Source organism: Tyto alba, unplaced genomic scaffold (genome assembly GCF_018691265.1).
Source record: "Tyto alba isolate M040663 unplaced genomic scaffold, T.alba_DEE_v4.0 Super-Scaffold_6, whole genome shotgun sequence".
NCBI classification, from domain to species: Eukaryota; Metazoa; Chordata; class Aves; order Strigiformes; family Tytonidae; genus Tyto; species Tyto alba.
Genome location: NW_024881327.1, coordinates 36,709,921 through 36,782,009, shown reverse-complemented (window position 1 = coordinate 36,782,009; position 72,089 = coordinate 36,709,921). Strand labels below are relative to the sequence as shown.

The 72,089-nt window shown below is 37.0% G+C and overlaps 1 pseudogene; it reads left to right on the top strand.

The window, feature by feature from the left end:
- The first annotated feature begins 15,339 nt into the window (after positions 1–15,339).
- Positions 15,340–38,173, top strand: LOC104367968 (annotated as a pseudogene).
- Positions 38,174–72,089: the final 33,916 nt, after the last annotated feature.

The following is a 72,089-nucleotide window of genomic DNA, read 5'->3' as shown; positions in this document are numbered from 1 at the left end:
TGCTTTTCTGGCTGTAGTTCACATTCTCACGTTTCTCTGCAGCCAGGACAGCCAGACACAAATGCCTTTGTGCCAATGACAGCTGAAATTCTCGATACGTTCTTCCAGTAGGTGTGAGGATAATAAAATAAGTGTTACCTAACTCGCAATCAAATTACAAGAACTGGCAGCACCTACTTTAAAAATTCTAAGACTTTGCAGAACCCATAGGAAGTTCTGATCCTTAACCAAGAATTTACAATGCCCCATCCTTACCGAAGAGCACTGGCAAATAACACCCTGCAAAATACCTGTTATTACACAGAAATGCCATTTCAGTCATTGGCAGTAACAGCTGCCAAAGTGAGCCTTATAAAGTCATTAATCTAAGGTGCCCTTGAATCACGTCAAACACTCAGGTTGTGACCCAGATTTAAATGTAACCTAATGAAAGATATGGGCAAATAATAGAAATTGTGGATTGGGCAAGTGGAACAAGTTTACAGTAATAACATCACAATTACCTTGGGATGTTGTAAATACCCTTTACCCACCATTATGTTTTCTCTCCTTGGTTGTATGGCCTCTTAGAAATGGAGATGGAACCTATCCCATGTACTGAAATTGTTGACCAGAATGCAAAAAGGACACAGGTTCTTGAACTTTAATATTAGGCTTGCTTGCCACAGAGTCACTCAGCAGGACCAACCTGATCTGAGTGAGATGTGAGGCCACTATTACACTTGAACTAAATTAGGTCAGGACACAAAATACAAAGTTGACAATGCCTGTGTGCGCTTACGCTGCTGTTGTGCCAACTGTAAGAGAGATCTAATTAGCATAAAACTCACCAGTGTAAAGTTAATTCTTCCATTTTTGGCTTTGTTTTAAACAAATTCAAGATGCAGAGTGAATTTGTACCGGATCACTGCTTTGTATCATGGAGCCCCATCATTTTTGATCTGGCACCCGGAGTTTTACATCTGGACTGATTATCTCAAACCACGGTCCAGGATACTTCCCTCAGAAATAGTGCTGGGTTAGAGTTCTTCCTTTTTGCTACTTTCTTCCCATAACCTTCAGCTAGATCAATAATATGATCCTATTCTCTGTGCAGCTACATAAAAAGTTTGTGCTGGGTTAAGGATCAACATGGAGACAGGGCACACAGCTGCCTCTTCTGGCAGCAGAGCCAGTTTAAACCACTGATCGCACCAGAATTTTGGCTTGGCATCACCACCGTTTCAGCATAGTTAATCAAGGTTACACTTCAGTGCTACTGAAGGGAACATTTCCATTTTTTTCTCAAGCTATTTCCTCCTCTCCCTTGTCTTGCATTTGCAGCAATGAATATGTTTTGACCCCATTCGTCTCCAATTGTATCAGTGAGATGATCTACATGGTCACATAATCTAAAGATAATGATGGAAGTGGTGAACTGTTGCTTCTGGTGACTGTGACCACAGAGCATCTTAACTTCTTAACTCAATTTTCCCATAATTCTGGAGAGACAAATTTCTTGCCACTGCTTCTCATCTTAGTGTCGTGTCCAATTCCTTTCCTTCTAATTTATAGATTCAAGTGTGTTACTTGCCCTTGGTGTTTCTGAACTATCTACTCTGTTCTTTCCATGCCACTGAGACCACCCCTACGAAGATCTCCAACTATGGATCCCAGTTGCAAAGATCCTACAACTTTAAGTGATGCCTCTGTTTAAACTGCTACCATTGAAACCTTGAAGGGTTGTTCTCTGCTGATTTATATTCTCTTAGTTTGTCTGCTTCTGCAGTGATTCTAATTGCAGGGTGTATTGTTCCTCACCTGTTTTCAAAAAGCTTGAAGGCTGTAAGCAAAAAGCACTTCTTGAACGCTTGTGCTTTTACCCTCATCTTTCTCTTTCATGCAAATTATTGCAACTTCCATTCAGTGCCAAAGATCTGAAAATGTATTTTCTTACACTGACTCAGGAAAGCTCTTGATCCAAAACACGTCCCACAGGAGTCACTTAACAAATTTCATGGGGTTTTTTTGAACTGCAATAGACCTTTGTCAAGTTTGTTAGATCACTACCTTTATTGTAGTTGTAGTGGTCTAAGGATCTAAGGACAAAGTTATATTGTACATCTGCTTCAAAAAACAAAGTCCTGTTCCTCCTGGCTTTCCAACAACCCCTCTACCTTTAGATTATACACCCTCACTCTTGCTCCACCTACAGTAGTCATCTGACTATTCAATAAACCGATTCAACTCAACAACTAAGCTAAATTCTTTTTTTTTTTTTTAGTTTAGTTTTCTGCCACGTTATTGAGTTGAATCAACTCAGTGAAGGGTTAAAAGAGTGACAGAGCTGGAGGAAGGCGAGGGCACTAGCAAAGGGAGTGGAACCTCTCACCCAGGCAGCAAAGCCATCCTATGTATCTTCAAGAAAGACAAGGTTTGTAGATGGAGGCAGTATCTTTTATTATAGTAGCTGATACAGCTGCAACAAAGGAAGCAAGCTGTTCCCAAAACTTTCTTGCTATAGCTGGGGTAGCAGCTACTCTCAAATATTATATCTTTCTGTAATTCTTTCTTCTTTCTCTGCATTGAAAAAAAAACCCTACTTTTTTTCCCTCAATCCCCTTATTCTATATCAGCGTTAGTAGTCTTGCTGGTGCTGGTAATGCTTTATTTGAGGTGAGGCATGTAACTCAAACTTTTTTGAATGTGCTTTGCTTCCAGATTGCAAACAGGTATATTCTGTCCTTTTCTGCTGTTTCCCTTCCCTTCATAAAATTTGTCAGTAGTGCATTCAATTTTGCAAATTATTTTTTCCCCTCGTCTTTTTAGTCTACTAATTACTAACTTCCTGTATCCAAGATGTTAAGAAGAAGGGTGTGTGAAAGAGGGCAGAACAAATAAATTCTTATCAGTGTTTATGTGTAAACAAATGTAGTTTTGGCAGTACTTCAAATCCTTTATTTGTCCTCCCGTCAGAGAGATAAATAGAAGCTTTTAAGTGATTTTTGTCTGTCTTTCGTTCTGATTCTTTTCTTTGCTTACTCCTGTCTTTTGCTTTTATTAGTTCAGGCTTCATATCCTTGCACATTTTTCTGGGCTATCATCACCTTCACTGAAATGATTGCTCCCTAATTCTCCTCTCAAGGGACTCCCATGCTGCCGCTACCTTCATATCTTCTCTTTTTCTCACTGCCACGGAGTCTTCTACCTACCACATTTCATCTCTTCACTTAATGGATTGGGACATCATCAGTTATGTTTTGTTTGCAACAGCAGTTGTCAAGGAAGAGGAAGCATTTGGTTGCCCTCAGCTATGTCTGCAATACTGTGGTTATTTGCTATTCCAAGTACAGGGAGGTGATGATAACTGCTGGCACATGCTGGCTTGCTGTTGGTAACCACTAAATCCAAGCAGGCACAGATTTACCTTTCTACAACTACTTCTTCCACAGCTGCAAGTTGTACTATTATATCCCTGTCTCTGTCAGACAGTTCACTGAGCTACACCAAGCTCTGCTGTTGCTCGTGACAAACACAGGCATTCCCAGATGCTTCACTGATGTTTGTCATGTTGGACATCCTCCATTTGTTCTCAGACACAGAGATATTCTCTGCAAGCCCCTGTCCCCAGTCTACTGCAGTCAAGGGCCAGAGATCTTCAGTGTCAGTAGTGTAACTGGGGAAAATGGAGTTTTTACACTCAGTTGCGAGTCTGAGGAGAAACACTATTTCCCCTTACCTGGTTGTTCCTTTAAGTAGACATATTTCAAGAATGCTTTGGCAGAATAGCAAACATTAGTTGGCTTAGTTTGTTTACTTCTTATGGAAAACTTTTTGGAAATGTTTAAAAGGAGAATGCTCTCAAAGCCATTTATTTAGACGTCTCTGGTTTATCAATAAATCCCAAATTAAACCAGAATTAGATGGAAATTTTGTGTATTAAAACTTGAAATATAGCCAGATGCACTTCTGCAGAAAGAACAGTCAGGCCCTGAAGATTTTCATGCTTGATTTTCATTATTTTCTTTGCCTTCAGTGAAGTTAAAAAAAAAACATACAGTGTGGACTCAGCAGACACATACAGGGATCTCACTCCTCTTTTGCTGTTTTAGTCCATAATAGTAGATGGAACAAGGACTTTGAAACACAGTCCCATCACTAAATTTTAGAAAGCAATGTATGCCACTCAAAAATATGTAAAATACTTTCTTCAAGGTTTCTTTTTGACATGCAATTCCATCACCACATTTTCAGTGTTTGGCCTCCAAATAATTATTTCATATGATTTTGAAACCTTTTGGCTTTCTATATATATGATGTGAATTTTCAACAAAATAAAGTAATAGAATTATATATTTGCTTGGAAGATTAAGAAATAAATATAGTTTTCATACAACCTTGCATTAAAAATTTTGCTAAAATGTATAACTGTCATTTCATCCCCATTTCAAAAGATTGTTATCAGTTAGGCACATTACTCAGCGTTAATAAGCTTACAGGCTTCCAAGCAATAATTTACTAATAAAAATGGAAATAAAATAGTTTTCCTTCTACTCCTTGTTATACTTTGTTAAATACTTTAATAGATGTTATAACGTGAGATCCAAACCCAGAGAGTTGTGGGGAAAAATCAGTAGGGAAAACAAAAGCTGAACTACTTCATTACTAACATATCAGTGCTTATGGCTGAAAAGAAGGCGATGGTATTCCAGTATGGTGGTGATTATGTCTAGATAGCTAGATGGGGATTTGCACTGTTGTGTGAACAATGCATGTGAAAGAAAAGCTGTCTGATGATCAAGCAATTCAAATGATTCAGAAGTTAAACTTCCTTAACATGAATACTTTGAAGAATTTTCTTCACTCCCAAATCTTATCACCTCAGATTTTACAGAACATTAACTCTAGAAAAGTCCCAGTTTTATTGGCTGCGTAATGGCGCCTGAAGCAAGAGATTCTCTTTCTCTTCCCTGCACAGTACCTCAAACTCAGGCATAAAATTCAGAAGGAAAAACAGAAGAGAAAAGGCTAATGGGATAGTTAAAGAAAATTTAAAAGGCTACACTGGTCAGAGACAAGCAGCAGTTGAGTCCCACACCGACACAGGAGTGTAGCTCAGACAATATCCTACAACACAGAGCCAGGCCTAGGCGATAGTCAAAAAAGCAAAAGGGGAAGATGATAAGAAGCACATCTGGGCTCATAGGTGTACCCACAGGTGATGGAGCAGGCGTTACAGACACACTGATGACAATAAGTAACGTGTTGCCCTTGAGACAGGGGCCGGGGTCTTTGCTGTCAAGTAACCAAGGTGCATCTACACCTACACCCTGTATGGCATAAAGACACATGGCACAGCCAGCATCACGCAGGGATGCGAAAAAAAAGCAGTAAGTGGATAGGGAGAAGCAGCGTCTCTTACCGTGGTACTCCTTCTGAACTCAAACCCATACCTTTCAGCAGGTGGAGCCACAGCAGTAGGTTATAGCATGCCTGTCTGGTTGCAGAACTAGCTCTCCTCTCCTGTCATTAGGGAAGTCATCTTTTTGGCACCCTCAATTTCTAAATAAAAATATTGTCCAAACAATCTGCAGTAACACTCGTACTGGTCTTTTCTCCCAGTACATTTTATCCACTGCATTACTTCTAGTTCTGGTAAGCAACCACAAGCCATAAAACGTGAAGCAATAGGAAGCATAATAATAAATAGCAATTAATACATCATTATAGGTTTGCTTCTCAAGGCAGAAGGAAATGGGGAAAACAGTGAATTTTGATGTCAACATCAGCAAAATTTCTGGATACTGCTTTCTGGGTACTTAATCATCCTGACATCTAGGCACTTTCATAGGAGTTTCGGCAGTGGAACTCTCTAGGGAAAACTTTTTGTTCAAGCAGGTCCCAAAGACTACTCACTTTTTTTCTTGGTTTCAAAACAATGTGATTTTATCTATATAAACACAGCATGGTAAATGTATTCCACATTGTGTTTTCTACTTCCCAGACATTTTTTTCAACTGAGATTTAAGTATTTAATTTAGACTTCATTAAACAGTTATTATATATTAAACAAATAACAACTACATGCTAAAACATTTGCAGAGTATTATGGCTATGCAATAGGTCCATATCAATTTCACAGTTATGAATCTATTACATAACTTTTAATCCTTGGTGAGTGTTTAATAATCAGTATTCAAATAACATACATTAACTGTCCTATTAAATGTAAATTAATTGTGGCTCGGGGAACGTTAATTTAAAAGGTTACCTATTTTCCCAGCAGATCTGATCTTTGTTTCATATTTTTCCATTAAAAATAGTGTTAAAGGCAGAGTAAATTTGTTTCATTTAGAATATAGTTACTAGGTGCTCTGAATACCTGCGAATCATGTTCTGCCAAGCTTCTCTGCTAATAGTGATATAAAAGATTCTCTACTGTTTTCTTCCACTGTAATTAGCATTACCTGGAGATAATAAAATATCACGTATTTGTTTAGAAAAAGTAATCCCTATTGACTGAAGCAACTGACATTCAGTAGTTCATTAAAATCAGACAAAAATTTGCCTGTGAGATTTGTATATTTTGTGTTTACAAGATGACCAACTCTCAGGAAGGGATGTAAGACTGAAAATTTTTGAAACTTTAAATGAGTCAAGCTCACTACAGAATGGATTTAAGTGACTGTATCTCTTGCAGTCCTCTGCATAACAAATGTGAGAAGCTGCAATAATGCTGGATTTAGATTTTGGATTCTGTTAGTTAATGAAGACTACAGAGCTATTAGGAATAACTGGCATCAGAGTGTTTTGATCTGAGAACTGAGATGTTTCATTGGAGAAAGGGACAAGATTCTTTGAAATTAATTCCAGAAGAAACTGTTGAATCATATAATCTAACATATACTATAAGAAGCCATAAAAAGCCTGTACTGATCTCAGTCACCTGTATCTGATTCAAGCTCTCTAGAAAGATATTTCTGAGAACATCCAGAACTAGAAAATTCACTGCTTCTTTTAGTAATCTGTTTCCAATAACTGTTCACCTTCAGTTTTAAAAATAAACATAACATTTTGAACTTTTCTGCCTTCAGTTATGCTATTTTTAAAAGCTAGCATAAAGGCATTATTCAGCACCCTGCATCTAATTCTAAGGATTGTATCCATACAACCTCAGCCTTTTGAAAGCCAATCTTCAGGTCTTTCCTTCACTCTCCTCAGTTTCTCAACACCCCTAAAAACACGGTCGCTGCAACTGTATACAGTATACTAGTCTCATCAATGCCACATAACTTCTTTGTTCCTACTTACCATTATTTCCAATTATAATGTTTTGTTTTTCTGCCGCTGCACATTGAGAATCAGTGTTCAGGACCCCACTGAACAGTCTATTGTTTTGAAGATCTACCTTGGGCTCTTTGTCCTACCTAGATACCGTGCCTAGATAGATCTATGTACATGGCAATATGAAGATGTACATAAATTTTTAAATACAAACAGTACAGCACGCTGCTCCACATATTGCATGTTAGTTTTGCCTTAAAATCTCCATGTTTCTGAAATCAAACTTTTGATGTTCTAGTAATAGACCTATTACATTGATGCTATAATAATATCTAACATCCAAACCGCAAGCACAGCAGAACAGTTTTCTGGCTTGTTTTCCCAAAACCGTTCCCTCTGAAACCTGCAATTTTCAAATTAGAATCACAGTGTAATTTAGATTGGGAGGGACCTCTTTACATCATCTGGTTCAGCTCCAGCTCTGAGCAGGACCAACTTCCATGTTAGCTCAGGTTGCCCTGGGCCTTACTAGTTCTCTGAAAGTTCTTATCCAAATTTCATGCAAGTTGCCATGCTACAGTCCTAATGGATCAGTTTTATTACCCCATACATATTATCCATCACTGTCATGAGGCATTTTTTATTTCCAGAATTGAAATGAAAATGTTGGATAGTATCAGAACTGAGTCTCTCATGAGACACACTAGAAACATCTCAGTGTAAGGAATCTTCAAATGTATTATTGATTGAAGGCTTAACCCAAAGAAAGTGTATCCTATTGCTAACATATAGCACTGATTTCTTTTAAACTGTTTGGTATGGTGTTAGACCACTCAGAGAAATCATATCTATGAAGTTACCTCAATCATTCAAACTTTGTGTCAAGAAAGAATGAGTTCAAATATAGTTAAGAAGTATACTTTAAAAAGTCACAGGTATTAATTTATAATTTTTCCCCTGTTAATCAATTGAATCCTGTGTTGACTTCTGCTATACTTTTCCAGATTAAAAGTTCACACAGGTCATTATTCTTTGAATACTGGCACAACAGTAATACTGCTTCTTTTCTCTGGAATTCATTCAGCTTTACAAGACATATTAAATTGAACATCTCCAAGTAAGAGATGCATAGCAGACTCTCCTTGGAGTCTCAGCCACAAGCTAATTGAGCACTGAAAAAAAAAAAAAAAAACAAACAGTAGTATCCTTTATAGACGTTGTATGACATTCTCCATAGCCATAGCAAAAAGACAAACTCAAATGTGCTATTTTTACAAGACAAAAGACTTGCAAATATGAAATATGTAGTTTTCAACTGTATTTTCTCTGCTCCTGTGGAGATCTGTTACATTTGTCCAGTAGTTCCTATTTTGCACCATCTTGCAGCTGGGCTGTGTTCTCATAAGTTTGAAACACCATTTTGTAGTCTCTTTTCCACTCTGTAGCGCTGCATGTGAGATGTGTCAGCTACCTAGCTGTTGCTGGCAGACAAAGTCACAGAACAGGATGGAGGCTGGCATGATGTGCCACTTCGGGTGAGCAGTCAAAGGATTCCTGTTAAAAAGCACGTTCCTGAAGTGCAAGCTAACATTGAACCTTTCTGGCTAGCTTCACATTTGTGTCCAGTCTGAGAAAATAAGGAGTGTTTAAAGGAATTTAATTGTGTTAGCTAAAGAAACAACCTAGACAGATTTACTACCCTTTACATTGTTTAGCTATTTGTGGCTGACCATTGAGCTCAAGGCAAAGATCCCCAAAGTTGATGAGATTTAAGTAATAAATGTCTTCGTGGGTTAGTTCTCAGATACTTAAGAACCAGATATTTTATGTTTCTCTGCACTTGTCAAATAATGCACATTTTCTTTGTCTTGATAAGAGTCAACTTTTATTTCTCATATAAAGCCAGAGATTACATCACTTCTGGCTCTTGCCAACTATTTCTTACTGTACTGACTTAACACTGATGTTGTAGCCCTAGCTCTAGTTTGGCTGGAGCAGTGATCTCTAATCTCAGCTGATATACGATCCAAAAGTACTAAGCAAACAGCAGTGCCAATGTTTCACTTTACCGTCCCTCTCATCCTGAAGAAATCCAGACTTAGGAAGAACAAGAAGTGCAGGCAACAAGAGAGGGTATGGTCTTGTGAGCCAAAGATAGAAGGCCCTTTTCTAGTACAGTTTAAGCAGAATTTTCTCCTTTGCCCGCTAAAGTAAATTGTTGATCAAACTAGATTGTAGTAGTGAAAGGTTAGTGTTTACTGCTTAGTTTAATATCCATCTCAATTTCTTTGCCTCAGGAAACCAAGGGAAAGCTAAAATTACATTACAGTTTAAAAGAATAGATTAAGTGAGGGTTGAGGAAAGATGAAAAAGAATTATTGGCCACTAAATTTAGCTTCAATACCTGACAAATAACTAGAACAATTAGTAAAGCAAGAGCAATCAGTATGTAAACAGCTTGAAGAAAATGCAGTGATAAATCGGTAACACATTTGTAAAAAGCACAAATCAAGTGAAACCGAACTAATTGGTTACTTTGATGGAATAATGAATGCATAAGGCAAAAGTGGTAGACACAGAATTTCTTAATATTAGTAAGACACTGATACTGGTTGCACATGGCATTCTCAGAAAGAAGCTAAATAAAGTTGGATTAAATAGAACCAGCATAAAATGAATACACAGATAAATAAATCAAACACTGAGAAACTTTATGAACAGTTGAGCTGGTAGCTGAGCGGAGATCAAAAACATTTTAGATCATCAGACATCTTACATAGCTCAATTTAAACGTGAAGGGGTTTTGTTTGCCTTTCTTTTTTTAAAGACCAAAAAACCCCATAAAACAGCATCTAGTGTAAGAAGTACCTAAATAAAGAAACTGAGCAGAATAGCAAAAATGACAGCCATTTTGGTTGTATGCCAGCACCAGAATAGCTTACATCAGCATCCTTTTTCTGCTACACAGCTGAGTTTCTTTATTTAGATGTATTAAATACTCCAAAGCATATCTAAATAGAGCTTTGATTACTGCAGGATTATCTCAAATTTATTTATTGACGTTGCTTCTGTTGACTGATATTTCTGTCCATTCATCTAAAAATCGCATGATTCATGAAATGTTTATGCCTTTTTGTTGTGACTGAGTGAGAAAAGATGTCTAGTGGCAGCACATGCCTCTGGGAACTTTTGCTCTGTTTTCCTTATAGAAGCTAATAAAGATTCTCGCGATTATCTTTTTGCTTTTACAACAGCAAATAGACATGCTATTGGCAGTTACGGCTACCTATGCATTTTGACGCCTAAGAAAATATTTTTAAGAATACAGAACAAAAACTTGTGCCAAAAGCTGATGTGACAAGAGCCAACCAAGTGATAGAGACACAAGAGCCCAAGGTATCGATGGGAGGCTTTTTGTAAGACTTCTAGACAGCAGCTGTAGCAAGAACATCAGCTGCCTCACCATTGTCAAGAATTTTCATAGCTATTAGAAGAAAGGAACATTTTTTAGAACTCTTAAAGGAGGATTATCAGATTCATTTTGCAGATTCTTACAAGACAACCTTCCCAAGTAAGAAGGGCAGCACATACCTGAACAGAGAGTGAGCTAATCAAATTGACAATAAAACAGAACAAATGTACTTTAGATATTAGAATAAAAGTATAGTGTTGAAAGGCGACATCAGTTGTAGAAAATGATTAAAATGCAGAGCACAGAGAATAAGCAGATGCAATTAACAAAGTGTTTTACACAAGAAAAAGCAAATACCTTTAATTGTTAAGCAGTTTATTTTGTCTGCCCTCACAGACTGCTGTAGTGTTTATGTTAAAGTATAATGAATAGAACCAGTAAGATATAGGGGACAAACGAAATCCTAGTCAGTAAAACTTTTGCCATAGTCATTTCTGTACCCTTAATATAGTCCAGATTGCATTAAAGTTGAAATAAATGCAGAATTGCTTCTGACTGCACCAGGAATGGCTTTGCACTCATAAGCAGTGTGCCTTCTAATTTCAGCCAAGAACCACATGACTTGAATAGTTAATTTTAAAAAGGGCAAAGATAAAATATCATTAGATACATTGGGGTTACTAAATTGGGAGCTTATATTTAAAATAATAGAATAATACTGCATTGAGCTTTTTCAGGGGAAGTATCACATACAAAGGCGCAAAGAACAAGGTAACTCTTCTCTTCCACAATGAATGCTACCTCATATGTGTGTACCAGTACAATCACAATATTATCTTAAGATAAATTTAGGAGTTCAAAACATATAATAAAAATTAATGGATTTGGTTTTTTTCCCATATAACTCAGTTTCTAGGTAGGCATGTTCACTTCACAGAAAAGAATGACAGCAACATTTAATGGCCTGCGTATACAAATGTATTTTTTGCACATACTGCTTGCTGAGAACAAAATAAAGGATATAGGCAAATTATGAACGGGAAATTTTGTTTATGATGAGCAGATTAGACAGTAAACAGGAGTGACTTTGGAGTTGCTGTTACTGGAGACCCACATGGCTAGAGTTGATGCTTCAGTGTCAAAACAGAAGGTATGATATATGTTAAATTAACCTTACCAGGCAGTAAGGGCATTGTAAAACTTCAACTTCCAATTCAGAAGCTACCATGACTTTTGAATATTCTGCCACTTAGGAAGCCCGCACACCCCAGTACCTTTTTCTGAGGCAGTAATGTGCCAGGCACTTTTCACAAAAATTACTGGGAACAGTGTACCCTGTCTAATGCCCCAGTTTTTACATTTTGAAGCAACACAGTGAAGAGTACAGAGGGTTACATGGGCTCTAAAGTTTACCATTCTTCCTTGTAAGTTATAATGGATTTAAATGCTTAACTTTCTACTCTAGTTCTAGAGCATTTGTTATAGCATATCTAAACAGATTTATTCATAAGTAACAATATTTTCACTTAAAAAAAAAAAAAAAACAACATCTGATTTAGGGAGGTCTGGTCAGAGCTTATAGCTTATAGGATGATTCTTAGAAAATATGGAAGAGCACTTTCTTTCCTTCTTAATTGAGAAGCTGTAGTATAAATAGGTATGTACAAACACACACAGATGAATAGTTCTCAGAGTTCTAAAGTGTTTTTCACATCTACCCCGTAGAAATGCATTTGAGCCCATGTAAGAACACAAAACAAGATAACAAATGTTAAGGTAATTATACATATGTCCTTCCTGAATTCCTCCAGGAAAAAAAAAAAAAAGCCAACTACTAAGACACTGCGAATTGTGTGATACCCTGAAAGTGAAGAAATTTGAATTACAGCTGCATATGAAACTTCAGGCTCAAATGCTTACTGCTTATAATTGCTATTCTCCAAGTGCCAGTCTACAATGAGAAACAAAAAAGCCAAAACTTGGAAGATTTTAAAGTGAAGTATTAAAAGAATTAATTTTCAAAGACATACTTCCCACAAATCTCTCCCAACATTTTTTTCCAAAGAGACACAGCTTCTTCTGAGGTGTAGCAAAGAGTACCATGCAGTGGTCTACTATGCAATGGTCTAAACCAAGAATCAAAGATAGTATCTGAGCAGGACAAGGTGGCAGGAACAGGAAGATTTTTAAACAGGCAGATTGGTATTACTGGATGACATTTGGCCAAGGGAAATGATACAATATGTCTTATCTCAGTTTCATTGATCATTGTCAATCTAATTGCCACTTGCAGTCTGGAAGAAAGCATTTCTAGCATAACCATGATTCAAACATCTTGTGGGACATATATCCAAGACATGCAAAGCTTTCAAGACATCTTTGCTTCACTCAAAAAAAAAAAACAAAAAACAAAAAACAAAAAAACATAACCTAGAAAACCAGCTCTTGCAGATACCAGAGGCGACCTGTAACACAGCTGTGGGTAACCACATGGCCATGGCAGCACCAAGATCAGTGCAAGCTTACCATCCAAATATTTATGTGAATCTGTAGTTAATTGCTAAGCACAATAATACTACTAACAGCACTTAAACCTCTGGAAGTGTACAGAGCTAATCACAACCATCATTACAGCATAAATTTACTGCTGGAAGGAATACCATCACTCCTGACAGGCTGTTGAGATTCCCTGTTTCCTTAAAGTGGTTTTTGTTCAGTTACTGACTTTTCCTAATTTTACATAGAGTGAACAGACTTAATTACATGCAATTGTCAGCTTTGGTACACAGAGCATAAGCCTTCTCCAACCCTTAGCTTGAGTGAGAGAAAGTTCATTTGCTCACTGGTGGTTCATGTGCCTTCTTCTGAAGCATCTTGTGCTGATCACTGCCACACACAGAGTACTCACATAGGTGGATGCACTGAATCCAATCCAGTATATCCCCCCTTATGATCCTAGCTGATAAACAGTTTCCACTGAAAAAGTACTAGTAGTGAAAATCCTAAGAGAAATGGGAAGTGGGGATGACCTTCTCAGGCCATGACAGCAAGGATGTGGAGGCAAAGCTGCATGAATTATAATTAATTTATTCATGACACAGGAAAAATATAGTATTGAAGATGCCTAAAAAGACTTAATCTTATGATAAATTATCCTATACTAGTATGCTAGGATCTCGACATACACTTTGACATAGCATTACCTTGTTTGTATACATAATAGCACTGTGCTAACATAGGCACGCTCACCTGAATTTCACTTGGGCCTCCAACTGCAATAACATCATCATCAATCAGCAGTTTAATTTTACCAGGCTTATCCACTTTTTCCACTAGAAAAATCACTTTTTAATCCACTGTGGTATGATGGCCATAGCTCTTAATTTTTCTAATATAAAGGGTAGCTCCTCCCACAAGATTTTCACAATCTTTTCAAAGTTGAGGTCACCAGATGCCCACCTGCTTGCTTTCTCTACACCTTACCCCACCAGTCTGAGATGCAGTCAGATTTTATCTGACTTTCACCAGACAGGAAACTTAGTGTTCATATCATTTTAACTAAGAGCATAACCATATCTAATCCACTTAATGTTGAATGGTTTAATCCTTTGTGATTTTGGAGCTGGGTAAAAGAGCTGTATGTATTAGCAAATTTGTATTTCTGGCTTAAAATCACTGGGGTGCTTGAGCTGAGACTCTCTACATATGCCTTAGGTAACATTTGTCAATGAAAGACCCTCATCCTCAGCATTTGTGCCCCAGATAGTCTGGCAAGTCATTGTATTCATATCTTCAGAGTATGCTCCAATTTTCCTAGGCTCTTTTCTGAATAGGGTATGTGCTGTCAGGAGAACAATTCTGTCTTCATAAACAATGCCCATGTTGATGACTGTATTGTTTATAAAACTCACCTGCTTTATAGACAAGCAGTATATTATATAAATGTGAAAATAAAATGCTTATTTTAGGGTCTTAGAGATACACAGCTGAAGACTTCCTTCCTCTCCTAAATGCAAATGCTATTAAAATCACTTTTTCAGCAATTAAAGAGCATTAGGTAGACTCTCAGTTAAGATAAATTTACCTCAAAAACGTATTCATCATTCTCTTCAAAAGTAAAGCCCCAAAGCAAAATGTACATACTTGCTAGCAGCTTTAGTTAAAGCTAAAATTAGCCATGCTGATTAAATGGATTTTACATAACCTTAACTATTAATCCTTCATATTGGTCTTCTTTTCTTTGAAAAATCTTGAAGTACCAATAACCTAGAGGTTTATAGAGTCACTTTTTAATACTACTTAGTTAAAATTTAATCCTTTTTATAATAGTTAACATTGGCACCATCTTTTAATAGCCCAAGATTTCTAACATGCACTTGCTGAACAAAACAGACATTTTCAATTCCGGGGAAATAATGGCAACACACATAGAGCAGAAGAACTTTGATTCAAAGAATTAAAAAAATGTACTTACAAGAGATAAAATGGACCTAACAGTAAATTAATCTCTCAGTTTCACCCTTTCTTTAAAGAGCATTCTTTTCACATTTAATTCTCTTCCCTTCCATTTTCTTTAACTAGGGTCCTTATTTTCTAACAGCTAGATCGTATCCCACCTTACCTGGCTAAGCAAGGCATAAAATACATTTTCCAGTGAGACCAATATGAGATTTGACTCCAAGACTGCTTTTGAAAGTGGCCTCTATTTTATAGATACTTCATCTGAAAAGGTAAGGTAGTGCTGAGTCTTGGATCATTCTTTTGCTGTCAGAGGGAAATTAAATTGCCACTTTTAAAAGTTGAAATCATTCCTATTCTCAGATCAGGACAAGGAAGAACGAGGTAGGTTTGTTCTTCTTGAAGTGGTGCATCATTGCAAACTTGGCTCTTGTTTAGGGCTGATCCTGCTAACAGAGGGTGCTCTCCCTGAAGATTTACCTAACACATTTTGCTTCAGATTTGCTTGAGGCTAAGAGTGCAAATACTGTTAGTTACCCAAGCTCAGCTGACACCTGGAAGCTCATTAGTTTACTGTAATTCCTTTGTGTGCCCCAGCCCTGCCTCAGCATTTCATAGCATTTGCTCATCTGTCTTTTTTTTACAAAAAGTAATCAACCTTCACATTTTGTAATAATTGGCATTTTCTGATATTTGTTTTTTTAAACACCAATAATTCAAATAGAGTTTGGTTTCCTCAGTGATCCTGCTTCCCTCACTTTAGAAATAATTAACAGAAATTTTTAAAAAAATTAGCTGTTATAGGTAGCTGCTAATTATAGTTCACACCTCTGTTTTGCCAGTTAAACAATTTTAAAAAATCAATTAGAAGGCAAATTATTAATAAATTGAGCACTAAACATTTTAAATTTTTATTATCAGTTAGGCTTTTTTCTTCTGTGTTCAAGCATTAATTCATTAATTGTTTTAAACATCACTTCATCAGCAGTAAACTCAGAGCAGCTGACAGTTGTGTTTTGCTTATATATTTGATCAATACAGCCAGCGGAAAACTTTTAGATCATTGATCATGACATGTTCTGCGGGGTAAAACTGAATATTTGGAAACTGATGACTTAGGGGTTCAAGGGTCAGCACAGTAAGAAACTGAAGCTGGCTAAAACAGACTTCTTTTTCCTCTTTGTCTTTCTTCTTCAGTAGGTGGTCTTCTGGATGATCCATGGTCTCATATTCAGTCTTCATGATGTTTTTCCTCTTTATTAGTGACTGATTGTTGTTCCATAGATCACCTAACTCTGCTGTCTGTACTGCACTGTAAAAGTAATAGCAATGGTATTCCAGATAGAGAGCATAGTGACATTTATAGTTTTCTTAATGCTTTCTTTCTGTCCTTTTCAGTTATTTATGACTTTGGCAAACTTTCACCTTCATAGATGAAATTTCTCAGATATGATCATTGATCAAAGGTCAATTTTATCCTAGGTCACTTATTAAGTTTTAGGAAAAAAATATATTTAATTGAGCTTTGTAATCTTAAATCATGTAGCAGTTTGCATTTTCTTACATGAAGAGTTGTGGATTTTTTCTTACAGAGCTTTAAGCAACACTTTTATCTGAAGACTTTGAAATTTATTTTGGAGAATACTTGGTATAGTCATGTTCCTTTCAGTGCTTTAATCCCAGTCTATTCCTATTTGGTAGTTACGCAGATTATCCAAGCTATGTTTCTTTTTCAGCGGTATGGGCCATGTGTGGAAAGAAACAAAACTTTAAGAAATAGATGAAATTATGAGATTGCCAAAGTTTGGAAACTTTAATTATTTCCTCTCCTCTTGAAGAGGTTCCTGTCTCAGAAGAAGTGCACACAAATATTTCTCTCACTAAATAATACAGTGATTTTTACTTTCAAAACTAACACTTAGGAGAGATTCCACAATGGTCCAAGATTCATAAAGAGAAATGAGTGGGATGAATGAACTCATGGAAGGTTACATGTATGAGATGCTGTGAGTGGAACAATGGCATTAGTCCATAGATTTCCCTGAATTAGGCTCAAATAGCCAAACAATTTTTTTGGCTATTTCCAGCTTTCAAAAAAATCTTTCCTTCATTTATCATAATGATTAATACCTACACTATATATCCACAAATATAGTTTGAGAAGAGTTTGTATTCAAGTTTTAATGATTGTTAGGAAGATAAATTTTCAAGTGCTAGGTGGGCAATGACAGAGATAAGTCACAATGGAAAAGCATAGCGGTTCTTTGATGCTGTCCAATGAAAAAGCTATTGTTTGCAGATAGATTTGCCATATCTGTTAAAATTCTAGTCCTACAGTGCAATACTTCTCCACTCTTTTAGTAGATTGTGATCGCAACTCACTTCAAAAGCAGTTATAATTATGTCTTTCATAAAAATCACCTCTTTCCCTCACAGATTCACAGGAGAAATTTGAATGATAAAAAGGTAATCTCTAATGTCATTACAGTGTTCGCATTTGAATTGGTTGTATACTGAACACAAGCCTTTAAGATTTCCTTCTCCACGGGAGCTGAGATTCTGTACTATTGACTTTAATAGGCAATCATTCAACTTTAAAACTTTTGAAATATAAAGTAAATTTAGTACAGGAAACTTGTTATTGTGAAGTTATGGATGAAAAGATATGTTTCAGCATCCACTCAGCAGTACGTACAGGTTACTGCATACAGAATGTTCAGAAGGGCAGAGCTGGGATATGTGATTTTGAGTTTCAGGTCTTCTTTGTGACATTTCAACATTTGAGTTCTAAAGCTCCATGAATGTCAGTTTTTGAAGGAATATACAAAATTTCATATTCTGTTGGGCATTTCTACAGATATGCTGTCCAGAACAAAGCAGTACTGTAAACTTACTTTCAATATGTACATAAATATAAAAGACAATTAAAGATAACAAAAAACCTTCTAGCTCTCCAGTTTTTATAGTTGTATGTTGTAAAGCAAAACATCTATCTGCACAGTTTTCTAACTCTCCAGAAATGTGCTCAGTGCCAGATAATTCTGCAGTAGATGTGAGAAGGTACAGATAGGTATTGTCCCCTGAAAAGGACATTTGCCTGATGAAAGATCTAAATGTTTTCCTGATTCTGATATTGATCTTTTGTATGGCTTTTGAGAAATCATTTCCTTTTATCTAGGGATTCTGTTCTCCTGTATAGCATCTTTGCAGGGACAGAGGAATATCTGTTTATAACAGCTCTGGAACCTTTTTGCACTGGAATGCTTGCTGTATTGTGGCAGGAAACAATAGGTATCAGTTGATTTTTTAAAGGATTCTTTGTCTTTGGACAGTGTTATTTCCTACTTATTGTGTTCTCTTTCCATTGTTTCATTTGTAAACTGCTCATTTGAAAATAGCACATTCAACGGAAGAATATTTTTTTTAAAAATAGTTCAAAAAATTGATATCACCTTTTTTTTTTTTTTTTTTTTTCTTTAAATAGGGAAGAGAATAAACCAGTGCCTGGGCAAATTAATGGCTGTAAATTATTCCATGCAAATGACCAGGTATTGCCAGAAACAAGCTATACTAATCACAAGATGTTTTCTTAAGAAAATATTCCCAGCTTGCTTTGTCATGCTGACATTCTCATTGAACTTTCCTAGGAGAACAAAAGTTTTGTTTTGTTTAAACCTTCTCCTTGAATGGCAAAGGTATGCTTAAGGCACTAATCTAGTTGTATAACAATTGAGAGCTTTATAACCAATAGCACATGACAGAGCATGCTGAGAGATACACATATTGAGTCTGTTCTTGGCATCAATCCAAGACTGCGCTGTAACTGCAAGAGACACATTGGATCCACAGTCTTTAGAAAACCCTTAGAAATATTATATATAGCATATATTAATGAGGAGTTGGCTAAACTTGATTAGGAGAGGGAGAGTGAAAGAAAAAATCCCAACACCTTTTGCAATTGCCGTTTAACATGCCATTGCTCTAGTGGAAGTTCAGCCACGTTGAAAGACTGAGAAAATAGCTTTTAAAATATCAGTTACAGTTATATGAAAAAAAGACATTTTGTTTGAGGAAAAATTTTGGGTACCATTCCTGTGTTATATTTCCTTCTCCTTTTATTCAGGTTGATTAAATGGTTTATTTTGGTGGAAGCTAAGACCTGATCCAACTTCAAATTACTTTAATGGAAAGCTCGTGTTGATTTTGTTCATAGAGCCCAAAATGGGAATCTTTTGTTTTCTGCTTGTTGGTGTCATAGAATTTGCATTTTTCCCTTGCATTCTGAGGTATTCCACACTAATATGTTTAAAAACAAGAAAACAGTGAATATGGAAAGATGGGGTTTAAAAAGCAGAGTTTATTATTACTTTCTAAAAATCTTTTTTTACTGTTGAAAACTGGCGTCCATAAGAACCAATGTATTTTGTCAGAGTGCAGCATTGTGATATATGTTTTATCAATAAGATATCCAGAATGCCAAAAAAATTAGAGGAATTCGTAAATTCAGGATAGCCAATACATGCTGCTTAGGACACTCATCTGGGCTAGTGAGAAATGCACGTTCTAACCTGGCTCAAGCAAACTAAGAACTGGACTCTCTTGCAAATATTTCGGCTAACACCTCTCATAACTATTGCATCTATTCCTCATTGTTTTGGACCACGACTCTGACTGCGTTTTCCTTCAGTCTCAAATTTGTCCTGTTATGAATCAGAGGTGTCTGAAACATGAGATTTTTGCAGGAAGAAAGCAAGATAGCTTTAGCATCTCCAGGCACTGAAAGAGCAAATCAAAATTGGGACACCAATGACATGTGATTGTCAGTGTACTGCTCTTGTCCTATCTGTTAAGATTCATTGAAATTTGGACCCAGTATAAGCCTTGGAAGAAACATACTTTACATAAGCTCAGTGGAGAACATAGAGTTTGGTTGTGTAATCTGCCAAAGATTCAGTCCGTTTTGAGAATGCTTCAGCCCCTCAGCTTGTTTGCATTAACTGGATTGAGCTGTTCCTACAGAGACTGAGCAGGCTCCATGCTAGAGTTCAGAGGCCAAACAAAACTTTCCCTGCCATTTCCCTACTGCTGCCAAAGGTTGTGTTTTTTTTTAAAAAAAAAAAAAGAAAAAAGAAAAAAAAACAGACGCTAGGATCAGGAATTCAAGCCAGAAGCAGAGTATAAAAATAATTGATAATCAGTAGAGCACACTCTGCTGCAGAACTTGGAACTCAATATAAAGCTACTCAGTCTTTGGCAAGGAAACAACTGAAACCAGTGACAAGCTGTAGTAATAGCCCACATAAAAGGTAGCGGCTTTCTATTGTTACAACTTCTTGCCTTGGCTCAGACTGAGAGGAAAGTGATATGGGTAGCAGCATCACCGGTGGACAGTTTCTAAACACATTTAACAAGCTGCTGTATTTATTCTGCTAAAACAATGGTAATTTGCAAAATCTGCTTTTCAAAGTCTAGAAGGTTGGCAAAAGGTTGATTTTGTGTCCCCCATCCTAATCCATGTCATATATCATGATGTAGTCTTTTAATTACATAAACACATGCTATTTTTCTACAGGCCTCCATGGAAATGAGAGGAATTACGTTCCTCCACAGGGAACGTAAGGTGCCAGAAACATTTCGAAGAGCTTGGTTTGTGTGTTCACCTAGCCCTCACATCCTCACAGCTTTAACAATTGCCTCCTACTGGATATTGATCACTGAGCAGCCAAAAGCTTTAATCCAACAACCATTACTAGGTTTGTTCACAAGTTTAGTTCGAAAGAGGTAATTAAGAGAGAGGTATACAAAGGATCTGGACTGAAAAATAGACTTGCTTACCCATAAACTCCACTTTTTTTGTTGTGTGTTTATAAAACTTCTTAGTATTTCATCAGAAGAGGAAAATTGTATATGATCTCATCTATTATACTATGTGACTGTTCAGTTTTCTGTGTCCCAAGCTAAAACATTAGGAAAGATCTAAAGATCTTAAATTGAATGAGATACTGTATTCATCTGTGTGACTTCTTTGTTAATTAGACAACCTTTGTGATGATAAAAAGGTCAGTGCTGAACCATTATACCTACTGTATTCTTTAATTTATCTTTTTTATTTATGTGTTTAAATCAAGCAAGAGAGAGCTATGTTAAACAGTTGTATTTTTTTTTATTTTTTTTTTTTTTTCTTTTGAGTCTATTGGTTTGGCTTCAGGGTCAGGTACATGTTTTGTGATATTCCCAGAATAACATAATCCTGAGACATCACTTCACATCTGTAATACTGTTTGGAATACCAAAAAATACATATAAAGCACAAGTTGTTTGAAAAATAACCTGTATTTACTGAATTCCAAATAGGTGTTTGGATTACTTTGTCAAATTAAAGTACTGCTGTGCTACTTATCTCCGTTTCCAGGTGCAAGCAGTAGTGTTCACTAATATTTTGCAGGATAAAAATGAAGAGTACAATGGATAGTATTTCTTGCAAAAGGAAAAAATATTTACAGCATAATGGTGTAGCACAAATCTTTTGAAAAGTAATATCTACTACTGTCTCTCACAGTGTGCTGCTGCTTAATAGTAGATAGTTCCATATTGCTGATATAGGGAAGTGAATTTTATGTAAATGCACTAATATAATGGGATTTCTTAATCCTGACTGGTGGAAGAAGCTTTTCAAGCATATTTACTAAAGTCATAGTCAATGTCATTAGTCATAGTCAATGACATTAGAAACAGCATTTCTGTGAGAAAAGAAAATGAAAGATACAGTTTCACTGCTATAAAAACTAGTTGCACTATTTCTAGCTAAATCTGAAAACAAAATATGGGACTTTACAGGACTTAATATGTATCATAAATGTTGAAATAATTTGGTTTAGTCAATATATCCCTAGTATAAAATTGGTCTGAGAAGAATAATTTCCTAGTTTATTCTATGTATGTGATAAAATAAATAATAAAAAATCCTTGAAAGAAAAACAAATAGTATAAAGTATTAAGAATTTTTCTAGGTTATTAGTGTTTTGGTGAGAAAACCTGCATAGAATTGGAAAAAAAAAATTAAAAAAATAAGTACTTCTATGATCATTCAGATCATAACCAGGTTTATCTGAGGGTTTTGATTTTTGTGGTTTTATGCTTCTTGCTTGGAGCATTTCCCATAGTATCAGCATCTGCAGTGTGTCTCCTGTGAGTATATTCTGTGATGCCTAACATTATAGTTGCACCTACTTTTCAGGCTTTCCATCAGTTGCAACGCCAATATCAGTCTATTCATTGATTCAGCCACGTATTCTCACAAATGTTAGTTTTCTGTCAAATCTGGTTGGCTCTGGCTAGTGATTTCCTCTGATGCCAACAGAGGATTGATAGACTGTGAGAACAAAGCTTCATCATCCCCTGAAAGCGTTCAAGCTCCTCAGTAACGTTTTTCCCCCCTGCGTGATGTGGGGGGAGCACGTGCCTCTGCCCCCGGGGAGTGCAGTGGCAGCAGGGCCTCCGAGTGGCTGTGTGCTGGGGGGGGGGGCTATGTTCTCCACGAGCTCTACCCTGCTTTGGCTTCTTATTGATGGCACGCGGGGTCAGAAGCAAGCAAAACCAAATCACTGCTCTTCTGGGAAATATGGAAGTTGTGAGTGTTAGAGTGGGAGAGTAATACAGACATCGTGTATATAATCTCCCAGGAATAATACCCAAGTGATATGACAGGTTTCTAAGGAGAAATATGATTTAGCTGATAATAAAGGAGAAGTTTCAGAAGCATCAAAGCAACCAGATACTGGGCCCACGTTTTCAAAAGAGTGAAATTTGACCTTTAGATTTGTATTTATATGGACACTTAAACGGTGTTCCAGAGTGAGGTAACTCTTGGATAAGGTGCTGGGATTTTGAAGTGTACATACTGTAAATTTGGGGCATACCGGTTTTAAAGCCGAACTTGGTATGTGCAGTGAAGATTATGCGTGCATGATTTTGAAAGTTCAGCTCTGTAGTGAATTAGCCCACAGATTCATGACATAAACAGGGAAACTATAATGCTTTCACACACATGTAAGACTTCTTTGCCTTCTATTTTAAAATTATTAACAAGTTTAGTTTAAAATCATTTAGATATGTCATTCTAACCAGTTGCAGCCAATCTGATTAGGTACAGCAGATATTTTCCTGGTAAAATCATATCAAATAAGTTTGCCAGTAAGTAGCTCTATAATTTTGTTGAAACTCTCAATTTCTGGAAAATGTAGGCAGCTGTCTCTGAAACATCAGTGCAGGGGTGTTGTCTCAGCAAACAGGTTACATTCACAAGGGACCAGGGGTTCTCTCTATGCTTCTTCTATTTTTTGTGTTGGTTTTCATATACACATCCTCCCTTTTTTTATCCTGACATTTTTTGCATGATGGCTCATTGTTTTTAAGCTTTTTCACCTAGAAGGTGAACAATCCAGAAGCGTGGAATGGCACGACATGCTGAGATATAAATGAATAGAGCATGGTTTTACATGAAAGGGCTTTTGCCAGGCTTTCTACTGAAGTGTGCAAATTTAAAGCTGTGGATCAACGCCCTGCTCGCTGCACAGTCAGTGTTGGGTCACAACGTAGTGACAATGACAAACTCCTGAACGGCCAAGCCCAGTTAAAAATGCTGTAGGAAGCACTCAGCAATAAAGGACAATGCCTTCAACAGCCAAGAGCTACCAAGGACTTTTGAAGACTGATGACCAATACAGAATATCATTTTGCATATGTACTGTACTGTCTTTGGTACAGGGAGTGATGAAACACTAGTTTGGTGTCCACTATAGCTCGTGTAGAGTTATTCCCAGCAAGATTAATTTTTGTGAGCTCCTCAACTGGAATTAACTTGCTCACAACTAGCTTTAGCTCTCCAAGATATTGTACACATATACCTGGTATTGGAAAGCTCATAGCAGCTGGCATTACATTGGCAGTTTCCTCAGCAATATAAAAAAATTCAAGCTGCATGATGCAATTACCAGGAGCAGTGGGAGAATATTTTATTTCTTCTGTCTCATGCTCTTTTATGGTCTTTTAGCCAGTGGCTCACTGTAATGTCATTCACTTCATGAAGGACAACACTGTTTGTTAAATGGATGGGTTACTCTGAATTTTTCTTCCAGGAAAAAAATTCCATAATTGCAAAATCTCTAACCATCTGACTGATAATCTGTTTTCCCAGTGCCCAGACTAGATGCAGAAGAGAACTGATGGTTGTAGAGCTGCTTTAAGATGAGTCATTACTTCTTTGTTTATTCTTTAATAGTTTTGCCCAAATTTCACTGGTTTTCTCCGATGCTCAGCTACAGATTCTTGCCTAGTTTTCCTGATGTTCTTAATTTGAAATCTCTTCCAGCATTACAGCTCTCCAGATTTTTACCTGTTACCATCTGTTGATTTTTTTTACCCAAATATTATTCTTCTGTTTTCTAAACTGAATCTCATTGCAATATTCTGCCTGTGTTTCTAATCTTCCCATGACCCCTTGTATTATTTCTCCATTTTCAGCAGCGTGCTCAGCTCCTCCTAGTTTAATAGATCTGCAGAGTTCATTAATGTACCATTTACTCCCTCTTCTAGCTCATTATTGAAGCTATTAAATGAGATCAGAAGTAATACTAATCTTTGTGTACTGCACTAAATGCCTCCCTTCAAAGTTATTGTTTATCATTACCCTTCATTGTTTGTCATCACCCTTCATTTCAGTCAACATGATAGTTCATTTCCAATTTGATTTAAGTTTGGGAAAAGAATTTTGACACATTGGAGATGGGAGAAGAAAGGCTAATCAACAATCCAGCAGAGGCTTCTAATTAAGGCTCAATTTAGAAGATCAAAGTTAGGAGTCTTCTACTGCAGCCACAGTGTAAGGTGGAAACTGTCTCCATAAATTAATTGAGAACACCTTAATCTCAGTGCTAAAATATACTAAAGAAAACAGTATACTACTAAAATTCAGACATGTGACAGTATAGCTTCTGCTCTTTATTCATTAATTTTGAATTACTATTAAAAAATCAAGTTTGTCTGGCAGACTTCAAAGTGTTTCAGTAAATTTGTTTTCTCAATAGCTGTTCCATTATGTTGCCAGGGAGGGAAGCTAAATTTATGAGTAGCAATTACAAAGACAACTCACAAAATATGTGAACTTCTATCTTTGGCGGTTTCAGAGATGTACAGTCTTGCTTCCAAAGCAGCTATATCCTCCTTCTGTTCCCACACAGTGTAAAGTTTCAGGAAAGAGATTTTAATTTTCACAACCCCTTCAAAGTTTAATTTCTAACTTCTGTAGTAAATACTATTAAACATACTTATAATACGTCATTAGGAAACATCGATTCATTAAGGAAAAATTAATTTTGACAAGATATAATTCCTCTGATAATAATTAATCCCATGTGATTTAAGGGCCCAACACCAAAGGCTGTTCATCATTCACCTTAATACAATACTTAGCATTTTATGAAGCTAGGTTGCCAACCTTTAGCATCGGGGTGAATTATTCTCAGTCTTTATTGACTTGCCAAAAATATCTTTGTCCAAATACATTTGGATATCCAAGAACTGCTTTATTTTTCCTAGGGATTCTTGAGCTTGGGTTCATTTAGTTACATATAGTCTGTGTCAGTGCAAATGTAAAAACCCTAAACCTAGTCTGGAAAAAATTTGCCTCTAGGTAGAACTGAGATCCATTGCAGTTTTATACTTGTATGTGTTGAACAAAACAATGGGACAGTAAAATACTGTAATTCAGGTTGGGGTCAGGTTATTTGCTAGATGTAGGGAAAATTATCAGAGTAAGAAGGCAGGTACTTCCTAGGGGCCATGACATACAGTGGGTCTAATGGACATATAGTTGCAAGTCCTGCTACTGAAACAAGGAGTGGGCTCATGAGTCCAGAAATGCAACCAGAAGTGGGGTCACAAATCTAGAAATTGCGTTGCCAGAAGAGTTTGAGATTAACTGCTATAAACTCACCTTCTCTGAATTCTGAAGCTCTGCATCTTTCAGTATGTGCCTACTTATCTGGCATAGCCTGCTATCTCATTACTGTGAATCTGCCTTAACCTCTGAGGCAAATTTTGTTCACTCTTCCCCAGACTGCTTATGGAATATTTTCCTCCCACTCAATCTCTCCTAAAACCCATCTCTGTCTCTGTTGATTCCTGCTAGGGAATCAGCAGTGACACTTTTTAGCCTTGTTTTTATGGTTAAGCATTTTTATAAAACTTTTTATTGGGTTTTTATTGCTACTATCTCCTGTCTGCCCATCTCCCCCTATTATTGAGTTACATATTTATTATATCTCTTGTGAAATTGAATTGTATGATTTTCTGGGAAAGATTTAATGTCACTTACATTTTCAGAGGTACCTACCAATAACATTTAATGATGTAAAAAATACGCATTATTACTCTGGTTCATTAATACCTATTAATCATGATTTAAGGTGTCCCTGATGAGTTTTACTGTTAACTGTCCAATGCTTACATTCTTGGAAACGAAAGCCTGAGGAGGCTGCTTCAACCAGAGAACATTAACTAGTTCATTGCAACAACTTTTGGTCATCTGTATAAAACATGTAAAGGATATGTATGTTTGCCAAGACCGTGTGTCAGCATGTGTTTTGGGAACAAGTTGGTATGTTGTGCCTCGTTTCCCCCTTTGTTCCTTTGTATTCAAGGGGGTTTTACCTTTCATTTGAAAGACACTTGAGGAAATGCATGCCTGCTGTGAAAGCCTGATTTATTTTGCATTGCATCTGCACTGTCTGGTTCTGCAATGTGCAATTTGGAATTAAATCAGCTTCTCTGCATCTCTACAATGGATTTTTTTTTCCTAAGAGGTTGACTTTTTCGTTGTGTTTATTTCTGGCAAAAGTAGGTGCATTAACTGTATTAGGGACTTTTCTGTGTATGTTCAGGTTTGTCTTATTTTTGTTATCAAAGAAATTATCACTTACATGTATAATTTAATGCTATGCAGGAACAGGTCCTCACCCAGAAAGATTTCAAAATCAAAAAGGTGCAAGAAGAATACAGAAAAAAAGAATAGTGATTATACATTGTTGCCTAGCAGTCCAATATGTGCAGATACTGACCTTGGCGAAAGCAGTGTGGAAATAGTATTATAACAAATGGGGGGAAAAAAATCCTGTAAATCAAAAAAAAAAAATTGCAGTAGTGCCATCTAGTGTGCCAGGTGTTGCAGTTCTCCGGGAAGGGACAGTAAACTACTTTCAGCCCATCCCACTTGTTACAGCCTTACTCTGACTCGTCCTGCTGCTGCTGCTCCCTTCTCAGCCTGCTGACAGGAGAGCAGTAACAGCACTGACAGAAGGTAGAGGAAGAGACCTGAGGGCTGTTTTGCAGATGCTGATTCTGGCACACATGCCATAAGGTTGTCATTGCTGCTCTAGAAAACATGAGCGTCCATGGGATTATAAAGAAGGAGGAAAATAGCTGTTCTGACTGTTCTCCCATACAAATCTTCCTCTTCTACTCATTGGTTTCCACTGCTAAACATGTAATGGCTAAAACATCCCTTCTCACCTACTTCAGGCAAGTTGTTTTGGTTTCGGGAGAGAAAAAATATAAATTTGATGCCAGAAAATAAGAGGTGCTGCTGGTTTTTGAAGCTTACTGAACAGGGTGGAAATGACTTTTTGCTTGGTGGCTAAATGATTTATGTTGAGTAGAGGGTCCACAAAGTCCTCTAGCTGGGAGGTTGGTGGTGAGGGGGAAGTGAAGGGGAGAGGGATCTGTTCTGCACACTAATGCTTTGTACTAGGTGGAGCCTTTTACCGTGACCATACTAGGCTTTTCCACTGCTGCCTTTTCCACTTTTGCTGTTAGCTGACTGAATCTCTCTGCTTTAATCCTGAGATATGCAAAGTGCATGGCTCGCCCTTCAGTGTGTGAAGCTGCAGAGGGTCTATTTTTGTCTTCAGTATAGAATCTGCTTGTAACAAGTGGAAGAATGATCGAGCCAGAAACCGTTGTCTGCAAATGAAGCCTACATCTCCACAGCATCGCATAATGCTGTGTATTCGCCCGTCCTCTGCAGCCAGTGCCAGAGGATATTGCTTTTCCAGTTGGATTTGCTTGGGATGCAGCTACAGCAGCATATCAAATTGAAGGTGTCAATTTTTAGCTGCCGAAGTGTTAAGGAAGTTTTAAGCGAACACAAATTCTGGATCCAGGAGGGAGACTGTGTGTGTGGTCTTTGCCTTGTTACATAGGTGCTACATCTGATGCAAATCCATGTAGCACTTGTTTAAATGCTTCTGGTCTGAGCAGTAAGAAGAGGGTAAAAGATGTTTCAAATCTCAGAAATATGGCTAGGTAATGGAAAAGGAGGAGGAATCTTTCACTAGCTATTGACAGTAGGGGAGGGGGGGGGAAACAGATATAAGTAATTTTCCAACTACTTCTTTAATTCCTTTCTGTAGAGCTAATTTAAGTAGATTACTGTCAGCTGTTCCAAAACTGTATGGGAGAACTACCTCGTCAGTCATTGGTACTCACAAGTGGTCCTCAGTTAGGAATTAATCTCCAAAGAATATGAAAAATAATGAACTGAGAGATTAACAGTTGGACTCATGGAGGCCGTCCCCAGGGACACATATCTTGTTCCCAACTGAATGGAGGTGCTGGTAAAGTGATTTGCCCACCATGACATGTAAATATGTGGCAGCTTAAGGAATGTAAACCCATAAAGTACAGGGACACCTACAGCCGTAGCCCCCCCACCCCAAGTTTATACCTTCATAAATATGTGTTTAGAGACCTTTAAAATACATATAGATCTGATTTTCTCATATTATACCCTGCAGCATACAGGCACTTAGCTCCCATTGATTTCAGTATCTAAATGGGAGTTGTAGATCTAAAATTGTCTTTGAGGATGTAGCCTTTAGTTCTTGGTTATTGCTGAAAGCGAGAGTACTTGCCCATGCTTGGTACCCTTTAATGAGCTCAGTTAGCTTCTCCTAATAGACTGAACAGCTCACTGTTCCCAGGGAATCAATATTCTGGGCCAGATTCTAACTTGAGTTCTGCAATGTGCATAGTGCTACTAACTAACTTTTACAATGTGAATTATGTGTGCATATAGAATGACATTATAATTCCCTGTCTTTTGAGTGGCTAGATGTGCAACTTTGATGTTCTCTTAATGTATTTTTAATGAGCTTTCCTAAGGCTTCTGAGTGGGAGAAATTTAAAAAAAAAAAAAATTAAAAATCTATAATGTGGTCTAGACACTACTCAGATGACCCTTTTCCCGCAGAAGTAAGAAACTCAACAGGGAATTCCTCCTCCTGAAAGCTTTGGAAGCTGTGCAGCTTCTGACTTAGAGGCAGCATGATTGAAGCAATAGTTCTTGTAGAGTCCAAACTCAGTTGCTGCACATATCACAGGATACACAGTGAATGAGGCGAGGGCTGACAGGCTACTTTATTTTTTACTGTCAGCTATGTATTTATGCACAGCACAACCTTCTCCACTCTGTATATTTCAAAGTGCTAAAAAATCATACCAATTGTACTCTACATGCTCAAAGTGCAGATTTCAAAGGTTCATGACTCAGTCAAATCAAAATCAATTTGCACCAGAACACTCAAAAGCACTTCTCCTTACTGAGGGCCATTTCTATGCTAAATTTCAACTCTCTGCTTGATTTTTTTTTTTTTTTTTTTTTTTTTTTTTGAGAGGGAAAAGTTGCAAAAAATTCTTGTGATGGTAAAAGTGGTTTTTTTTTGACTTCTTTCATATGTCAAATAGTTGAACTGCATTAATTCAAACAAAATTTCACCTTTTGGGCAGAGACCAGGCCAAGAAAATTTCACTCTGAAAGGTGAAAGCACAGCTGAATTAGAAGAAAAGCTAACTTGGAAAAGTATGTGAAAACTTCAATATTCTGACCAGTAATATTCCTGCTTCACTAACTTCACTTAAATGAAAAAACATTCTATCTTAGTCCATTGTAATAATTGCAGAGAATGGGGAATATGCATCACGTTTCATGATGATTTATATTAATCATTTGATGACATGTTATGTGATGATTTGGTAGCTAAGTCTCATCTGTGTGTTTGAAATGTAAAATCAGTTCCTCATCACTGTTTTTTTCATGGCCCCAAAGCACACTAAAATTCAGGGTATGTCTACACCATGAAGTGCTGTATAGCATCGAGGTTTCTGAGCAAGCTTAGAGGTACAAGCTCGGTTCACTGAAGCAGAGCAGAGCTCTGTGCAGAATAATTGTGGCTCAGCAGGATACGTTAGTGTATGTGGAGCTTTCTGTTGCCTTGGCTAGATTGCCTCCTATACTTTATTTAGCTAGCTTAGATATTCTACACTGTACAGAGAGGCTCTTCGAACAGCATGAGAAATGCTTGAAAGTGGATCTGTTTGCTACAGTCCCAGTCAGGGTTTTATAGTGGCTAATGACCACTGGAGTAGTACTGTCATACTCTGCTGAAAATCAAATGCTTCTCCTCCTCTCTGCCACCTCCTTTGCTGGAGGAAGGCAGACAAAAAAGAAATCGTTCGGCATCTGCTCTAGCTGCTGATTCTTAAATGAAGGTGTGTTAGGTGCCCATTATGGCAGCTTTTGGCTTCCCTTCACTTCCACCGTAGTGAAAAGAGAGCTATATCATATCGATATGGTGCGGGATGCCTGCTCTTAAAGGCTTCTAAATTCTAGGTACCACCAAAGAATTACTGTTATTTGTTATTTCCTACACTCCTCTAAAATGACTATTTCAGCAGGCATATTTGAAATCAGAAGCAGGATATAGAAAAATTTTAGTACTGTATTTTTCTGAGGACCAGACAGACAGAGCACAGTCTGTGATAAAATAAGAGAAACTGTCTGGATCTAAAATTTGACCTACTTTGAAGGTTGTCCCATATGAGTTTAATTTACTGACCAACCAAATGTAGATGTATTGGTGTTCGTGTGCTGCAATAAAATTCTGTAAAGAACATGAAATGTGACAATGATCTTTGAAAAGCTAGGTTATAGAAGTGATATTACAGATTTTAGTAATGCTTTAAATTAAGTGTCTTCAATATGCTTAACCTTGCATTAAACTTAGATTTAATAAGACAGATGTATATTAAGTACTGAATATACTTAAGGGAGCAATCTTGTGTTGGCAGGGGATGGACTCAATGACCTCCTAATAGTTTTCCATCTCTAATTTCTATGATACTAATTGATTATTAAAACACTTTTATTGAGGATTGATATGTAGCTATTATATAGTTATTAATCTTACAACCCAACTGATATTTAATTTATACATGATTTTAACATGGAATGTCATTTTAGTTTTTAAAGAGTAACCCTGGAACAGGGCATTCACTGGAATTCTGAAAAATCTTGCTGGTAAATGAGGTTGGCCATTTTGGGGTTATTTGGAATTTTATGATTAAATCACACTTTGCAGGGGTGTAAGTTTACAGAGCTCTCCACATTAAAAATGTAATATTTGCCTCAGCTACAGCATTGCTCTGGAAAGGCAAAGAAGCTCGTCATGAAGAAAAGTGCATTTATTTGGTTTAAATACTATTTGATGTTTCTACTGTGTTATCTCAGACAGCAGCTAAATTTTGAGTATTTTAAAGATTATCAGTCTGTCTCAGTTTTGGAATTGCAAAGAAATTTCCCAAAACTATGAAAGTGAAGAAAATGGGGTAGGGATTTTGAGCATTCAAAATTAATTTCTGTGAAGGTTTGGCTAAGCAAAAAGCAGAAGTTTTGCAGAGCTGTGTTATTAATTCAGCTTGTATATGCCTAAGGCCATGGCTCATAATGGCATTCCTTTCTTTTTAACAGACTGTCAGGATTTTCAAAGGACATCCAGAAAGCCATAAGTACCTATTTGTTGGATGTATTTCTCATACCCTAAAGGCTTTTTTTGATATGGACTGATCTTTACATTTACAGATGGAAGTTGCATTAGAAAATGCCCTTTGTGAAAACCTGTAATATCTCAAGAGTTGCAAACATCTGATTTTTGGCTAATAAGTATGAAGAGTGTCAGAATTCTGAATGCTTTTTAAAACAGGATTTTCAAATAATTAGCAGCAAAAAAAAATATGAATAAATGCAAAACCTACTGCAGATACATACTAATGCTTGAAAGTTCCTTGTTACTTTAAATGATATAAGGAGTGGGGAGTGAATACTGCTCATTTTGCTCATAGGATTTTGAGGATTTTGTGCCTACTTTGTGATAAATATTTACATTCAACATATGTCTTTTGATGTCAAAAGTGTAACGACCAAGTTTTGTTTTTCAAGCAGAAGGCTGGAATGCAGATGGAAAGGGCCCTAATGTCTGGGACACATTCACCCATCAGGGAGGAGATCGAGTTTTCAAGAACCAGACTGGTGATGTGGCTTGTGGCAGCTACACTCTGTGGGAGGAAGATTTGAAATGTATCAAACAGCTTGGATTGACTCATTATTGCTTTTCTCTTTCCTGGTCACGTCTGTTACCTGATGGGACGACAGGTTTCATCAACCAGAAAGGCAATTGTTTCTTAAAAATAGAAGGTTGCAGCTTTAATTCAAGGTTATTGCTGCAGTCTGGCATAATTAATCCAGTATGCTATTCTGCAGTGTAGCTTTGAAATTGCAACTTTTTTCAGAGTAATTATGGGATGATTTTTTATAGGTTTGCAACAACTTACTAATTAATATTCTAGATCCTCTTGAATAGCACAATCTTTTGGGATAGGATTAGTATTATGTTTCCTATGTATCCTTTTGCTTACTCCAGTTTTTTAAATTGTAACTCTAAATCATTTTGCTTCATCAGAATGTTTATACTTACAGGGATCCTAGCCATGAGGGTATTTTTGGATGGTTTACAATAGACAAGTATCTTATTTGGCAAATGCATTTAGATACTTTATCAGTTTATTCTGATGTACTGAACTTCACATTGACTATTTTTCAGTAAGAGGGTCATACTTTGCCCAGATATTTTCTTTAGCAAATTAGAGGATTCTTCAGACTCAGCTAGGAACTGTTCAGTTCTGTGACAGTCCCTGCTCTGAAGAGAAGAGTTTTCACAGCCTCAGCAGACAGTGTAAAAGCGAAAAGGGATACATCACATCATAAACAAGCTGGTCAGATATAAAATTTGTTACAATTCTGATTTGTTTATTTTCATTCCATTGATATGGACTGGGGGAAAGATTAGGCCACTCACTAGGAAAAGGTAGAAAATAGCAGCTTTGCCTGCAGAACATAGGGAACGAAAGAAAGAAGAAATAAAGAGAATTGTGAAGAATAAAAGCAACTGAAGCTGAACCAGAAAGGATGGGAGAATCAAAGGAGTTGGCTGAGATCTCTTGTGTACTGGGAGGATAATGTTCTGAGGAGAAAAAAGCAAAGTAGATTTGGATGACCCTCTGAATCTGTCCTGCCTCCTACTCTTTTGAATCTCAGTTCTACCAAGAAGATGTATATCTTTCTACTTCTGGGGCAGCATTTGCCTTGGAAATTCTTTTCTTTCCCTGGTTTGATGATTGCAAATATGTAAGGCTACAAAGGGAAAGGATTTCTTAGAAAATGTTCTTCAGGTTATGCTGATCTGTACTAGGAAGATACCAGCAGAAGCAATATTTTTCTGCAGAGTTTTGGTCATGTAGAGTTTGGCTGTTCAGTAGGCAGCAGCCTGTCCTCTGCATCCTGCAGATTATAGTTTTCACTAGAGAGTGGAGGAGCCTTTGTTTCAATAATTCAGAAAGGGGGGCTGGTGAATCTGTTGTAAACAGACCAACCAGCCATTTTCCCCTGCAGAGCATGACTGCAAAAACCATGCCAGCATCCTGGAGAGTCTTGAATGGAAGCCTTTCCTTTGACACCAAAATTTACAATATGTGGCCCACTTTCACTGGCACAGACTGCCCTTCCCTAGGAATGCTTTTTGTGGTGTGTTGAATTTAAATTTGGATGAGTACTTGTGGTTTCTTTCCTTTGCTGATATTCCTTCAGCTGGGGCTGCAGGCACTGCACAACCCCACAGAGCTGCCTACTGAATGGGCTTTGTTATTTAGAAGTCAGTGGGAGATATCAAGCAGACATTCTGAATACACTTGGTAAGGAAAGCTAACATTTTGACAAAACTCAGCTGTAATTTTAGAAAATGTTCACTTGATCCCCAGTATAAGCAGTTGCCTGATTAATATTATGAACTTTAAATTTAACGAAAGGGCATTGGAGGAACTCCAACTAGGCCAGCTTTCATTAGGCAGGAGTTCACTTCTCTTGTGCAGTGATCTGTTGAAGCAATTGTAACTACATAGCATGGAAAGGCCATCATCTTCTATATAAACATTTTTACAAAGAGCATGTGAAGAATTAGAAAGCTTAGAGCAATGTCCTTTCAAATAAAATCATTCACACCAACTGGTTCACTACCAATTTCACACCTAAGATGTAGGACATTTGAAAACCTTTAAAAGCATTCTGTTTCTAACTTGGTGCAGGTAAGGTCTTTTAAAGTAGTGATATAACAGGTGTATTATTCCTAAGATGTGCCAGGTTTTAGGTTAAAACTTACACCATGTTTGTTTTAAAAGTATTTTTGTACAATTATTTTTGCCCTAGAAGGTGCCCTGAGCAGAACAAGTTAGCTGTTAAACACTAGGTGTCATCATGGAGGAAGACAGAAGTAGTAGACATGGGGTTATAGAGTCTAGGGGAGTTTGATGTTGAGCCTCACTTCAGCATGAAGGCAGGGCATCAGGATGGGGAGAGAAGATGGCAGAAAGGAACAAAGAACAATCCTTCACTTTCCAGTGACAAAATTCTCCTTAATGTATGTAATCCCAAAAGTTTGGGGTGTCTCCACAAATCCCTTGTATACATACTTTCTTGGAAGAACGTTTTCTTCTGTGTTTCTGCTTCTAGCTGACCCACAGATACAGCCATAGAAACTAAACCAGTCTACTCTGCAAGATATGAGACAATCTGGAAATTTGACTTGACGTTCACATTTTTCAGGGATGCAGTTCTATTTCTCTTAATTTCCTAGCACAAAGCATAAATCTTTTCCAATATTGGTGTTTCATTGAGATGTAAAAAATAAATGATAGCCGGTTGCACTTAAATGTTATAAATTGTACTATGTAATTTATAATCTGAAAATTAGAATGAGAAGCGCTAGTGTCTTCTAAGCAAGCTTTACTCTCAATTTCATATAACAGGAACCTGTACCAGCAAAGGATTTCTTTTTTCCCAGTTTAAGTTTATGTTGCAAATCTTGTAGTCCCACTAGCAAACAGTTATCACACACCCAGTCCCACAGAAGTTAAATAGGTCCCTGTGCAAAAATAACAGTAACGAACTGTATTTGCTCTTAATTGCTCCTGCAAATTGCAAGAATTTGGTTTTCAAAATTTAGAATTCTGTTATATTCATTCCTCTTTTACATGGGCACATTCTCATGGACAGGCACATAACTCCTCAGAGTTTAATGTGTTTTTCTGATGTTGCATTCAGAAGGAAAAGCAAACTACCTGTGAGATTTATTGTGAATTATTTTGTAAACAAACTTATCGAGTCTTGCTGTGCTAAAGGATGTGTATGCACCTGTTTGTCTAAGAGAAGTCACTGTCTAAATCTGGGATTCATAATTGATTGCTGCAGTAAATTTCTTAAAAAGCCATTTGATGAAAATCCTTATGATCTGTCATTTGAAATAAGGATAATTTGAAGTCTAATACTGTTCTTGTAAGAAGAAGGTAGTATGGTGTTCTCTGTTGGCATTTTTAAATATCAATACACAGAAAGCTGAACCTGAAAATACCAGGGAATATATTGTACAATATTGTACAGACATATTTACTAATGAACAGGTTTCCTGCTTTGGATTATACAAAATCTCTTGTTCAGAGACTGTTAAGAATAATAATCTAAACTATACCTAACCTCCTACTCATACGTTTTGTTAACTTCTGCAACTTAGTCTTCCTCCTCCTCCTTTCTGCTATGTTTTCAACTTCAGACCTTTCCCAGTTCAGGGTTTCAATACAGCAAGGCCTTGGGATAGGCATTGCATCAGCACCTATGTCTTCTTAGTATATGTGGTAGTATAAGAGCCATTAATTTTTTATGAATTTTAGGTTTCTAAGATTTGTAAACACTTTGGTATATTTAGCCCAAGTCTCTGAAGCAAAGGTTGACTGATTTGTACATTCCACCAACACGATGAAGACCTATTCCTGGCTGGAGCCTCTTAGCTCAACAAGTAATAATTCAAAGCCTTTTCCAATTACCGCACTAAACCAGATAGTTCAAGTAAAAGAGCAAGCTAATTGATACTCTTTGAACCAGAGCTTATGATGTGTTTTGCAATACCTAGTGTTTTCAGAAGGCTTAAAAGCAATGCAGTTTTGTTTGGATGTAAGCAAAATTAAAAATGCCTATATGGGAGCCTAAGGTATCCTGATATTTAAACTTACAGTGACCTCTCAGTGGCATAAAAATAGTCCTTTAGGAAACATACTCATGTCAGCCACTGCTAAATCTGAACAGGAGCTGAATTCATTTTGAGCCTCTAGAAATACATCCCCAGTACTGGCCAGCTTTAACATCACATCCAGGAAATTAAAGTTGATCTCTGTTTTATCAAGGGAGGACAAGAAAAGTTGGAATTCATGAGTTTTTAGAGAGGTGAGCTAATTCCTTCCTGCAGTTAGAGCAACTGAGCAGTCTGCATCAGTGGCAGTGTAAAAGGAAGAGAGCTGGTTTCTTGGATAAACTATTACCAAGCTATTTAAGTTTGTGGCTAAAGAGACCAGTGCCCTAAACTCCATCTAATATCTAGTAGAGCCCAATTAAAAGGTCATATAGATCTAATGATGGAACCATTGGATTCACACCATTGCAAATTATTGAATGTATTGATAGTGTCTTCTTTGTCTTGATGCTGGAACAGACAGTGATGGAGAATGGAACAGCCTAGAGGACACAGCTCACCCAGCTAACCCAAGTTCAAATTGTAAAAGATCAGCTTAGTTACCTTGCTGAGTGTGGCACGAAACTTTTTAAAAGACACAGTTCTCAAGGAGAGAAATGCTTTCATTAGAACAAATCTACCTGTCAGGCTCTCGTGTGTCAGGATTTTTCCAACACACTTGTGTCTTGTACATGCAGCCAGGCTGCCATTCAGGCATTTAAATTAAAGGATTATGTTTTCATGTGACCAGCACCCATCAGAATTATGTTTTTTTCAGGGGAGTTGCTGTCCACTGATCTATTTTGAAAATTTGCATCCTCATTTCATTTTATCTGCCTGGTTGGAAGATTTTGTGTGCTGAGCATTTTTTCCAACTCTGGGGTCTTGTAACAGTAGTCAGCATGCAGTTGATAGGAAATATTTGCATCTCATAACAGAGAAAATGTGCAATGAGGTTTCTTCATGTGTTAAAATGTAATAAAGTTATTAAGTTAACCCTTTTTTTTCTTTGTTTCTTTTAATATTTTCAGGAGTTGATCATTACAGCAAAATCATTAATAATCTAGGAAATGGCTTCCTGCTCCCTGTATCACTCTGGTTTACCTCAGTCCTTAGAAGATGAAGGTGGCTGGAAATCTGAAAAGATTATTGAGACCTTTGATATTCATGCAAAGTATTGCTTCAGAACATTTGGAGACTGAGTGATCACTATTGATGAGCCTTATGTTGTTGCTATAGGTGGTTGTGAAAAAGGTATAGCCCCAGCATTGGTACTAGATCTTACAAGGTAGTTTATAATTTGATAAAAACTCATGCTAAAGCCTGACACAGTTGTGATAAGATATTTGGAGAAAACAATATGGAGTTTTGTCTATAGCTCTGAACTCTGATTGGTAGAACCTCTACAAATTCTGTAGCAGACAAAAAAGTGACTAAAGGGTACTTGTCATTCACCTTAGATGGGTTTGTCAGGACAACATTTACTGATGGTGAATATCCAGCCATCAGAAAGTCCCGGATGGGCTGTGAAGCTGAGTAAATAATAGTACTATGGTGTTTGCACTGACTTCTGTGTTACATCAAGGAATGACCTAAGGCTCGCAGGACATTTTACCACTGTTAGCTGGCCAATGAGGGGATCTGAGAATTCAGTGAGTAATACTGGTGATTCAGGGTTTTTTTGAGGAGCCTATCTGGGTGGCATAAGACGTTGTACAAGATGTAAATAAACAAGTCACCTTGGGATTCTTAGTTTAATTTTTGCATGCTGACTATAAAGAGTAGAAGCCTTAGTGTTTTCCTATTGACTTTGTACTTGATAGCTATTTTACAGTTTGAAATGACACATCAGTGTTATATCATCCTCTGAACTCCAGAAATTATCTTTCTGATGCCAGCAGTAAGGCTTTCCTGGCATGCATCTACTCCTGGCAATGGGATGTGTGGTGACTGCCAGTACCAAGGGGTTAAGGAGCAGTGACAATAAGCAGATGCTAATGCAGAAAAGATATTTTGGTCTTCTCATTAAAATAAGTCATTTCACTGTCTTCATGGATATTTGCACAGTTTTGCTCTTCCATTGTTAGTCATAAAAGGTCAGCTCATGGAAAATTAAGTTAATAGGGTCAGTGCAATTTGATGAAAACTAGTTTTAGTTTGTAGCTTAGAAAATGTAGAGGGTAATGCATCTGATTTTATGGGCTTTCTTACATCTGTTCTGAATAAAACTTATGCTCTCTTGTTCTAGGATACATATAATAACCCTATAATTCACATCACTGAGAATGGGTTTTCCCAAAGTGACCCTGGTCTACTTGATGACAGTCAACAATGGGAGTATTTCAGGCTGATTTTACAGGAAATTTTAAAATGATGAAAGATCAATTGTGCAAACTTAATATAATTTTACTTTGTGCTTATTTGCATTCAGCAATGACCAATGATTCTTGAAGCTAAAACTCATGTAAGTTGGAGTAAATTGACATGATGAGAAAAAGAAAAAGGGCTTAGCTGAAAAGAAAGCAAGTAGTTTGAATCCTGCTTCCCCATCTTGGGGTGGAAACAGATGAAAAGGTCCTCCATACAGACATTATTTCTAAACTCAGTTTTGTAGGGCCATTGTTCTTCATTGAGCAAAGCAACCCCTTTGATCTTTCAAAAGTGCTAATCATTCATACTTCTTATTGTGAAGGATGCAAAATTGAGTGCACCTGAAAATCTGACCACTGCCTCTCATAATATCCTTACAGAACACAACCTCCCATACACAGAGACCTGTATAATAATTCGTTCCTGTACAGGGCCATTAAATCATTATAGCTGAGCTTCTACCTTTGTGTCAGGATGGCCAAAAGTGTTCAGCACTGGTGAAGTTTTTTTTTCAAGCACACTTTCCCATTAACTTTGATAGAAAGAAATCTGGTCCAATTTCTAAATTTCCGGAAATTCCTTCCTTACCTTTCTTCTCTTGTTAGTATTCTCTGAGGAAATTTACAGGGAGTAGATCTTCTCACTATGTATCAAGTGAACTGTAATTTAAAATGCCAGTTTGTTTAGATAACAGCTAGTCTCCCTGTTATATTTGTCCAAAGTGGTCACAATCCTGAATGTCATATCATAGTTCAATAGCTTTTGGTAGCCATTTTGCCATCTTTATAATTTTTTTTTTTTTTACTTTTGCTGTTTATGTTCTTTATTTTATCCTTACTTTCATTAAAATGTTCATTTAAAAGCTACCTCTCTATCTTCTTCCTTTTCATTTAAAGTTGCAATCTAGACTTGTCATCCATGACAATTAACTTTTTCTTCAACTGTGTAGAGGAGGCAAAGGACATTTTTCTGGCACTGAAACCAACTGGTAGGGCCTGCTTCTATCTGGAGCGGGCAGACCATGTTCTAGCTGCCTTTGGAGAGCACTTCCTGGGCTGTGCCATATCTGGCCCCAAGCCATGTCTGGAGAACAGTAGTTGGCATTGGACAGCAGTTTTGTCAAAGAGTTTTGTTTACTTTTAATGTCGTAGATGGGATTTCTGGATTTGGCTTTCTCTGAAAATGTAAAGAAAGAAATAAACATTGGTCATCACTGTTTGTTGAAATGGGATTCATTTAGCAGATCTAGTTGTTTTACAATGTACAATGGCTTATCCTGAAGTAAATGTTTAGGGTATGTCTGATGAATCACACAGTGCATTTGTTGACACAGGAAGGAGATGAAGGGGACTAGCTCTGAGATAGATGCTTATATGGGAGACATCAAAAACAAGTGGACCTTTGCCATTTGTTCAGTCCAACAACGCTTTTAAACATGTATGTGATCTGATTGTAATCAGCGCATTCTTACACAGATTTCGTTACATATGCAGTTTGACATTAAATTGGATTGATGATTATAATTTTATCCAGTAAAAAGCATGGTGGAACAGTGGTTGAAACAGGTCCCCGTGTGCAAAGATAATATAAACACGAAATCCATCAGCTGTAAGGCACTCTATGAAGAAATGCCAGTAACAGTACGCCCCTGTAACTTCTCTCTTGCTACCCTGAATAAACAGTTTAAGGTCACTTCCTACGTAGTGACCCACGAATGAACAACCCATTTCAAGTTTTCGGCTCAGATATCCTGCAAAGCAGGATATTTCAAAGATGTTTGCTTTATCCACTGCCTAAATGCTTAAGCATTTATTAAGTGCTATGTGAAGCAGAACAGTTTAATTGCTCTGCATACAGTGTCTACTTTACAATAATTTCTTATCTTTTGAGCTAACTTTTGAAATGATTGGTACAGGCTCGTTCATGCAATCCACTCTGGGTTATGACAGGGGCCTGTGTGGATTCTGCTGAGGGATTTGGGCATGCCCACTTACTTTTTTTGTCTAACTGAGAAATGAATATGCTTGATTAGAAAGGAGAATGTATCTACAGCCTTTACTGCACTCGCTAATAGAAATATTCTAATACGTTGTAACTGGATTGATAGTATCCTCATTTTACCTTTTGCATTAAAAACCCTCCTAACTTTTAGAATACATGCTTGCACTAATTATGTGAAGTTTTTCAGACAAAATTTTCACAATAATAAGGAGCTTCCCATTTCAAGATCTTGTGGTTTAGAGCTATGTTCTAGTACTCCGAAAATCAGATATTTCAGTGCCTCTCAAGCTAGGTAGCAAGAATGCTGGTGTCCAAAATTCATAAAATTTTTACTATCATCAGGACTATTTAAATTACAGGATTTTAGAGGGCAGGAGCAGTCCTAAATTTGTACAGCAACCTTCACCCACACAGTATGGTTAAGTAATAAAACCACTGTATGTTACCCTTATGCTTTATTTTTAGAAAAATATTTTGATGCTGTCAGAGAAAATTGAGATTTTTATTTTTTGGGCAGCATTAGTTAATAAGACCAGAAAGAGCAATGTAAATATGAATTAGGAAATAGAGAGTGAACAGTGTGCAGCTACTATAAATATATCATTATAGCTATTATAGAAGGAAAATAGTTTTTAAATGGGTACAATTGCTGCCATGTTGCTTCTACACTACATGAATAGAAAAAAGCATCAATATTGTAATAAATGTGGATATACTTATTTAGCATCTCTACAGAGCCGTAAGCGTGCATGGTACTTTACAGATAAATGAAAATGACGTCTTCTTACCCCAAGGAACTAAAAATCTAATTTAGGTACAATGCATGAATAGATGACTAACAGAAAGCTGGATGAGAGGTAAAAAGAGAACATGAATCAGCGTAGTGAAATGCTTTTTACTGCAGTTGCTCTTCCTTAATTTTATGTAATGTGTGTTAAGGATGACATCTAGACCAAAGATCCAGGCTGCCAATAACAAGGTAATTGAAACTACTTAGTTTTGAAAAGTAGAACATTCTAAAAGAGATAGTAGAGTTTCATAAAGTCTGTGGAGGATATCAGTGCAAATAACAGGTAAACCATTGCCAGAGGAGGCTGATGGAGAAGAGCAATGAAGTTATTCTGTAATCTGGCTGGGAGAAGATTATTAATAATGCTGATGAGGAGGAAAGAATTAGTTAAATGAATTTTAGGTTGCAGAGGGCTGTAAGTAGGTCCTGGAAAGAGAGTTGAAGTTATTAGGAATAGAAAGTTAAGAAGTTGACGATGATGTGATATGATATGGACAGAGGCAAATAAGAGGGAGATGAGCAAGAATAAATGTGAACAAGCAGGACTAGACTTGGGAGTAAATAGAAAACATCTGAACATTTAATTTGGAGTCAGCTAGAAGGTCAACAGTAAAAAATGCAGGGCAAATAGGAAGAATTCTTGTGAGGAGAAAGGGATAGGTAAAGCTTAAGATTCAGATGGTGTTAATTTTGTCCTTAAATACGTTTGAATCAAGCAGAGAGAAAATGAGATATGGAGAGTGCTGACTGCAATGGAAAGTACAGAGATGATCTAAAAGTGACAGTAAGCAAGATAGTGCAGTTAAGTTTTTAACAAAATGCACCTTAAGTTAAATGCAGCCCCCTGGACAACTTTTTTTGTCCTTTTTTCCCTCATACATCTAGGAGTTGTTATAAAACCTTTTACATATTGTCATCACTGTACACTTTGACCTTGCTTTCACAAACTAACCGTTTAGTCTGTGTTGTAGATACGTACAAGCCTGCTTTTGCTGCATTCCCATGCACATAAAACAGTGAGGTTATAATGCAATACTGTAGTCCATGAAAATATGATTTATTGTTAAATTAAATATGGATGTCATAATGTGAGCCCCTTGGGTCAACTATAAGCTTGAATGTTATTGAAAGGGCTGCAGCAGCAGCTCTGTTTCTTCATTGCTGCTGACAAAAATGCCTCTACAAATAGAATACAACAATGCAGACATATTAAGGAGTCTCTGAGATGTGCTGTCCCTGGCATAACATTGCCATGTGACATTTTCAAGAACTATAAATACATTGACTGCATTATAGTGTAAAAGTTAAGAAGCTTTGCAGTAGTCACTGCAGAAGCGTTAAAATCAAGCTGAATTTGTTGTGAATACTATGAGGGATTCAAAGCTTAAAAAAAAACCCCAACCAAACAACGAAAAAAGCCACCTAGAAGTCCCTAAAATCATAAAGACATAGCTCGCATAGAACAATGTCTTTATCAGATTTTTATATAATTTTAAAATGTCCAGAATACATAAATATGATCCCATAAAGTTCCAGTTAATGCCAGGTTTATAACTTCACATTATGACAAGAAAAGCCACACAATGTCTTAGGAAATATGTCTGACACCACCTCTAGACAGTAGAAATGACCACTTTGTAGCAGTATTTTCTTGTTACTGAAGGTTTATAACTCTTTTTTTCACATTAATCCTTTAATCTGAATATTTTAATCTGCAAAAATGAGCACTTATTTTTTCAACTCTTAACCAGCAATTTTCCAATGCAAAATTATGAGGGAATATTTTCTTTCTCCAGAACTCTCTGTAACCTGCCATCACAAATATCTCCAGTGAAGATAACAAAACACAGTTGTGTGCTTGTGCTGGGAAGATTTCTACTGGAACCAGGGTAGTAGGAGCCTTGTCATTACACCAACAGAAGAGGATCATCTCTCTGAAACAAAGATATGTGAGTGGATTTCTTGCTTGCCAGTGTCTTGATTTTGGTTGAAAAGATTAAATTAAAAGTAAGATTGTGCAATAGCTGCTAGATATCTATGTGCTGGTCAGATGGTCCCTGGGAAAAGTGCTGCAGAAGACAGGGGAGCTTTCTGTGCAAAGTCAGAAGGAGGGTAACTAGACTGAACGGTGCAGCAGTTTGCTCAGGTTGTTGGGAATCTGAATGTAACCAGTATTTCACATCCTCATGCAGTACCTGGGATGTGCTTTGATTCAAATGTAACTAGATCCGAGCCCCCAGTGAACTGTTAGTTTTCAAAAGCGATAGTGACCACAGCACAATAATAGTTCCTGCTCTGTGGAGGAGAGATAGTGTGGGGCAGGTTTTGTGACTACTAGTTACCTCAGAGAGCAAAATGTAAGTATTTAGGCACTGTGCATGTTGTACTGCAGCTGGATAGCTTGTGATTATGTCCCTACTAGAACCCCCTTTGGGGTATTACTTTTGTTACAGACGATTTGCTTTGCTTAGATAGAAGTATTACTGCATTGTTGAAGAAAAAATTCAGGAGTCTTTAGCTTTGCTGCTGGTTGCCTCAGCTGTGCAAGCAAAGACTGTGGATCTCAACAACTAACCAGTTTCTAATCTCCAAATCATATCTTTGTGAGCAGAAAGTTAGAGGCAAGTATTATTCACCTGCACATTAGAGATTTCCAGTAGGAAATGATTTGTGCATATACAACATAATCCTCACATCAGAAGTAGCTACTGTAGGTTTTTTTATTCTATTTTTTTATTGTACAAGATGAAAAATAATAGCAACTCCACTGGAAAAACAAACAAACAAACAAACAAACCAAAACAAAAACCTTACAAATAAAAAGGAGAGATTTTAGCCTTTATGATGAACAAACAGAATTTCATGAAAATTGTGGCTTTAAATTCATCAAATGTGGATTGCACATAACATCATTGGGTTTGATATCCATTTTAAACCACATACTTCATTTGGAGTTACCTTTCAGGAGAAAATGTACTGAATCCACAGAGGCCCATCATAAAAAATATACTGTGATAGTGTTGCGTCTTTGGGACAGTTTTTAATTTAAATCTCCTCTTTTCCAAGATAATTCAGTTTTAAATAACTCAGGCCCATTTCGTGCATTCTAAATGCCTTTCCTAGGATTATATACAGTATAGCTCATAGCAGAAACTAAGCTAATATATAATACAGTTTGGCTAAGCTTTTGCATATAGGCATACCTCTTTCCTGGAGTTGAGAGATAAGTCCAGTTTATTAGAAGAAACATCTCTATTTAGATATCTATCATTTTTTAGTTACAGATTTCTATTCCAGAAAATGAGATTTTGCAATTTAGTATACAACAGAAAACATATTTCTTCTTAGGGCAGAGATCATTACCAAAATTATTGTGAAAATGGATTCAAAAGGTATTAGAAAATTAGTGAGAAAGCTATTAAGTATAGTAGCGCTGGTACAACTTTCATATCAAGATGTTTATAAGTGATGATTCCTGAGTATTTTCCATGGGAAGTGTTCATGCCCTGCTTCTCATCTTTCTGACTAAATGTCTGCTGTTGACCATTGAAGTAGATGGACTTATGATATCATCATCCTTATGTTTACTTGACAGTTACTGAAGAATGGATTTTTTTCAAGACATGTTTTTAGCAGTGCAAATAGGAGAATGAATGGGAAAAGAAGCTTTGTTAGGGTCTACTATATTAAAAAAACCCATAATCTGTGTTTTGAAGTGCTTGGATAGCTAATATATTGCTATTGAGCTTTCAAACTAGTTATTTTTCAAAATGTTTCTGTGATAATAATAGCTCATCATTTGATTTCATGGGAGTCATTGTCATTCTAAAGGGCTGAAAATGATGTAAATGCAGCTGTACAGGGAATATTGCAATGTCAAATGAAGCAGTGTCATTGCAGTTCTACGTATATGCTGCTACGATGCAATATAAAAGGAAAGAAACCATATTAATCAATAGAGCAAAGTATCAGAAGTGATTGGATAAAATGCAAACAATGCATTATCTATTATAAAGTCTTATTAAATGAAAATACAGCTATAACAGAGTATTGAATTTGAACTCGCATATGTCTGGGTGTTTAAAGGCACTGCAATTTTTACTGAGCAAGTATATGTTTCTTCAATGCATTAACACATACATTCAATATGACCTACATTATAATTGCTGTGGGAGTTTGCCTTTGCATTTTTTGATAGCTCTCTGTTCAGATTCTCAACCATAACGTTGCATTGGTTTATTTGCATTGAATCAATTTTGCTAAGGGATCTCCCATTTTTATATAAAGAAATACTTAACTTCATTACACAGGGTGTGAAGTATCTCGATCTCAATTTTAAACTAGGGAAATTGAGGTAGCACAGGTTCAGTACAATTTAGCTAAGGTCAAAAAGCAGATGGGGTAATAATAGGAATAGTACCTAGATTTTTCTGCTCTCCTATTCTGACTCTTTATGTGCAATGTCACATTCCTGCTGCAACAAATACATTTTGAAAGAAACATTCATATCAGAGAATGTGGAGATGTACATGAATGCATGTTATACATCTCTCAAAAACACTAATGGGTAAGTCATCTACTGAACTCATATAGTAACTGGAAATTAAATACAAAATGTTAGTATTTCAAATATATTAAAGACGCTTATCCTTAGTGAGGCAAGTCTGATGTTTGAACAGAAGATTTTTGAGGAGTTAATAATTCTATTACACGGTGGAATAATTTGCCCAGAAAAAAAAGGTAGATTATTATATTTCCAGGAAATGAAAAATCAAACCATCAGATAGTAAAATAAGTACAAGGCATTATTCCTTTATAAGAATGGTGCATCTATCTGGATACAACACAATTTAGAATATATAAATTGGAAAAAAAGCATGGCTTTTAATTCTTCATGCTAGAGTAACAAAAGGCCAGCTACATGAAGTTTTCTAGACTTCCCTAACAATTTATCTTCACAAAAACATAAAGGTAATAACATGAAGTTCTCAAAAGGAGAATTAATTTTATCATGTTTGTGAATGCTTGCAAAGAATTTACTTTTACATTTCATTTTCTTACAATAATGTAACAGTTAAATGTGTTTTCCTTATTATGCCCTGAGAGGAGGAACCCTCTGTTGGTCTTACTTTTTTATTTTGGAAAAGTAACACCTGAAAGTAAAGACCTTTCTAATATTTTTAGCAATTCTGTGTTCTACTCTCAAATTGTGCATCTTGGCACCATTTACACAGTGTAAAACTGACTTGGAAGCATCAGAATATAGGACTTTTTTTAACAATCTTGCATGGGAGATAAAATCTGGAGTGAATTGGACTCACACAACAAGCGTTTGCTAATGTGGGGCTCAAGGGGTTAATTGCTAATTAAAGGCAGTAAGAAAATGCCTTTGCACTGGCTGTTCGAAAAACAAGGGAAGAGTGTCGGGAAAGGTTGCTTCTCCTACATCCCACACCATATCTCATCTGTGTTTCAGTTATTAAGAAGCCTTTAAGATACTTCCATGTTAGTCTTCCTTTGTTTGTATTCCCTTAGTAACACCAATGGTTTAGACATAGCAGAGACTTTTGAATTCCTAGAAACACTGATTGTCTCCTCACCTAAAGTGTAAACATAAAAGTTTTTGCTGTTGATGTTCTTTGTGTTGCCTAATTTATTGGAATTCAGGCAACACTGGTATGGAATGATAAAGTTTATATGAATATTAACAGAGGCTATGGAAGCTTTAGTAAAGGGCTTAAGCAACAAAGAAAAGCTTTGATTTTTCAGAGAGGATCAACTGTAGTCTGTATGTGCCTTAGGTATTTGAATGTTTCTAAGAAAAAAGTCAGATGGTCAAAACCCAAAAACAGTAATTTGAACTCTCTTTTGTTGGGAGTGTAAGAAATTATATGAAGCATAAGTTTAGAAAGAGTGTTCAAAATTACATGTTTTTAAATACTATATGTCTTTTCTAATGAATTCTTATTCATTATTTGGATGATTTAAAAAAAAAAAAAAAGGCAAAACAGTGCTTGTACTACTGTGAATACAGGGTCAGCCCTTACAGTGAAGAATTCATGCAGTATGTTTTCTGCCTCGGCTAATACCTTCACAGTAGTAAGTAGCCTCCTGCTGTAACAACTGAAGCTGCCATGCACTTTTCAAGTTTATTCTTCAGTCACTGTGCATTGTAGCAATCCAGTCTAAAGATCATAAAGGAATGAATAAGCATGGCTGAATGCAGAGCCAGAGACAAATGCTTTAGTCCTTGAAGAAGGGGGGAAGAGTGTGCTTTTGGCTTTCACAGCTGCTGAAAGTCATTCGAAAGCTCTCTTGAACTTGCATGCCTGTTATATCTGCAACTCAGACTGCCGCCTCTGATCTCAGCAACCAGCTTTATGCTTGTCTGGCAGTCTTTTTCTCATGAGCTATCCCAGCAGTTATGATCAGCTGGGTGCATAAGTAAACAGTTCCCAGGTTCTACATCCTGCTCTTTACTCAACATCTTTATAAGCTTCTAAAAAAGTATCTTTCACAAAGAAATACAATTTGTAGAGCCAGAGTGTGGCAAAATCATCAGTCTCCTCTCTCAGGTGTTGGCTCTGCAGGGTGAGCATTGGCTTGAATACTGGACCTGCATCCTGAGACTTCAGTATTTCAATGCTTTTTAGATATAGGTTACAACATCAATTAGGGCCATGAAATTCCATTTCAATTTGTAGCCTTTTGACTGTTGTGGATTCTTTTTCTGTTCTTAGTTGACTATCATGTCTTTTCTTTTTTATTCTCTGCTTGCCTTACCCCTGTTACTCCTGTGTTTTCCAGCAGGCAGATGCTGATTCTCCTCATCCATGTGTAATCCCAATGAAATTTTCATTTTCCATATTTTATAGTCTGCTACTATTCACCTTTCTAAACACAGGCAATAAGAGTCCAAGGGAGAAGAATTCACTAACCTCCTGGGGAAACTAAAAATGATCACAGTCTAGCAAGTCAGTCTTTAAATGTCCTTTGCCCATTCCACCCTCCCCTCTGCTACTCTTTAAGTATTTAAATCTGCCCCCCTACCAGTCAGACTTCCTCACCAGATGGTGCCTCCTGACTAGCTCTGCCTTTCTTCAGAGGATGAATAAGTACAGCAAAGAACATAAGGAACTGGTGAGACAGCTACTGGAATATTTCATCAGTGCTAGTGTCCACTTTTTTAAAAGGACAGTGAAAAATGGGAGAGAGTTCAGGAAGGAGCCGCAAAAATGATTTGAGGGCTGGAGAAAATGCCTTACTGTGGGACTCTAAAAGAGCTCAATCTGTCTAGCTTATCAAAAAGAAGATTGAGAGGTGACTTGATTACAGTGTACAGGTACCTTCATGGGGAAAATATACTAGGTACTAAAGGGCTCTTTAGTCTGGTAGAGAAAAGCATAAAAAGAGCCAATGGCTGGACGCCAGAGAAATTCAAATGAGAAATCAGACACATTTTTTAACAGTGGAAGCCATTAAATATTGGCACAAATTATCAGAAGGTCTGGATTCTGCTCATCTTGCTTTCACATCAGTGCTGAGAGTAGTTTGGAAGATATGCCTTAGCCAAACACAAGTTTCAGACACATTCCAGGGAAACTAGTGAAATTTAAGAGCCTGTGATTCACTGAAGATAAAAGTAGATGATCTCATGATCTCTTGGGTTTTAATTCTATACATTTAAAAGTGCTGACTACAATGACTGTCCATACATCATGGAAAGCAGGCTGGTGTGAGGTGTACCCTTGGAATATTAGACACTGGTTTTGTGGAAGCAGATATGTATAAATAATTATTTTATTGGCCTAAAGACAAATCTAAAACAAACAAACAAAAAAACAGAACGGAGTGGTCCAGAGTATATAATTTTAATATTTAGATTATTTTAAATTATTATAATTTTTGAAGTCAGGAGAATTTGAAAATGTATACCTCATTTTGTAAAGACAAGTCAAGCTGTTTCTTTGGGGAGATTTTTAATTTGAATATTTATACTTTCCCCAAATCTTTTCACATTGCTTCTTTTTCTGGCTGAAAGAATTCCACCCTTCTCACATCATAATTGCATTTACAATATGCTTATTTTTAATGAGAAAACCACCCAAGTTGTGCCCAGAAAAACAGGGAAACATGTTCCATACTAATGCTCATTGGCTGTTCTCACTTGTTCTCATCTCTGAGAATCGTTATCATTTATGCAGGCAGTGATAGGTTTTTAAATGATGTAATCATATATAGGTGTGAAACGGTAATGGCTTTATCTTTAAAGATAAAGATTTTTTAAAGGCTAATTATATTCCACAAATTGTTTTAAAAGTAGAATGTTAATATTATTGTAAGACTCAGACTTGGAAAGCAATTCCCCTGTCTAATATATGTCATTTAATCCCAATATGCTTCCTTCTTTTCTTCCCATTATTGCTACTGTTTCCAAGTGCCCTGCTAGATAATTTCTCTCTTTCTTTTGTGTTTATTCATACAATGGTTGGTAACCATGTTTCCTCTCCTCTATCTGTAGACATCACTCAGCCAGGCCATGCATATTCATCTTTCCTCTTGGTCTTAACTCATAATTCATTTTTTCCATCTCTTGATCAGTTTGTTTTGCTTTCAGCTTCATTCAATTTCTCACTGTTTCTCCAAACATATCCAGAATATGACACCATACTAATAACAAGTGTTGCAGAGTTGTGATTGCTGATCTGACAAGCAATACATGTTTCAGGTAAACTCCAATATAATTTCAACTAAAGAAAAGACAAAGAGCAGTCTGAGGTTCTAAGGCCAGCTAAGGGACAGAGAAAAAAATATCAGACCAATATGGCCAGCAGAGTTGTGTGTAGCATGGCTTAGCGGCTGAAGCAGGAAGACAAAGTTCTCCTGAGTGGGGGTCAAGGCAGATTAGGCAGAAAGGAGAGGTAAGAAGAAGAGTGTAGCAGCAATGAACCTTGGCTACATAAAATTTGGAAACTCTGCTCTAGCCATAATGAAATATTAGGTACAGGAACTTTACGATATTTTAGCCACCTGGATCTCAGGTGATGAATTCTCACACTTCTCCACATGTTTCACTGGTATTATTTCATCTCTTTTCACCACCCATGTAGTGCTAGCAGCAACCATAGTTATCCCTTTATCTCACCAGCTGCAACTCTGCCCTCCTTATTTTACATGTATTTGGATAAAACTTCCCTCTTCACATTGGCAAAAAGGCACCCCACATCAGAGCACTCTTTCAGTCTAAACCACTACCTCTATTTTCTGTGGATCACAGACCCTCATGATTCATCCTGAATGTTCCCTCCATCTGTGCATTTTCCCATATCATAGACTATCCTCCAGAATTTTGTAAGTATTCAAGTAGTTCATCCTAGACAACTAGACAGCAAGGACAAGTGGAAAATGGGAAGGTAGATTCCCTTTCCTTACACCAAATGTAAGACGAGTGGGGAAAGCACTGATGTTAGAAATCAGAGAACTTAACTGAACAGTCCCTAGTCGTAAGAACTTTGTTAGCATGGCAGAATACTGTTACTAGTATGTGGGGAGTGGTGCTTTATTTGCTCCTGTGGTATCAGTTTTTATTATTTATTTAAAAGTCAGCTGTGATCAAAGACTCAAATGGGTAAGTGCCTCTTCGCTGGCAGTCAGTCTGAGCCTGTTGCCAGAGCTCATGCCTGGATTTCATTTTTTCTGAGTAAGTGTCTGAATAATATAGAGACAGTATATTCTGTGCCTGATCTGTAACTGGAGGTGGCAGTGTTCTGCTACATCCTTTCCACAGTCAGTTTTAGTCATGGAAAGTCCATTTCAATTCTCTCAGTCTTAATCTATTGTTTTTAAATAAGCAAAGCGTGTGCACCTGTTTGAAAGTTGTAATAGAGAAGATTAATATGATATGAAAAATGTCTTTACTTAAACAAAAAGGTTTTCCAGAACCTTAGTTTTATTAATTTATAAGCAATGTTTATAAATTACATACAAAACATACTGTAGGGTAGCATCAGTTCTGTGTGCAATAAAGGCAAACAGTGTTCTAACACAGAAGACATCCCTCTTCGTCACGAATAGCTGGAAGTATGGCTATGCTGCATGGTTGCTATAGCTATGCAAAAGATTTCAGAAAAAAAAAAAAATCAAGCTAGACACTGTGAAACCAAACCCTTGTTTTAGCCCCCTACCAGTAATAACCACAGCCCTGGTCCAGAGGTGACCTTTTTTTCTTTCTGGGAGTGAGAAACGGTTCGCTTTGTGGAACAGTGAACACTTTACTAGTCCTGCAGAATTTGACGAGTTGTAGGAGATTTTAGAGGAGTGGAGGACTGGCTAGAGTTGAGCTGAAGAAGAGACTCTGCTACCACATCCTGCTCCCTTGCACTGGCCCCAGCTGCAAAAAATAACACTATATCTGTGTATTGATTTTTTTACCAGCCAAACCACTGTGTGTACCTGAATCTGTAAAACAACAGAATATTGATCTACTAAAGAAGATGATCTATTTAAAGTATCTATTCTCTTTACTAGTCCAGGGTGCAGAGACACATCTATTTGCTAGTGTAGCTTGGCATATCTGCACTGCAGCCACCAGCTTGTGCCATCTGGGTGTAAATTTAGACCATGCCTCCTCTTTAAAAATACCCAAATACTGGTTAAATCTTCCACTGTCAGTTCCCAGATATGCCAAGTGGGTTGCATAGAGCCATTTGAAACAGAAGAGCTATTAACAGGCAGAGTTGGATTTTTTTCCCAACTAGCAATTTGTTTAACAGGTTTCCACTGCAACTCCTAAATGATTTCACTTAAAAGGACACTGTGAATGTTAATTAAAAACATTCATTAGGGTTTTAATAATTCCTTAGAGGCTTTAAGCACAAATCTGTTTCTGTACCAAAAATGTTTTTCTTCTTGTCTCCATCCATCTATTTTGGGGAAGCCAGTGTGTGTTGCTGGACTATTAATACTGCTGCTCCTCCTCCTCCCCCTACTTTGCTTTGAGAAAAAAGTATACATTTGGTTTGTGATGAGGAAAAATCACACACAAAATTAAATTGTTACTTTTAGAATGAGAAATCGGAAATTGTAACTGAAACCCAGCCTTTATGTCAGTTCAGACCTATTTGATTAGAGTGTGGTTTATGTAATGTCAGTTAGGTATGTAAGCATGATATGGTAACTCTGTCCTTCTGCCACACCAATACACCCTTGAAGTCCCCATTAGGATGGAATCAGTATAGCTGGGACAAAATTTTCTAGTTTACTTGAGTGTATATTGTTTATTTTTGTGAGTGGTATTGTTAGGCATGAATTGTGGTCTGAAGATGTCTGAACATGCCACATAGGTGACATTCAGGATTCCAGAGTCAGTGAGAGATTTGCCATTAACATCAATGTGACCAAAATATAATTATATATGAATATACACTGCATTTAGTAGGAGGTCCTAAGTCTCTTCATCATTCACAAAAGGGAAGGGGTATCTTATGAAACTCTGTGGATGTACATATTTTGAAATCTTCTTCAGGTATTTTTTGACAGTATTTCTTGATTCTTTCTTCATATTTCCATAAGGAGAAACATAATTCAAACATTTAGGCTTTTGTAAAGTGTGACGATTGTGATGCTGTATGTCTGTCTCTATCTCATACTTCTGTGTTAGCAACCTGGACTGTCACTGATGTACTGGATTTTTTATTTCTTTTTTGGTCTTTCTCTTGTGCTTTTTTTAGTTTATGCTGTTGAAATCTAAGACTCAGTCTGATCTCATTCCATTGTTCAGGTCAATTTTTTCCCCTTTGTTTTTTCTGTCAAATTTGCTAACTCTGTCTAGGTATGAGGCATAGTAATATACATGGTATTAAATTAGTGTTCTTTTTTATTATCTTGATTATTAAACATTTATTTAAATCCATATATATCATTTGCCTGTATATTTAATTTGCATCTTTGCTTTGAATGCTTTTTGGTAGTGAGACAGATTCTGTATACTGTGACATGACAATTCCAGAACTTTTCAGGGAAGTGTATTTCATAATTTTCACTTTGTGGTCTATGAGCAATCTTAGTTTTTGAATAAGTATTGATTGCATAGTACAAACTTACGAGCTTCCTTTTATTCAGAAAGAATGAGCTTGGTTGATGATGAACAAAAGCATTCATGGCAATCCAATAGGAACAAAGTACCTTGACATCTTCAACTTAGTAACTGTACTCACTGTAAAATTGGATAAGTGCAAATGTTGATATCCAATGACTTCTGTAAAATCAGTATAAAACCCAAGATTTGACATTTTGCTTTTAAGTATGGGACACTGCCTGTGGATTTCTTGTTCTTACGAATTTGGGTGAAATAATCCAGTATTGCCAGCTGTATTGGTAAAGAATAACCAGTCTCTCCCTAAAAGGAGCCCAAAGGGACAAGAAGAGATTAACAGTGAAAAAATATTCTCACAGCAAATACCATATACTACCATTTTTTGTTAGTATACTAAAGGCAGAGTAAGCAAGGAAGATAGAACCATCTCTCAGATTAAACAGTTAATACAGATGAACTCAGGTTGGGTTCAGACCAATGTTTGCCAAATCTTAAAAAGCTAGGAGCATTTGTAAAAACACTCTAAGGTAGGGAAAGCAGAAGATGCTTTATACAGAAGAATGACAGTCAGATTGTAATGGTAGGACACAGTTCAACTCTAAGCCTTCCCCTATAAATTAACCCTCCATGCTGGTACTCACTGATGGAAATGTCAAGTTTTTCTTTTTTTTTACAATTGTAAGTTCTGTTATAGATTTCTGCACAGTCAAAGCTTGGGGTCAGTCTCTGTATCCATGTCTGGGTAAAGGGCAGCTACTCATCTGTTCAGAATATTCATGGTCCTGGCCATCAGTGGTTGTACCTGGATCACTTTCCAGTTAAGACGCTAAGCAGATAAAAACTGCAGGGTTGTAATAAACAGCTTTATTACATTACATTACATCCAAGATTTTTCCCTATTCTTTCCCTTATTAGTATGCCAAGTGGTTCATTGATAGTATTTGCTTTGATACTTACAAATCTGCTTGTCCCGCAGACATTAGATGCTAAAAAGTTGTCATTCTCAGAACAACACTTTGAAAATGCTGTTCTTGAGAAATTTTCACTATTTCTCATTACCCCTCCTGACTGATGTTCAGTGTTTAAGTTTGCAGTTCAGCTTGTAATATGAAAGTAAAAATAAAGGAAAGTGGAAAATACTCAGCAGTAACACTGTTTAAAATCTCTGAGTAGTCACCAGTAGACTTTTTCAGTATTTCATACCTGCAAAGCAGGTCAGCTGTTGCTGAATGAACTGCTAGGATGATGATTCAAATCTGACTCAATGTGCTTAAGATGACCTAACATTTACTCAGCATCACCAACTAGAACACTCCCTCTTACATACCTGGATGCCCTTGTTTTCTTGAGATAAGTAATTTATTCAACCGTTTCCATTCCTATGCAGCTATGTAATTGTATAAGAGAGGATTAAAAAGTTTTCTCTGCCTACCTTATGCCATGACTGATGCCGTCTGCAAAATAAAATGTTCCCTTATATTTATCATCACAGAAGCTGGAAGAGTAGTCAGATGTGACCTGTGAGAATATTTGCCTATGATATGCAGCACTCAGGTTCCAAATTCATCTCTGCTGTCTTATCAGACTTGGGGGACTAGATACAGATATCAGCTTTCCTGAAACTTCAGTCTGGAAGACAACATTCCCAAGTTACTGGTTGTTAGAGCTGTAAATTCCATGATGAAAAGAATTAGAAATTACTGTTAAATGCATTGCAGTAGAAAATCTTATATCATGTTTATGAGGATATGAACAGTACTATCACAGAGACACAGTTTGCTACCATGATATAAAGTAACTATTTTTGATAATGTTATTAGTATTCATTGTGTCAAATGTTTTGACCAAAATGGCTTAAAAATTTGCTATATTCTGAACAAATCAACTTTTCAATATTTTTCAGATTTAGTCTCAAAGACTTTATCATACTCATATTCTAAAATTTCTGATTTTGAAGGGAGGTAGGGAATAGTCTTGATGAACAAGTTTTATAACAAATAGAACAGGAGACAATGCCAAAGGATAATAAAGGTCAGAGAAAGTGCAATTCAGTCAATTGAGAAAGAACTTGGGTAAAATTTAGGCAGAGGAAATGAAAAAATGGTGATGGGAGGTAACAATATTTTAGAAGGCAATGATTGCCAGGAGGTAGAACTGAAGGAGTAGTAAAAATAACCATGAGGCACATGCATAAACTGGTGATGAGGAGAATATCTGCCATGGATAAAACTACACATTTATCTTTAGGCATGCAACATTGAAGGAAGCTCTGGGGAGTTCAGCACAAGATACCATGGAAGCAAGGCTGGACAGGCACAGGAACAGATTTAAGAGTCATTAACACTGGGAAATAGGTGGGTCCAGGACAGCTGACAAAGACAATCAGGCAGTGATTGGAAAGAGGGAAAAGGGAATGATGACAGAACCTTGAACGGTGCCAGCAGAGACAGGGGAGAAATAGAGGATCCATCAGCACTAGCTCTCTAATGCTGTCAGCCAGATGAAGAAACAGTACGTTGGTGTCACATAGACCTAAGGGTGGCAGTTTCTTGTGGAGTACTAAGTGGCCTATGGTGTCAAAGGTAACAGAGCTATCAAGGAAGAATGAGCACAGAGAAATGACCCTACAAGAAATAGGCACTTAATGTGAAGGGTGACAAGACAAATTAGATATTTGGCAGTATACCTAAAGCAACTCCTTCAGCTACTGCAACCACCTACATTGGCAGAGTAATTAGAAGATCTTCCAAACACAGTGATAAATGGTGTGATAGGGGCAAGGAGATCTACACCTATTTATAAAGTGCCTGTCATCATAGTATCCAGATATCACAGCAGTCACTTAAAGAAAGATAGTTGCTATCCAGTAGTAGAATATTTTCTTCAGTTATGGTTAGATGTGTTTGATATAAAAAGATGTCCCAAATAAGCAAAATTTTGTCAGGCATAACAAAAGCAGGGAAGGCCTCTCTACAGTAATAAGGAATATGAAGTATTTGTGCTTTGAAGATGAAATAAAAACATCTTTTATGTAATTTTGTAATGGTGACCCTTTTTCTGAAGAAAAAAAGAAATGTCTTGACTAGCCTATGCAGACAAGAGCTGGTGCACAATTTAACTAGCAGTAAGAAAATCGTGCTTAGGGCTTAGAAATAATGAGCTCCTAATGTGTTTTTCTAATCAAAGTACCAGCATGAAATTCACTGTATTTGGAGACCATCCTATTACCAAGGCAGCAGTGCATCAAAAGTTCACTGTGGATATTATTTTTGTTTTATCTTTGAATTAGATTTGGTTTTGCTCCTCCCTTTTAATAGTTTTAAGTCAAAAGCAGTAGAAACAAGAGAAGAGCAGTGCTTATCACATCTGTTGCAGCTTCCTTCGACCAACAGACATCCCTGTCAGTCTCAGTTATCTTCCCATGCAACACAGTTTTGAACAGAGGCTTGATATGCAAAAGATTTTTCCCTCAAGATTTAGGTACATCATAAATCAGATGAGTCACATGATGGGACTTATTTCCCTATTTAGTCTGTTGGATGCGGACAGACACGTTCTCAATGGCTTATTTTCTAATAAAAGCATAATGTTGTGCAGTTTACATAGTACAGCAGGCTTTTCACGGGTCTTACCCAAGCAATATTTTCCTCCCACAAAAACAGAGCCATATTTCCAATACTGAATCCACGTAATTTTAGCAGCTACGGACCCAGTGGTGTTTTGAAGGACTAAATTTTTCAGTTTCTCCCTTTGTCTTATGGTAGCAACATCCTTTATTCTTGAGAGATTGATTTTCTGTGTTACATTTTGTTAAAAAATTATGCATGCGTATAATTAGTGACATGCATGATTATTTTTCTGGCAATATGTAAGAGAGAAGGCAATTAGGTTTGTTTTATCTTCTTAGTTAAACCAGCCAAGGGAATCCAGGTTTTCTATACTTAAGTTTTGTCTGATTTTACCGGGCAAAACTTTGCCAAGCTACATGAGCATTGTAAAGTTTCATTGTAAAGTTGCAATTTCTCTTGATACTTTTTCCAAGACACTCTCCGAACAACAATCCAGGCAATAGTTACTTGATCATTTTTGTTAGCCTTGTCTCACATCCACCCTCATATTTATGTAGACAGACAAATACAGATATGGCCAAGCCTCTGACATATGATTCTAGGGAGTGCAATACAGTCTGGTGTTAATGAAAGAACAAAGATCTGGAGGGTTGCTGGAAGCTCTTTAAACTACGCCTTAGTTATGTAACAAAATCTGCACCAAAACATGTGTAAGCACAGAGAAGTCAAGCAATGACGTGGCTATACTAATTTGCTTCATGGCATACGTGCATTACTTAAACAGCTATTTGATAGAGGTTGTACGAAAGCTAAATCATGCATGCTGCTAGTCTACTGTGCTGCAGAATGTAACCAGGGATTGGTGTGTAACCTTGTCCTTAATATACACTCAGTGCACTTCAGAGCGGGATCCCATAAAAGCTGTCATGTTGAGAGGAATTTGCGAAAAGTTCCGTTAAAAAAAAAATCTTAAATTATGTGCTTTACTCAACTTGAATTTCACAACACTAAACCATGGCCCAAACTAGGCTCCCAAACCAACCCTTCCTGGGAAAAAAACGTACCTGGGAAGAGGAGGAAACACTGGTTTGTACTCATTAGCTTACAGGACAGAGTTAGAAGGATGCTGTATAGATTGGTTTTACTAGACAAAGGTGAAAAAAACGGAGAAAAGTTTAATGCCCTACTATAGTCCTTTGACCCACTCTACACCAAAGCATGTGTAAGTGTAGAGAAGAGGAATTAAACAACCTCCATGAGTAAAACAATGTCATGTTCAGGTCTGCCAACCTCACTGCCAGTTCTTATTAACAGCAAGGAAGGACTAACCCTCTGGATTGCATTCACAAAGACAAGTTATAAATAGTGTTGCATTTTAGGGCATTGGCTCATTTAAAACTGGAATATGAAAACATGAACCCACATTTGCAATTATATGTTGTATTTTAATTCCAACCATTTATTTTGATGTTGTTCAATTTATGGTATGTTTTGTGTGATCCCTCTGATAACTTTGATAACATGCTTCCCCTCCTAAGAGAAATTCTGTGAGAAAGAGCATCAGAAAACTGGAACAAAACCCCACCTCTTTGAAATGCCAGTGTGGTACTGATGTGGGGTCTCATAGCACCAGCAGCAGGTCACTGCCCTGGCTCCTCACTTTCTTTGAAGAGGGGAGAAACAAGGGAAATCTCTTTCAGATGAGTATCTCAGGAGCATTTTATTTGATGGAGCATCAGCCTACCTTAGGACCAGCCCAAGTTAACCTGAATGTAGAAAGGCACAATCTAATTTGGAGTAGTAAAAAAGTTTTCAGACAGAAGCAATGCAGAAAAAAGTTGATGTTCCGTCCCTGTAAAATACATTGACATAAACTCGAATTTTCTGTTAGTGACCCCTTGCTTTACCACACTCTTACAATAAGAGGTTCATTGCACTAGCTAAGCAGCTGCCGCCTTCTGACAATGGAGAGAAAAATGTCAAAACTTTTTTTTAATGAAAAGGATTTAGAATAAGAAAGAGTAATGTGAAAATACTGTAACTTCCTAGGGGAAAAAAATAAAAAATCACACAGCTCTGATGCTTGGATTAAAACCAGGTTGGTTTACCGTTATACACAATGCTTGCAATCTGCAGCTGTTCAGAAAAGATCAGAAGACTTAATGGATAAGCAAGTAAGGTTGTTGGCTTTGTTCTCTTTTCTTGTAAAGGACACATATACTTTACCTATTCCAGTGTTACATCAAGGTGTTCTCCTTGAATCAAGACTTTCTGTTTCTCCTTTTGGCATTTGGGAGGGAGGAGTAGAGGAAAAAAGTAATAATATTTTGCTTTTATTTTGAGAAGAATCTTTCATGCTTCATCTTTAAAGTGCTTTTCTAAGACTCAGAGTGCTAAGTATCCCGCATTATCTATATGGGGAAGGAACTAGATGAAAAATAAGTGCTTTGTATTCGAATCTTATACTGATGATTAATCTTACAATTCCTCTTTCTCTTCAGTACCTGGCACATGTCACCCCTCTGCAGTTCAGTTTCTCAGGATCTAGGAATCAAAAGAGCTATGAGATACAACAGTATTTCAGTATTTGGTCAGACTCTCATAAAGTTATCTTCCTGACCTTTGATACAACTGATGGAAGAGTTGATTTTACCACCTACAGCTTGAGCTTCCTTGGCAACAATTACCTTCGAGTGGTGCTGGTATCAAGGTTATACTACAAAACTGTGGTTTCCTCATCTCATCATCATCTTATCTCATCTCATCTCATCTCAAAATCTTCTTTTTACCCCTACATTTTTGTCTTGTTCTTTACTTCCCCATCTCCCACACCACTTTTTAAGGCACATCACTTCCAAGAATGTTATCAACATACACCTTTTTCTGTTTAATTCTATGTCATTTTTTAAGTTTGGCTCTCTTGATGATTTCAGCATTAGGAGACCTACAGTGGACCATGTAGCCCATGCTGTCAATGGTATTGCCTCTGCGTACAGGAGACTGAGTGTGTACTAAAAACACAATCCCTATTAATGTGGGTATATATCACTAATGTGCAGATATATCAATCCCTTAAGGTTACCATCATCCTGCACTTCAGAGAAGCTCCACTACATTATTCTCTGTGTACTTCAACTTGGGACAAAGAACCAGATCATAAACTTGCAGCCAGCATCAGATTTTCACTGTGATTGCATACAAGTTTGTCTGGAACAAAGCTGGACAGGAGAGGATCCTAAAAAATACTCTTCTTCAGAGACAGGATAGAAACATTTAGAACAAAGGTTAACTGAATCAACATTTACTAGTAACCAGTCATTACCTTATCTGTCTTTACTATCCTATTTTCCTACCATTTAAGTAGTGAAATCCCAGTAAAGAGCTAAAAATCTACTTCCATATTCTTTTTCAAAGGCCGCCTGTTTTATTGGTAGTTTCGCATCCAGATCCCTAACTGTGTTATATGTTTGAAATGGGGGTTTCCCCATATGTATGTTTTCTGCTTGTGAGGGATGATGTCATTGGCAGGAAAGCAATCATACCAATTACTTCTCCTGGTGGCAATTAGGACCCAACATGTTTTTCTATTGTAAGAGGAACCTTTGCATTTCTGGAAGGTCAGAGCTTCAGTAGCAACCCCTGTATATCATACACAAACCCTTGGCGACAGACTACACTTATGACACCTTACTGTAGCTATCCACCTTCATGTCACCTCTCATCTTACTGTTTCAAACAATAACTTTTCTCACCCTCCCATTGTTATAGCCCAGTGTATATACATAGTATAATTGCAGGTATTCCGCTTGCACAGATAATGACTTCCCTGGAAAATGCAATGTGATGTACTTCCATTCCCCTGTTACTGAAAAGCTAAAAGTTCTTATCAGATTTCCAAAACCCACAATAGTAATACTTGAAAATAACATAAAAAATCAGCCTACACAACTATAGAGTGTGTTGTGTACTTTTATGTTTGCACGTTTTAATGATACTATAATGGTACTGTCAAGGAGAATCAGAATTCTTATTTGAGTGGAGTATAGTGTGATCACTAAAGACTCACAACCTTGTTCCTAATTCTAAAGTGACCTTGAGCCTTTGGTAATTTTCTGGCAAAGAAACTACTCTAATCATCTTGCTTTAGACAGCAAAAATTACATACCAACATCTTAAACTGGATTTTCTGGAAAAATTGGTTAAGGTAAATAGTAATATTTTTTTTAACTGTTACTTGATAGTTTTTAATTTTAGTTTTTGTTATTTTGAATTTTTAATTGTGCAGCAAAAAGTTTTCCATTATGCTTCTTTAAAACCAGTATTTGTTATATATTTTTATCTGTGTTTCATAGGTCGTCTTGCTCAGTTTTATAACATATTGTCCATTTGCCTTTCCCTCCTGTGTTTTGTGTAAGGTGGTTATACTCTTTCTTCTAATTCGGACAACTGGGCAGAATATCATCTATTCTATAAAGGATATTTGCATGTTTTACAACAGGACAAATGAGCAATGCATTTTTCTTTGCAAAAATTAATATTCTTCATTGTAAACAATATAATCCATCATTTTTGGTCTATGTGGTGAAGTGAATATCCTGATAGTTAGCATGAAAGCTTACTGAAAGTACAGTGACCATCTGCATCTCTCTGTTGGGCTTTAAAAGCCAGTTCTCCCTTCTAAAGATTTATAATACAAAGGGCAATTCACTAATTAGTACTGTAAATTAGTGTTGCCATGAGGTTAAAAAAAAAAAAAACTAACAGCCCCTGCAGTATTTCAATTAATGTTATTTTTAATTGCTTGTATTAGCATTTGAGAACAAGATTGATTAGCTTTTGACCGTTAAAGAAACAGAACTTGAAGCTCTTAAATACTGAAATGGAAGTTGTTAATTATACTTAAAAATCCATAGATACTGTACATGGAAATCTGGAAGGTCATCTGAGTACTAAAGAGGGTATGTTTCACTTCTGTTCTGTTTAAATAAAAATTAAAAATGTTTGCATAGAGCCACATATATTTCTCATGCTCTCTACTAATTTATCATTCAAATTAACATCTCCAAAATCACTCTAAAAACAAAACAGCTTTAATAGTGCATCTGTTTATAGAAAGTAATTTTAGAATTTGTTTAACTTAAAGTGATTAGTTAGTTCTCAATTTGTGATTAAAGTGGCAAGACATGAAATTTCTCCTAAAGCTGTCAGAAGTTTTCCTCTGTAGACCCCAATTCAGCAAATAGCAGTTGTTTGCTAGGACTCAGAGGCTAGCTCCGAGACAGGACTTGTGTCCTTCATCCCCAAGTTTGGGGCCCTATATGAGCTAGATTTGGACACCTCAGGATGGGACACAGAAAAGCCAGCAGGCAGAGCAAAGGTCTTCCTTTGCAAGCTGATATGGATCCTAAGGCTAGCTGTGCTGTGTAGCACCTTGCAGAGCTGCTTGTGTCCAACAAGGTAGCCACAGGCTGATACTCTTTCAAGAATATGTCTGTAGTCATCGTTTAAAAGAAACCACCAGTATCAGTATTTTCTCTGCTGTTTAATAGGCCCTGTTAGAGCAGTAATCTGGGAAGTAAACCACCTGGATTCGTGTCCTTCCTTAGTCTGAAAGGATTTAAACACATCACCCATCTCACAGGGATATGTATTAACAACCAGACCATTAAGGAGAGGGAATGGAGGAAAAGACAAAAGTTTTTTCTTCTAACCAGGTCACTGAAGCTGTATTGTTTTACAACAAAACATCAGTGACCCACTAAACATAACTATTTAATCTTATTTGGTTCTGTAGCTCCCGAATCCTGACTGGACTTTTGAAGAGGAGAGGTATCTTTTTGAACTGTCATTTTTGGCTGTAGCTTTTAAGCGCTTGCTTAAGTAAATGAGGCAGAATCTCAGCTGATATACAATGTTAGCTCTTCATCAGGTGCACACAGAGGTCTGCTTCCATAATGACTCTTGGATGTGTGCTTAAGTGCTTTCCTGCACTGGAGCCTTCAGCCCAGATCACAGATGGAGTGGAGCCTGTAGTTCCACATCTGTTTTGTAAGCAGCTGGGCTGGTCTAAGCAGGTACTCTGTCCTCAGGGCCTTGTTCCCACTGCTCACTTGACTCCTCTGGCACATACTTTGTTGAATAAGATTGTGGAGCAAATGCGACTAAGAAAACATTTTTTCCCCCCAGCCCAATTATTTCCCAGCCAGATTATTATGAGTAGAGGATTGTAATCATCAAACTGTGAATATGGCAGGCATACCACTTCATCTACTGCTTTGAAAGGCAGTGGAAGCTGGTACTCCGACCTTGGTCCTTTTCCTGCATTAAGGTTTTGAGATAAGTTTTCTGGAAGAATATCTAACAGTAGATTCTCATTGGCCTTAAGCATAGGGCAAGTACCAGAGAGAACTGGTGCACACTGGGATACACAACAAAGTACAGCTGTCAATGGATGAGAATCTTCAATAACTATCAAAAATTGTGGCACTTGGGAAACTCATGTCTCTAGCTTAGGTAGCAGCCAAGTAGCAAATTTGAAGTCTTTGTAGTACTTCAGATGTTTCTAAGTCCCTTTTAAAATATATCTTAAATATAACACACGGAGAACCTGTCTCCTACTGCTACAGAATCAAAGAATATGGATATTATCTTGGTAGCAAAGACCACAGCACTAACTGACAACGCTGCCTTGACTTCCATGTTCTCCCTCTCTCTTGCCATTTGATTCACATCCCCTTACCAACCTTATTCTTCATCTGATACACTTACAGAAAAAAATTGCTGCAGATTGTAAGTAATCATATATTAGATATTCTACAATAATTGTAATGTGAGAGAACTGCTGTCTAGCTTCTTACTGCTTTACGTCTTCTAACAAAATAATAGTAAAAAGTGATCAATGCAAAAGAAAAGGAGATTAAGATAAATGAAAATGAAATTTTAAAATGCGGTAAGATAAAAATTAAATCTGATATTTTTCACTGTTAGGAAAGAAAAAAAAAAAAAACACAACACATTTTAATTGAAAATTTTCATTTTGGTAAAAGATTTTTCTCCTGAAAATCTTTCATACAAAAAAATTTCAGCTACAAGTGTCAAAATTGTATGTCAACTCATCAGAGGACCAGGATTTTTTTAGAGGCAATTAGAAGGTATATTTTAGAGCTAATTTGACTATCTAATGAGAATATCACAAATGAAGTGATTCAAGATAGCTCAAGTACTAGTGATCAGAGTTTGTCAAGGTCAAAAGTTTCAGTGATTAATATTTATATAGATATAAGTGGGCAAAGAGTTTATTCACAGTTAATACTTTTAAAAAATCTGCAATGTAGTGACCAAAAATGAATTATCATACCAAGCTCTTCTAACATGCTGTTGAATTCCTAACTGAAGTACACATGTCAAATAGAACACTATATTTAATTCCTGGAGAAACAGATGATAAATCAAACTAAATAGAATTACTAGTGCCTAATTACTAGTTATATACATCACCTGGAGTATCATATTCAGTAGTGATCACCGTATTTTAGGATATAATTGCCCTTCGTGGCTTATTATACAGATCCAGAAGTGCAATAAACCTCAGAGAAAAACATTAAAAAGAGAGAGAATAAAAACAGCACTTTATTTTTAATATTTGAATAAAAATCTTGAGGTGCAAGGAAATCATCATATATGGCATTTTTAGTAAGTCATAAGACAATGAATTGTATGACTGCTGCAAACTCATACTGCTCCTTAAAATGTTTTAATTTCTTTTTCTCTACAGCGCTGTGACTTTCTGGGAATGTGGTACTAAGTCTGCCTGAAGAATTAGTTCCTTTCTTTAAAAAATACTTCACCCTATGGCATCTTTAACTTGACTTATTTGTGTTGCAGCAGTGTTGTGACACCATTTTTGACTGAAAAGGAAGAAATATAAAAGTTTTCCTTTCATATAAAACTGGTTTGGGTGTACACAATCTGTTTCTTCTTAACCTGTCGTATAAATCTGCTCAGAACAATCTAATGTTGAGGAACTATACAAATTTGCAAATGGACATTGCCAAATACTGAATAATTGGTACATTGTACTTGAAGTCTTAAAATAGATTTGGAGACACCAGGCTCCTGAAGACTTAACATAATGTGCATGTTACTTAGTTTTAAATATTTTTTTTCTCAAAGGGTGCCTCTTGAGGGTTTGAAAAGTTATTTCCTAATTTATCATGTCAGTGAGGAGAGTCAGTTAACACCTGTGTCTTATTTTATCTATTTGTGTAGTGGGAAAATGTCTACCTACTTATATGTATAATCAAGATCTATTTCTCTATGGCCTTCACTTAATACATAAGTACCAACTTATTATTTTTATACATTTATATATATTATTATTATTATACAAGTGGACAAAATGAGAGAGGACATTAGCTATAATGCTAAACATTTTTCTGCCTTCTCTTCATTAAAATTAAGGGTATAAAAATACTTCATCAGGCTAGCCTTAAAGATTAATTTCTAAAGGGCTTTCTAAAAGCATTGCTATGTTACGGAGAAATGGTTCAGCAGTTAAGGATGTGATTATCTTTCTGATCACTAAAATTTTGATATGTATGCAGCCTTAATTTTTGAAGACATCTACTTCTTTTTGGCTAGTAAGTAAATGGTGATCTCTCTGTCGGCTGCCCCACTAAGTACAGTGATCTCTGTGTGGCTGTGTGGGTTACTTTCAGCTTCAGAAAGAATGACAATCACCCAAAGAAGGAGAGGAAGCTTACCTCATCCTCTGCAAAACTACGGAAGGAAGGTGACAGAGAAAGAGGGAACTCTTACTTCTTTTACAAACAAAACAGACCTTTCCTGCAGGATAATATTGCTGATGGTTTTTGTTTTGTTTTGTTTTGTTTTTCCCAACACTGCACAGCATGGCATTTCTCTGCTGAGAAGCTGTTACTTCCAGAATTTGCCTTGCCAACTGGAAGAATGATGCTCTAAAGAATGACCATCTCGCAAGTTCTAGTATATATACAAAGAGTCAGACATGAGGAGGAAGATCGCTGCTGAATACTATAGCTAGCACAGTTAGGAGCTAGGAGCTCACTCTTGGAGCCCAGCCTCAGGTCTTTTCATGCAGCAGGTTTTACATGCCTTCGTATATTAAGCTAGTGTCAGATAGAACTGAAAACATGTTGTTTTACCACTGTATCAGAAATAAATGGGTCTGTGATGGGAACACTATATTATATTTCCAGTATTCTTGTAACTGTATTTTTATGATATACAGTACTTATTACTTTAATGGAATGTGAATTGATTTACTTGCACTATAGAAATAGTGAGAGTACAGCTCAGAGAATTACATGTTTCTTGCAATTTCATTTTTTACAATAGGTTACTGAAACACTCCAAAATCATACAAGTTTTGATAAACCAATCTCCTATAATCCTTTCTAATGTTAATCTTTACCTTATTGTCCATAAATTTCATTTAACTCTGTGAGGACTGTCTTTATCAAAAGACAAAGATGAACTTATCTGAAGACACTGAAAGACCTCACACACCAAGATATCATACTCAGCAAAATATGAATCCATTTTTAAACTTTTTCACACAAGAAGTTTGCTACATTATCATGCTGTGCGGGACATGGTTTGCAGTACTGGTTTGTTCTCTGCAAGTAATTCCTGTTGCATCCTGTGTTCTGTACCATGTAAGATGAGACTTGATAAGTCCAATGAGAACCTATCTTTGAGCCATTCTTCCAGAAATGATGTGATTCTGTTAGAAAGGATACCTCATGAAGAGGACAAGACTGTTAGATCCAATGCACACATTAAAATAGCATGGCCAAAGGAAAAATATCTATATAGAAGATTTTATGGCAAGAATGAGTGTTAATAGCCTTGTTTGGGCAATGAAAGCCACAGGCGTCTTTTAGTGAAGTTTACAGAGCTCCCCTTAGTGAACATTTGTGTTAGCAGTAAATTCTGGTTTGGATACTAATTTGATGCATTAGAAAACTATGCCAAAGTGCACTTTTATTATTGTCGTGAAAATATGGAGAATAAGGTCTACATATCACTGCTGTGGCAAGTTGACATCCAACAAGATTTATGCTATTTGAAAACCCTGTTCTTACTAAATGCATTGCATATGTAAGTTCAGTGTAATTTACTTGGAACTTTGCTGCTACAAATAATGTTAATATCTCTGTTTTGATATGACATGAAATTTATTTAATCTGGTACCTCATTTTGAAATATATTCATTAAAAGTGTTGAACAGAGAAAAAATCTGTCAGCGCAAATGGTGTTCATTTTCAGTGTGACAGTATTCACAAGTCCCAAGAAATAGAACAGTTGAATAGATAATGTCACATATCATAGCATTATTCGGATGGTGTGATCTTCTTATTGATTGGACAGCAGTTGCAAATTTAGAGCTTATGCTACATTTCACTAATACCGTGACAATGAAGAACATGAGCAATGGTCTGTCAAATGTGTGAAAACTGTGCCATGCAAGTAAATAAAGACACAGTTTATAATTCTCTGAAAGGAATAGGATAACATTTGTTCTGGAATTAAGCAATAATGAAACAGAGGCTCTGCTTTGTGTTTTAAACATAAAATGATGTTATAATGGAAGAGCAATCCTTTCATTACTGATATTATGAAATAGCTGAAATGGTTAGCTTCCCTATAGTGTAAAATAGCCACTTCTCAAGCAGACAGAGACAACTCTTGAAACTGCAGTTTATAACCTCTGTACCATTATCAGCCTTTAAGACAGCAGGCATTTTATCCTGTTTTTATTGTTGTAAATAATACTGAAAGCCTTTTTAATAGAGTTCTTTCCCAGTAAAGAAATAAAATCGAACTTGGATCATATCTGAGTCACTCATTGTAGCTTGAGTCCGAAGGACCAAACTAACAATTTGACTAGAATACTTAATCTGTTTTCCACCAAATTGCCTGGGAAGCCCCAAGAAGTGGAACAATTAAATCAGTAATATTTCATATCATAGCATTATTTGGATGATGTGAATAATGATGCATCAAGCAACATAACTAGAATTTGTTGCATATGTCTGTATTCCGTCCCTCCCACTAAAAGCCACAGAGAAGAGAGCAATTCAGATGTATGAATACAGATGCTCAGTGGCATTTTAAATGCTATAGGGTATCCCACCAAGCCCACAGCTGTCACTCTAGAAAGGCACAGGTCTTTTACAGATTCTCTTTAATTTTTGCCAGCTCCATGGAGGTGTCTAGAACACTCTAGATCATGTCAGTGGCACTGTGTTAAGGCTGTTGAATGTCCCTGGGAGTGTTTCTGGGCTTTATTGTGTATTTAAACAGTAAGGAGAAAGCAGTAATGGAGAAAACAAAAAGATGTAGTTTAACCAGAGAGTTGGGGACCTCACTCTTGTCTTACATTATGCCCTGCTACTGGGGGAGCATCTACATGTCCCAAGTGAGACAGGTCCTTGAATCCTTGTGTTTAGGGCATATAGAATTCAACACAGTCCTTGCTTCAGCGTTCAGTTTCATTTTCAAAGGTAAAGCTTGGAAGAGGAAACATTTCTGAAGGGGTCTATGTCTCTTGGGTTCCCAGGAGCAGAGTGAGATGGATGGCCTTATCCACCTCCAGGCTGTATTTTAAGCGCAGTTTCACCGTCACCGTTTACCCTCTGGAGGGCACTCTAGAACAAAATTAGAACAAACCAACTGATTAGAGCAAACTTCAGGAAGGGGATAGAGAGTTGGCTTGAAGTGTGCCTTGAGTTTGGGTCATGTAATCCCACGCTTATTATGCATTGCACCTATCTTGGCTGTCCCCTTGTATTTCTTCATCCTTGTGGAGGTACTGCTTGACCAGCATTGGCTATATAGAATATCCTAGTGGCAAAGAAGATCTTTAACAGGGTTTTGATGTTGCCTTCCACAGAAACAAGTATTTACAGCCTATAGTCTGACTGTGAAGATAGTGTACACATGAATAGTGAAATCTCAGAAGAACCAGCATGCTCAAGCAGAAGAACTAGCACACTCAATAGAAGAACCAACACACTCAAAACTTAATTATTCTTCTAGTCTAGTGCCCTATTCACTAGCCTGCATCTACATTGTTTGAGACATAGGTTTTGTTTATTATCACTTGTTGAATTATTTGCTGAACTGAATTTTTCACAGCAAGAAGACAGAAATGTCCATATGCATCTTTTCCAAGCAGGACTGTGCACAAGAGATACCTGCTTTTTGGCCAGGTGTTGTGGGTGTGATTTCCATCACTGACACAGCACCCTTATTGGAGCTGGCAGGGCAAGGGAAAGATTTCATGGTTGTCTGTTGGATTTTCTTTGTCCTGAATATTGCTATCTTTTCATTTTCATTTTTTTGGACAATTCTGCTGAAGATCTCCACCTATCAGCCAGGATTACATTTCTTTTTGGCATGCTGCTAGTCTCTTACCCATACTTTTCTTTATTTCTATACACTTTGGAAAGGTGGGAGGGGAGGTGCCAAAATGGATTGATTTCTTCCAAAGGTCAGCTCAGGGAAAGGGTAGGCCTACAGGCCTGATCCCAGTCACACTGACGAATGTCAGGTATAGCTCTAGACCTTTTCAGCCTGGCAGGTTATGTACCCTTGTTTCAGCCCCAGGGGAAGCCATGTCCTGGAATGTTCCCCATCATTCACTGCGCTGTTTCCAAACAACATGTCCTGTGAATGCCTTATCTGCATCAAAGTACTGTTCAATAAAAGGCACTTCTGGCCTTACTTGCAATGAATCTCTAGCTCCTGGGAAGCACTAGTTTCCCATATATTATGATGAACTTGCAACATCAAAGTGCACTTATCCACTCATTCTTTGCATGCACACAATTCGCAGAATCACAGAATGGTTGAGGTTGGAAGGGAGGTCATCTGGTCCAACCCTCCCTCAAGAGCAGACACCTAGAGACAGTAATCTAGGACCATGTGCAGACAACTTTTGAATATCGCCAAGGATGGAGACTACTCCACAACCTCCCTGGGCAACCTGTGCCAGTGTTTGGTCACCCTCACAGTGAAAAAGTGTTTCCTGATGTTTAAATGGAATTTCCTGTATTTGAGTTTGTGCCCATTGTCTCTTGTCCTGCACCACTGAAAAGAGCCTGACTTTGTTGGTTTTGCACTCTCTCCTCAGGTATTTATACACATTGATAAGATCCCCTACCTCAAGCTTTCTGTTCTTTAGGCTGAACAGTCCAGCTCTCTCAGCCTGTTCTCATAAGAGAGATGCTCCAGTCCCTTCATCATCTTTGTGGGCCTTCACTAGATTGTCTCCAGTATGTCCATGTCTCTGCTATATTGAGGAAAGAGCAATGCCCACTGCTTTCTCCTCATCTACCAGGCCAAATGCAGGAGGCATGATAGATGCAATGCTCCTGAACAAATTTCTGTTAACACCAGACAATCTGTCTGCCCACAACGCAGAGTTGCCTATAAGAGAGAGGAGCTTTGGGGATGGACCTTGGGTGAGCTACATTTTCCTGGGAGAATAAATGTGGTCTACGGACCCCAGATGCAGTGTTCAACAATACAAAGTTAATGGATAGGCACAATCAACTTCATCAGAAATAATCCTTTATTCTCTCTACACCTTTAAAACCATATCTCAGTCATTCCAGCAGAAGAAATAAGGCTGAAAAAAGTTTTTATGTATGTAATTTCAGGGACGGTGCTTCCTTCTAGAATGACAAACTGCTGCACAAGGAAAACAGATGAAATTATATGTCATAAATTTGTGGTTTACAGAAAACCAAAATAAGCAATTTGCGTCAATTAGGTATGTGCTACAAGTCATTCTATTGTGTGTTTTACAAGTGAAATTTTCAGTCTCCTGACACAGTCTATATATTCTGCTACAACTGTTCAAATGGGTTATGACTTTCTTTTCTAAAATAGTAAAATAAGATTCCCTCAGTCTCCGGCAGCAGCCCAGTGTTTCTGCTGCTGTCTGCCACTGCACATGCAAGCTGTGCACCAGCGATGCTGAGCAGTAGCTTCACAAGAAGCAGAAGACTCCAAACCTCAGCAAAACTGTTCAGCTGTGTGTGCCCCGGAGTCACAACCGTGGAACATGTCAGGAGAGCAGCAAAACATTGCAATTCCTCTACGGGATATCAAGGGATCCTTTATCTTGCTACGACCATTCAGAGGCCCCTATCACTTTCAGATGATGGCAGAAAATCATTGGCACTAAAGTCCCTGCTGTCCAGTGATGACAAAGAAAGCGTCACTGTGTATCAATTGTCTTGCAGCAATTGTCACTGAGCACTGACAGCATGCAAAGTGCACTGCCATTCCAATTACTAAAAGGTCTTTTAGTCCAACCTAGTTTTCCCAAAGGTAACTGATATCAATTTATTTATCTAGTTTTTCCTAATTACAAGAAGAAGAAAAAATGGCTTAGTGAGATGCATTGGTATTTCATAGTGTTTTCAGGGGAAAAATATTCCCAGCAAAATAGACAAAATATGTTTCTGTAGGAGAATGTGATAAGTCATTCTCTATTGATTTCAAAACTTTGCACGAGGAAAGTTTTGCAGTGTTTAAAATGAGATTGAAAAGTGAATTCATTGGATTTTTTTTTATCTGT